The sequence below is a fragment of the Pungitius pungitius genome, chromosome 10 (genome assembly GCF_949316345.1).
Source record: "Pungitius pungitius chromosome 10, fPunPun2.1, whole genome shotgun sequence".
In the NCBI taxonomy this organism is placed as follows: domain Eukaryota; kingdom Metazoa; phylum Chordata; class Actinopteri; order Perciformes; family Gasterosteidae; genus Pungitius; species Pungitius pungitius.
Genome location: NC_084909.1, coordinates 13,919,424 through 13,991,512, shown reverse-complemented (window position 1 = coordinate 13,991,512; position 72,089 = coordinate 13,919,424).

Here is a 72,089-nt window from a genome sequence, read left to right as displayed (position 1 = left end):
CAACTACGTTTTGAACCTTATTGTTACTTTCAAAGCTTTTGCAGTAGGAGAAAACTTCTAAAACGGGTTGTATGAAGAATGCTTGAGCTTACACTGTTTCTTTTAAGCAAATGACCTCTTTTCATCATTATCATCATGGTATGAAGGATTAGGCATAGTTTTAGAACTTGATTCACTCAACTACGTTTTGACCCTTATTGTTACTTTCAAAGCTTTTGCAGTAGGAGAAAACTTCTAAAACGGATTGTATGAAGAATACTTGAGCTTACACTGTTTCCTTTAAGGAAATGACCTGTTTTCATCATTATCATCATGGTATGAATGATTAGGCATAGTTTTAGAACCTGATTCACTTAACTTTGTTTTGACCCTTATTTTTACTTTCAAAGCTTTTGCAGAAGGGGAAAACAGCTAAAACGGACTGTATGATGAAATGCTTGAGCTTACACTGTTTCTTTTAAGCAAATGACCTCTTTTCATCATTATCATCATGGTATGAAGGATTAGGCATAGTTTTAGAACCTGATTCACTCAACTACGTTTTGACCCTTATTGTTACTTTCAAAGCTTTTGCAGTTGGAGAAAACTTCTAAAACGGATTGTATGAAGAATGCTTGAGCTTACACTGTTTCCTTTAAGAAAATGACCTGTTTTCATCATTATCATCATGGTATGAATGATTAGGCATAGTTTTAGAACCTGATTCACTTAACTACGTTTTGACACTTATTGTTACTTTCAAAGCTTTTAAAGAAGGAGAAAACAGCTAAAACGGATTGTATGATGAAATGCTTGAGCTTACACTGTTTCTTTCAAGCAAATGACCTCTTTTCATCATTATCATCATGGTATGAAGGATTAGGCATAGTTTTAGAACCTGATTCACTCAACTACGTTTTGACCCTTATTGTTACTTTCAAAGCTTTTGCAGGAGAAAACAGCTAAAACGGACTGTATGATGAAATGCTTGAGCTTACACTGTTTCTTTTAACCAAATGACCTGTTTTCATCATTATTATTATGGTATAAAAGATTAGGTATAGTTTTAGAACCTGATTCACACAACTTTGTTTTGAACCTTATTGTTACTTTTAAAGCTTTTGCAGAAGGACAAAACAGCTAAAACGGACTGTATGATGAAATGCTTGAGCTTACACTGTTTCTTTTAAGCAAATGACCTGTTTTCATCTTTATCATCATGGTATGAATGATTAGGCATAGTTTTAGAACCTGATTCACTCAACTACGTTTTGACCCTTATTGTTACTTTCAAAGCTTTTTAAAGAAGGAGAAAACAGCTAAAACGGATTGTATGATGAAATGCTTGAGCTTACACTGTTTCTTTCAAGCAAATGACCTCTTTTCATCATTATCATCATGGTATGAAGGATTAGGCATAGTTTTAGAACCTGATTCACTCAACTACGTTTTGACCCTTATTGTTACTTTCAAAGCTTTTGCAGGAGAAAACAGCTAAAACGGACTGTATGATGAAATGCTTGAGCTTACACTGTTTCTTTTAAGCAAATGACCTCTTTTCATCATTATCATCATGGTATGAAGGATTAGGCATAGTTTTAGAACCTGATTCACTCAACTACGTTTTGACCCTTATTGTTACTTTCAAAGCTTTTGCAGTAGGAGAAAACTTCTAAAACGGATTGTATGAAGAATGCTTGAGCTTACACTGTTTCCTTTAAGAAAATGACCTGTTTTCATCATTATCATCATGGTATGAATGATTAGGCATAGTTTTAGAACCTGATTCACTTAACTACGTTTTGACACTTATTGTTACTTTCAAAGCTTTTAAAGAAGGAGAAAACAGCTAAAACGGATTGTATGATGAAATGCTTGAGCTTACACTGTTTCTTTCAAGCAAATGACCTCTTTTCATCATTATCATCATGGTATGAAGGATTAGGCATAGTTTTAGAACCTGATTCACTCAACTACGTTTTGACCCTTATTGTTACTTTCAAAGCTTTTGCAGGAGAAAACAGATAAAACGGACTGTATGATGAAATGCTTGAGCTTACACTGTTTCTTTTAAGCAAATGACCTGTTTTCATCTTTATCATTATGGTATGAATGATTAGGCATAGTTTTAGAACCTGATTCACACAACTACGTTTTGAACCTTATTGTTACTTTTAAAGCTTTTGCAGAAGGACAAAACAGCTAAAACGGACTGTATGATGAAATGCTTGAGCTTACACTGTTTCTTTTAAGCAAATGACCTGTTTTCATCTTTATCATTATGGTATGAATGATTAGGCATAGTTTTAGAACCTGATTCACTCAACTACGTTTTGACCCTTATTGTTACTTTCAAAGCTTTTGCAGAAGGGGAAAACAGCTAAAACGCACTGTATGAAGAATGCTTAAGCTTACACTGTTTCTTTTAACCAAATGACCTGTTTTCATCATTATTATTATGGTATAAAAGATTAGGTATAGTTTTAGAACCTGATTCACACAACTTTGTTTTGAACCTTATTGTTACTTTTAAAGCTTTTGCAGAAGGACAAAACAGCTAAAACGGACTGTATGATGAAATGCTTGAGCTTACACTGTTTCTTTTAAGCAAATGACCTGTTTTCATCTTTATCATCATGGTATGAATGATTAGGCATAGTTTTAGAACCTGATTCACTTAACTACGTTTTGACACTTATTGTTACTTTCAAAGCTTTTAAAGAAGGAGAAAACAGCTAAAACGGATTGTATGATGAAATGCTTGAGCTTACACTGTTTCTTTCAAGCAAATGACCTCTTTTCATCATTATCATCATGGTATGAAGGATTAGGCATAGTTTTAGAACCTGATTCACTCAACTACGTTTTGACCCTTATTGTTACTTTCAAAGCTTTTGCAGGAGAAAACAGCTAAAACGGACTGTATGATGAAATGCTTGAGCTTACACTGTTTCTTTTAAGCAAATGACCTCTTTTCATCATTATCATCATGGTATGAAGGATTAGGCATAGTTTTAGAACTTGGTTCACTCAACTACGTTTTGACCCTTATTGTTACTTTCAAAGCTTTTGCAGTAGGAGAAAACTTCTAAAACGGATTGTATGAAGAATGCTTGACCTTACACTGTTTCCTTTAAGGAAATGACCTGTTTTCATCATTATCATCATGGTATGAATGATTAGGCATAGTTTTAGAACCTGATTCACTTAACTACGTTTTGACCCTTATTTTTACTTTCAAAGCTTTTGCAGAAGGGGAAAACAGCTAAAACGGACTGTATGATGAAATGCTTGAGCTTACACTGTTTCTTTTAAGCAAATGACCTCTTTTCATCATTATCATTATGGTATGAATGATTAGGCATAGTTTTAGAACCTGATTCACTCAACTACGTTTTGACCCTTATTGTTACTTTCAAAGCTTTTGCAGTTGGAGAAAACTTCTAAAACGGATTGTATGAAGAATGCTTGAGCTTACACTGTTTCCTTTAAGAAAATGACCTGTTTTCATCATTATCATCATGGTATGAATGATTAGGCATAGTTTTAGAACCTGATTCACTTAACTACGTTTTGACACTTATTGTTACTTTCAAAGCTTTTAAAGAAGGAGAAAACAGCTAAAACGGATTGTATGATGAAATGCTTGAGCTTACACTGTTTCTTTCAAGCAAATGACCTCTTTTCATCATTATCATCATGGTATGAAGGATTAGGCATAGTTTTAGAACCTGATTCACTCAACTACGTTTTGACCCTTATTGTTACTTTCAAAGCTTTTGCAGGAGAAAACAGATAAAACGGACTGTATGATGAAATGCTTGAGCTTACACTGTTTCTTTTAAGCAAATGACCTCTTTTCATCATTATCATCATGGTATGAAGGATTAGGCATAGTTTTAGAACCTGATTCACTCAACTACGTTTTGACCCTTATTGTTACTTTCAAAGCTTTTGCAGTTGGAGAAAACTTCTAAAACGGATTGTATGAAGAATGCTTGAGCTTACACTGTTTCCTTTAAGAAAATGACCTGTTTTCATCATTATCATCATGGTATGAATGATTAGGCATAGTTTTAGAACCTGATTCACTTAACTACGTTTTGACACTTATTGTTACTTTCAAAGCTTTTAAAGAAGGAGAAAACAGCTAAAACGGATTGTATGATGAAATGCTTGAGCTTACACTGTTTCTTTCAAGCAAATGACCTCTTTTCATCATTATCATCATGGTATGAAGGATTAGGCATAGTTTTAGAACCTGATTCACTCAACTACGTTTTGACCCTTATTGTTACTTTCAAAGCTTTTGCAGGAGAAAACAGCTAAAACGGACTGTATGATGAAATGCTTGAGCTTACACTGTTTCTTTTAAGCAAATGACCTCTTTTCATCATTATCATCATGGTATGAAGGATTAGGCATAGTTTTAGAACCTGATTCACTCAACTACGTTTTGACCCTTATTGTTACTTTCAAAGCTTTTGCAGTTGGAGAAAACTTCTAAAACGGATTGTATGAAGAATGCTTGAGCTTACACTGTTTCCTTTAAGAAAATGACCTGTTTTCATCATTATCATCATGGTATGAATAATTAGGCATAGTTTTAGAACCTGATTCACTTAACTACGTTTTGACACTTATTGTTACTTTCAAAGCTTTTAAAGAAGGAGAAAACAGCTAAAACGGATTGTATGATGAAATGCTTGAGCTTACACTGTTTCTTTCAAGCAAATGACCTCTTTTCATCATTATCATCATGGTATGAAGGATTAGGCATAGTTTTAGAACCTGATTCACTCAACTACGTTTTGACCCTTATTGTTACTTTCAAAGCTTTTGCAGGAGAAAACAGCTAAAACGGACTGTATGATGAAATGCTTGAGCTTACACTGTTTCTTTTAACCAAATGACCTGTTTTCATCATTATTATTATGGTATAAAAGATTAGGTATAGTTTTAGAACCTGATTCAGACAACTACGTTTTGAACCTTATTGTTACTTTTAAAGCTTTTGCAGAAGGACAAAACAGCTAAAACGGACTGTATGATGAAATGCTTGAGCTTACACTGTTTCTTTTAAGCAAATGACCTGTTTTCATCTTTATCATTATGGTATGAATGATTAGGCATAGTTTTAGAACCTGATTCACTCAACTACGTTTTGACCCTTATTGTTACTTTCAAAGCTTTTAAAGAAGGAGAAAACAGCTAAAACGGATTGTATGATGAAATGCTTGAGCTTACACTGTTTCTTTTAAGCAAATGACCTCTTTTCATCATTATCATCATGGTATGAAGGATTAGGCATAGTTTTAGAACTTGATTCACTCAACTACGTTTTGACCCTTATTGTTACTTTCAAAGCTTTTGCAGTAGGAGAAAACTTCTAAAACGGATTGTATGAAGAATGCTTGAGCTTACACTGTTTCCTTTAAGAAAATGACCTGTTTTCATCATTATCATCATGGTATGAATGATTAGGCATAGTTTTATAACCTGATTCACTTAACTACGTTTTGACACTTATTGTTACTTTCAAAGCTTTTAAAGAAGGAGAAAACAGCTAAAACGGATTGTATGATGAAATGCTTGAGCTTACACTGTTTCTTTCAAGCAAATGACCTCTTTTCATCATTATCATCATGGTATGAAGGATTAGGCATAGTTTTAGAACCTGATTCACTCAACTACGTTTTGACCCTTATTGTTACTTTCAAAGCTTTTGCAGGAGAAAACAGATAAAACGGACTGTATGATGAAATGCTTGAGCTTACACTGTTTCTTTTAAGCAAATGACCTGTTTTCATCTTTATCATTATGGTATGAATGATTAGGCATAGTTTTAGAACCTGATTCACACAACTACGTTTTGAACCTTATTGTTACTTTTAAAGCTTTTGCAGAAGGACAAAACAGCTAAAACGGACTGTATGATGAAATGCTTGAGCTTACACTGTTTCTTTTAAGCAAATGACCTGTTTTCATCTTTATCATTATGGTATGAATGATTAGGCATAGTTTTAGAACCTGATTCACTCAACTACGTTTTGACCCTTATTGTTACTTTCAAAGCTTTTGCAGAAGGGGAAAACAGCTAAAACGCACTGTATGAAGAATGCTTAAGCTTACACTGTTTCTTTTAACCAAATGACCTGTTTTCATCATTATTATTATGGTATAAAAGATTAGGTATAGTTTTAGAACCTGATTCACACAACTTTGTTTTGAACCTTATTGTTACTTTTAAAGCTTTTGCAGAAGGACAAAACAGCTAAAACGGACTGTATGATGAAATGCTTGAGCTTACACTGTTTCTTTTAAGCAAATGACCTGTTTTCATCTTTATCATCATGGTATGAATGATTAGGCATAGTTTTAGAACCTGATTCACTTAACTACGTTTTGACACTTATTGTTACTTTCAAAGCTTTTAAAGAAGGAGAAAACAGCTAAAACGGATTGTATGATGAAATGCTTGAGCTTACACTGTTTCTTTCAAGCAAATGACCTCTTTTCATCATTATCATCATGGTATGAAGGATTAGGCATAGTTTTAGAACCTGATTCACTCAACTACGTTTTGACCCTTATTGTTACTTTCAAAGCTTTTGCAGGAGAAAACAGCTAAAACGGACTGTATGATGAAATGCTTGAGCTTACACTGTTTCTTTTAAGCAAATGACCTCTTTTCATCATTATCATCATGGTATGAAGGATTAGGCATAGTTTTAGAACTTGGTTCACTCAACTACGTTTTGACCCTTATTGTTACTTTCAAAGCTTTTGCAGTAGGAGAAAACTTCTAAAACGGATTGTATGAAGAATGCTTGACCTTACACTGTTTCCTTTAAGGAAATGACCTGTTTTCATCATTATCATCATGGTATGAATGATTAGGCATAGTTTTAGAACCTGATTCACTTAACTACGTTTTGACCCTTATTTTTACTTTCAAAGCTTTTGCAGAAGGGGAAAACAGCTAAAACGGACTGTATGATGAAATGCTTGAGCTTACACTGTTTCTTTTAAGCAAATGACCTCTTTTCATCATTATCATCATGGTATGAAGGATTAGGCATAGTTTTAGAACCTGATTCACTCAACTACGTTTTGACCCTTATTGTTACTTTCAAAGCTTTTGCAGTTGGAGAAAACTTCTAAAACGGATTGTATGAAGAATGCTTGAGCTTACACTGTTTCCTTTAAGAAAATGACCTGTTTTCATCATTATCATCATGGTATGAATGATTAGGCATAGTTTTAGAACCTGATTCACTCAACTACGTTTTGACCCTTATTGTTACTTTCAAAGCTTTTAAAGAAGGAGAAAACAGCTAAAACGGATTGTATGATGAAATGCTTGAGCTTACACTGTTTCTTTTAAGCAAATGACCTGTTTTCATCATTATCATCATGGTATGAATGATTAGGCATAGTTTTAGAACCTGATTCACTTAACTACGTTTTGACACTCATTTTTACTTTCAAAGCTTTTGCAGAAGGGGAAAACAGCTAAAACGCACTGTATGAAGAATGCTTAAGCTTACACTGTTTCTTTTAACCAAATGACCTGTTTTCATCATTATTATTATGGTATAAAAGATTAGGTATAGTTTTAGAACCTGATTCACACAACTACGTTTTGAACCTTATTGTTACTTTCAAAGGTTTTGCAGTAGGAGAAAACTTCTAAAACGGGTTGTATGAAGAATGCTTGAGCTTACACTGTTTCCTTTAAGGAAATGACCTGTTTTCATCATTATCATCATGGTATGAATGATTAGGCATAGTTTTAGAACCTGATTCACTTAACTACGTTTTGACCCTTATTGTTACTTTCAAAGCTTTTAAAGAAGGAGAAAACAGCTAAAACGGATTGTATGATGAAATGCTTGAGCTTACACTGTTTCTTTTAACCAAATGACCTGTTTTCATCATTATTATTATGGTATAAAAGATTAGGTATAGTTTTAGAACCTGATTCAGACAACTACGTTTTGAACCTTATTGTTACTTTTAAAGCTTTTGCAGAAGGACAAAACAGCTAAAACGGACTGTATGATGAAATGCTTGAGCTTACACTGTTTCTTTTAAGCAAATGACCTGTTTTCATCTTTATCATTATGGTATGAATGATTAGGCATAGTTTTAGAACCTGATTCACTCAACTACGTTTTGACCCTTATTGTTACTTTCAAAGCTTTTAAAGAAGGAGAAAACAGCTAAAACGGATTGTATGATGAAATGCTTGAGCTTACACTGTTTCTTTTAAGCAAATGACCTGTTTTCATCTTTATCATTATGGTATGAATGATTAGGCATAGTTTTAGAACCTGATTCACTCAACTACGTTTTGACCCTTATTGTTACTTTCAAAGCTTTTAAAGAAGGAGAAAACAGCTAAAACGGATTGTATGATGAAATGCTTGAGCTTACACTGTTTCTTTTAAGCAAATGACCTGTTTTCATCATTATTATTATGGTATGAATGATTAGGCATAGTTTTAGAACCTGATTCACACAACTACGTTTTGAACCTTATTGTTACTTTCAAAGCTTTTGCAGTAGGAGAAAACTTCTAAAACGGGTTGTATGAAGAATGCTTGAGCTTACACTGTTTCCTTTAAGGAAATGACCTGTTTTCATCATTATCATCATGGTATGAATGATTAGGCATAGTTTTAGAACCTGATTCACTTAACTACGTTTTGACCCTTATTGTTACTTTCAAAGCTTTTGCAGAAGGGGAAAACAGCTAAAACGCACTGTATGAAGAATGCTTAAGCTTACACTGTTTCTTTTAAGCAAATGACCTGTTTTCATCATTATTATTATGGTATAAAAGATTAGGTATAGTTTTAGAACCTGATTCACACAACTACGTTTTGAACCTTATTGTTACTTTTAAAGCTTTTGCAGAAGGACAAAACAGCTAAAACGGACTGTATGATGAAATGCTTGAGCTTACACTGTTTCTTTTAAGCAAATGACCTGTTTTCATCTTTATCATCATGGTATGAATGATTAGGCATAGTTTTAGAACCTGATTCACTTAACTACGTTTTGACACTTATTGTTACTTTCAAAGCTTTTAAAGAAGGAGAAAACAGCTAAAACGGATTGTATGATCAAATGCTTGAGCTTACACTGTTTCTTTCAAGCAAATGACCTCTTTTCATCATTATCATCATGGTATGAATGATTAGGCATAGTTTTAGAACCTGATTCACACAACTACGTTTTGAACCTTATTGTTACTTTCAAAGCTTTTGCAGTAGGAGAAAACTTCTAAAACGGGTTGTATGAAGAATGCTTGAGCTTACACTGTTTCTTTTAAGCAAATGACCTCTTTTCATCATTATCATCATGGTATGAAGGATTAGGCATAGTTTTAGAACTTGATTCACTCAACTACGTTTTGACCCTTATTGTTACTTTCAAAGCTTTTGCAGTAGGAGAAAACTTCTAAAACGGATTGTATGAAGAATACTTGAGCTTACACTGTTTCCTTTAAGGAAATGACCTGTTTTCATCATTATCATCATGGTATGAATGATTAGGCATAGTTTTAGAACCTGATTCACTTAACTTTGTTTTGACCCTTATTTTTACTTTCAAAGCTTTTGCAGAAGGGGAAAACAGCTAAAACGGACTGTATGATGAAATGCTTGAGCTTACACTGTTTCTTTTAAGCAAATGACCTCTTTTCATCATTATCATCATGGTATGAAGGATTAGGCATAGTTTTAGAACCTGATTCACTCAACTACGTTTTGACCCTTATTGTTACTTTCAAAGCTTTTGCAGTTGGAGAAAACTTCTAAAACGGATTGTATGAAGAATGCTTGAGCTTACACTGTTTCCTTTAAGAAAATGACCTGTTTTCATCATTATCATCATGGTATGAATGATTAGGCATAGTTTTAGAACCTGATTCACTTAACTACGTTTTGACACTTATTGTTACTTTCAAAGCTTTTAAAGAAGGAGAAAACAGCTAAAACGGATTGTATGATGAAATGCTTGAGCTTACACTGTTTCTTTCAAGCAAATGACCTCTTTTCATCATTATCATCATGGTATGAAGGATTAGGCATAGTTTTAGAACCTGATTCACTCAACTACGTTTTGACCCTTATTGTTACTTTCAAAGCTTTTGCAGGAGAAAACAGCTAAAACGGACTGTATGATGAAATGCTTGAGCTTACACTGTTTCTTTTAACCAAATGACCTGTTTTCATCATTATTATTATGGTATAAAAGATTAGGTATAGTTTTAGAACCTGATTCACACAACTTTGTTTTGAACCTTATTGTTACTTTTAAAGCTTTTGCAGAAGGACAAAACAGCTAAAACGGACTGTATGATGAAATGCTTGAGCTTACACTGTTTCTTTTAAGCAAATGACCTGTTTTCATCTTTATCATCATGGTATGAATGATTAGGCATAGTTTTAGAACCTGATTCACTCAACTACGTTTTGACCCTTATTGTTACTTTCAAAGCTTTTTAAAGAAGGAGAAAACAGCTAAAACGGATTGTATGATGAAATGCTTGAGCTTACACTGTTTCTTTCAAGCAAATGACCTCTTTTCATCATTATCATCATGGTATGAAGGATTAGGCATAGTTTTAGAACCTGATTCACTCAACTACGTTTTGACCCTTATTGTTACTTTCAAAGCTTTTGCAGGAGAAAACAGCTAAAACGGACTGTATGATGAAATGCTTGAGCTTACACTGTTTCTTTTAAGCAAATGACCTCTTTTCATCATTATCATCATGGTATGAAGGATTAGGCATAGTTTTAGAACCTGATTCACTCAACTACGTTTTGACCCTTATTGTTACTTTCAAAGCTTTTGCAGTAGGAGAAAACTTCTAAAACGGATTGTATGAAGAATGCTTGAGCTTACACTGTTTCCTTTAAGAAAATGACCTGTTTTCATCATTATCATCATGGTATGAATGATTAGGCATAGTTTTAGAACCTGATTCACTTAACTACGTTTTGACACTTATTGTTACTTTCAAAGCTTTTAAAGAAGGAGAAAACAGCTAAAACGGATTGTATGATGAAATGCTTGAGCTTACACTGTTTCTTTCAAGCAAATGACCTCTTTTCATCATTATCATCATGGTATGAAGGATTAGGCATAGTTTTAGAACCTGATTCACTCAACTACGTTTTGACCCTTATTGTTACTTTCAAAGCTTTTGCAGGAGAAAACAGATAAAACGGACTGTATGATGAAATGCTTGAGCTTACACTGTTTCTTTTAAGCAAATGACCTGTTTTCATCTTTATCATTATGGTATGAATGATTAGGCATAGTTTTAGAACCTGATTCACACAACTACGTTTTGAACCTTATTGTTACTTTTAAAGCTTTTGCAGAAGGACAAAACAGCTAAAACGGACTGTATGATGAAATGCTTGAGCTTACACTGTTTCTTTTAAGCAAATGACCTGTTTTCATCTTTATCATTATGGTATGAATGATTAGGCATAGTTTTAGAACCTGATTCACTCAACTACGTTTTGACCCTTATTGTTACTTTCAAAGCTTTTGCAGAAGGGGAAAACAGCTAAAACGCACTGTATGAAGAATGCTTAAGCTTACACTGTTTCTTTTAACCAAATGACCTGTTTTCATCATTATTATTATGGTATAAAAGATTAGGTATAGTTTTAGAACCTGATTCACACAACTTTGTTTTGAACCTTATTGTTACTTTTAAAGCTTTTGCAGAAGGACAAAACAGCTAAAACGGACTGTATGATGAAATGCTTGAGCTTACACTGTTTCTTTTAAGCAAATGACCTGTTTTCATCTTTATCATCATGGTATGAATGATTAGGCATAGTTTTAGAACCTGATTCACTTAACTACGTTTTGACACTTATTGTTACTTTCAAAGCTTTTAAAGAAGGAGAAAACAGCTAAAACGGATTGTATGATGAAATGCTTGAGCTTACACTGTTTCTTTCAAGCAAATGACCTCTTTTCATCATTATCATCATGGTATGAAGGATTAGGCATAGTTTTAGAACCTGATTCACTCAACTACGTTTTGACCCTTATTGTTACTTTCAAAGCTTTTGCAGGAGAAAACAGCTAAAACGGACTGTATGATGAAATGCTTGAGCTTACACTGTTTCTTTTAAGCAAATGACCTCTTTTCATCATTATCATCATGGTATGAAGGATTAGGCATAGTTTTAGAACTTGGTTCACTCAACTACGTTTTGACCCTTATTGTTACTTTCAAAGCTTTTGCAGTAGGAGAAAACTTCTAAAACGGATTGTATGAAGAATGCTTGACCTTACACTGTTTCCTTTAAGGAAATGACCTGTTTTCATCATTATCATCATGGTATGAATGATTAGGCATAGTTTTAGAACCTGATTCACTTAACTACGTTTTGACCCTTATTTTTACTTTCAAAGCTTTTGCAGAAGGGGAAAACAGCTAAAACGGACTGTATGATGAAATGCTTGAGCTTACACTGTTTCTTTTAAGCAAATGACCTCTTTTCATCATTATCATTATGGTATGAATGATTAGGCATAGTTTTAGAACCTGATTCACTCAACTACGTTTTGACCCTTATTGTTACTTTCAAAGCTTTTGCAGTTGGAGAAAACTTCTAAAACGGATTGTATGAAGAATGCTTGAGCTTACACTGTTTCCTTTAAGAAAATGACCTGTTTTCATCATTATCATCATGGTATGAATGATTAGGCATAGTTTTAGAACCTGATTCACTTAACTACGTTTTGACACTTATTGTTACTTTCAAAGCTTTTAAAGAAGGAGAAAACAGCTAAAACGGATTGTATGATGAAATGCTTGAGCTTACACTGTTTCTTTCAAGCAAATGACCTCTTTTCATCATTATCATCATGGTATGAAGGATTAGGCATAGTTTTAGAACCTGATTCACTCAACTACGTTTTGACCCTTATTGTTACTTTCAAAGCTTTTGCAGGAGAAAACAGATAAAACGGACTGTATGATGAAATGCTTGAGCTTACACTGTTTCTTTTAAGCAAATGACCTCTTTTCATCATTATCATCATGGTATGAAGGATTAGGCATAGTTTTAGAACCTGATTCACTCAACTACGTTTTGACCCTTATTGTTACTTTCAAAGCTTTTGCAGTTGGAGAAAACTTCTAAAACGGATTGTATGAAGAATGCTTGAGCTTACACTGTTTCCTTTAAGAAAATGACCTGTTTTCATCATTATCATCATGGTATGAATGATTAGGCATAGTTTTAGAACCTGATTCACTTAACTACGTTTTGACACTTATTGTTACTTTCAAAGCTTTTAAAGAAGGAGAAAACAGCTAAAACGGATTGTATGATGAAATGCTTGAGCTTACACTGTTTCTTTCAAGCAAATGACCTCTTTTCATCATTATCATCATGGTATGAAGGATTAGGCATAGTTTTAGAACCTGATTCACTCAACTACGTTTTGACCCTTATTGTTACTTTCAAAGCTTTTGCAGGAGAAAACAGCTAAAACGGACTGTATGATGAAATGCTTGAGCTTACACTGTTTCTTTTAAGCAAATGACCTCTTTTCATCATTATCATCATGGTATGAAGGATTAGGCATAGTTTTAGAACCTGATTCACTCAACTACGTTTTGACCCTTATTGTTACTTTCAAAGCTTTTGCAGTTGGAGAAAACTTCTAAAACGGATTGTATGAAGAATGCTTGAGCTTACACTGTTTCCTTTAAGAAAATGACCTGTTTTCATCATTATCATCATGGTATGAATAATTAGGCATAGTTTTAGAACCTGATTCACTTAACTACGTTTTGACACTTATTGTTACTTTCAAAGCTTTTAAAGAAGGAGAAAACAGCTAAAACGGATTGTATGATGAAATGCTTGAGCTTACACTGTTTCTTTCAAGCAAATGACCTCTTTTCATCATTATCATCATGGTATGAAGGATTAGGCATAGTTTTAGAACCTGATTCACTCAACTACGTTTTGACCCTTATTGTTACTTTCAAAGCTTTTGCAGGAGAAAACAGCTAAAACGGACTGTATGATGAAATGCTTGAGCTTACACTGTTTCTTTTAACCAAATGACCTGTTTTCATCATTATTATTATGGTATAAAAGATTAGGTATAGTTTTAGAACCTGATTCAGACAACTACGTTTTGAACCTTATTGTTACTTTTAAAGCTTTTGCAGAAGGACAAAACAGCTAAAACGGACTGTATGATGAAATGCTTGAGCTTACACTGTTTCTTTTAAGCAAATGACCTGTTTTCATCTTTATCATTATGGTATGAATGATTAGGCATAGTTTTAGAACCTGATTCACTCAACTACGTTTTGACCCTTATTGTTACTTTCAAAGCTTTTAAAGAAGGAGAAAACAGCTAAAACGGATTGTATGATGAAATGCTTGAGCTTACACTGTTTCTTTTAAGCAAATGACCTCTTTTCATCATTATCATCATGGTATGAAGGATTAGGCATAGTTTTAGAACTTGATTCACTCAACTACGTTTTGACCCTTATTGTTACTTTCAAAGCTTTTGCAGTAGGAGAAAACTTCTAAAACGGATTGTATGAAGAATGCTTGAGCTTACACTGTTTCCTTTAAGAAAATGACCTGTTTTCATCATTATCATCATGGTATGAATGATTAGGCATAGTTTTATAACCTGATTCACTTAACTACGTTTTGACACTTATTGTTACTTTCAAAGCTTTTAAAGAAGGAGAAAACAGCTAAAACGGATTGTATGATGAAATGCTTGAGCTTACACTGTTTCTTTCAAGCAAATGACCTCTTTTCATCATTATCATCATGGTATGAAGGATTAGGCATAGTTTTAGAACCTGATTCACTCAACTACGTTTTGACCCTTATTGTTACTTTCAAAGCTTTTGCAGGAGAAAACAGATAAAACGGACTGTATGATGAAATGCTTGAGCTTACACTGTTTCTTTTAAGCAAATGACCTGTTTTCATCTTTATCATTATGGTATGAATGATTAGGCATAGTTTTAGAACCTGATTCACACAACTACGTTTTGAACCTTATTGTTACTTTTAAAGCTTTTGCAGAAGGACAAAACAGCTAAAACGGACTGTATGATGAAATGCTTGAGCTTACACTGTTTCTTTTAAGCAAATGACCTGTTTTCATCTTTATCATTATGGTATGAATGATTAGGCATAGTTTTAGAACCTGATTCACTCAACTACGTTTTGACCCTTATTGTTACTTTCAAAGCTTTTGCAGAAGGGGAAAACAGCTAAAACGCACTGTATGAAGAATGCTTAAGCTTACACTGTTTCTTTTAACCAAATGACCTGTTTTCATCATTATTATTATGGTATAAAAGATTAGGTATAGTTTTAGAACCTGATTCACACAACTTTGTTTTGAACCTTATTGTTACTTTTAAAGCTTTTGCAGAAGGACAAAACAGCTAAAACGGACTGTATGATGAAATGCTTGAGCTTACACTGTTTCTTTTAAGCAAATGACCTGTTTTCATCTTTATCATCATGGTATGAATGATTAGGCATAGTTTTAGAACCTGATTCACTTAACTACGTTTTGACACTTATTGTTACTTTCAAAGCTTTTAAAGAAGGAGAAAACAGCTAAAACGGATTGTATGATGAAATGCTTGAGCTTACACTGTTTCTTTCAAGCAAATGACCTCTTTTCATCATTATCATCATGGTATGAAGGATTAGGCATAGTTTTAGAACCTGATTCACTCAACTACGTTTTGACCCTTATTGTTACTTTCAAAGCTTTTGCAGGAGAAAACAGCTAAAACGGACTGTATGATGAAATGCTTGAGCTTACACTGTTTCTTTTAAGCAAATGACCTCTTTTCATCATTATCATCATGGTATGAAGGATTAGGCATAGTTTTAGAACTTGGTTCACTCAACTACGTTTTGACCCTTATTGTTACTTTCAAAGCTTTTGCAGTAGGAGAAAACTTCTAAAACGGATTGTATGAAGAATGCTTGACCTTACACTGTTTCCTTTAAGGAAATGACCTGTTTTCATCATTATCATCATGGTATGAATGATTAGGCATAGTTTTAGAACCTGATTCACTTAACTACGTTTTGACCCTTATTTTTACTTTCAAAGCTTTTGCAGAAGGGGAAAACAGCTAAAACGGACTGTATGATGAAATGCTTGAGCTTACACTGTTTCTTTTAAGCAAATGACCTCTTTTCATCATTATCATTATGGTATGAATGATTAGGCATAGTTTTAGAACCTGATTCACTCAACTACGTTTTGACCCTTATTGTTACTTTCAAAGCTTTTAAAGAAGGAGAAAACAGCTAAAACGGATTGTATGATGAAATGCTTGAGCTTACACTGTTTCTTTTAAGCAAATGACCTGTTTTCATCATTATCATCATGGTATGAATGATTAGGCATAGTTTTAGAACCTGATTCACTTAACTACGTTTTGACACTCATTTTTACTTTCAAAGCTTTTGCAGAAGGGGAAAACAGCTAAAACGCACTGTATGAAGAATGCTTAAGCTTACACTGTTTCTTTTAACCAAATGACCTGTTTTCATCATTATTATTATGGTATAAAAGATTAGGTATAGTTTTAGAACCTGATTCACACAACTACGTTTTGAACCTTATTGTTACTTTCAAAGGTTTTGCAGTAGGAGAAAACTTCTAAAACGGGTTGTATGAAGAATGCTTGAGCTTACACTGTTTCCTTTAAGGAAATGACCTGTTTTCATCATTATCATCATGGTATGAATGATTAGGCATAGTTTTAGAACCTGATTCACTTAACTACGTTTTGACCCTTATTGTTACTTTCAAAGCTTTTAAAGAAGGAGAAAACAGCTAAAACGGATTGTATGATGAAATGCTTGAGCTTACACTGTTTCTTTTAACCAAATGACCTGTTTTCATCATTATTATTATGGTATAAAAGATTAGGTATAGTTTTAGAACCTGATTCAGACAACTACGTTTTGAACCTTATTGTTACTTTTAAAGCTTTTGCAGAAGGACAAAACAGCTAAAACGGACTGTATGATAAAATGCTTGAGCTTACACTGTTTCTTTTAAGCAAATGACCTGTTTTCATCTTTATCATTATGGTATGAATGATTAGGCATAGTTTTAGAACCTGATTCACTCAACTACGTTTTGACCCTTATTGTTACTTTCAAAGCTTTTAAAGAAGGAGAAAACAGCTAAAACGGATTGTATGATGAAATGCTTGAGCTTACACTGTTTCTTTTAAGCAAATGACCTGTTTTCATCATTATTATTATGGTATGAATGATTAGGCATAGTTTTAGAACCTGATTCACACAACTACGTTTTGAACCTTATTGTTACTTTCAAAGCTTTTGCAGTAGGAGAAAACTTCTAAAACGGGTTGTATGAAGAATGCTTGAGCTTACACTGTTTCCTTTAAGGAAATGACCTGTTTTCATCATTATCATCATGGTATGAATGATTAGGCATAGTTTTAGAACCTGATTCACTTAACTACGTTTTGACCCTTATTGTTACTTTCAAAGCTTTTAAAGAAGGAGAAAACAGCTAAAACGGATTGTATGATGAAATGCTTGAGCTTACACTGTTTCTTTTAACCAAATGACCTGTTTTCATCATTATTATTATGGTATAAAAGATTAGGTATAGTTTTAGAACCTGATTCAGACAACTACGTTTTGAACCTTATTGTTACTTTTAAAGCTTTTGCAGAAGGACAAAACAGCTAAAACGGACTGTATGATAAAATGCTTGAGCTTACACTGTTTCTTTTAAGCAAATGACCTGTTTTCATCTTTATCATTATGGTATGAATGATTAGGCATAGTTTTAGAACCTGATTCACTCAACTACGTTTTGACCCTTATTGTTACTTTCAAAGCTTTTAAAGAAGGAGAAAACAGCTAAAACGGATTGTATGATGAAATGCTTGAGCTTACACTGTTTCTTTTAAGCAAATGACCTGTTTTCATCATTATTATTATGGTATGAATGATTAGGCATAGTTTTAGAACCTGATTCACACAACTACGTTTTGAACCTTATTGTTACTTTCAAAGCTTTTGCAGTAGGAGAAAACTTCTAAAACGGGTTGTATGAAGAATGCTTGAGCTTACACTGTTTCCTTTAAGGAAATGACCTGTTTTCATCATTATCATCATGGTATGAATGATTAGGCATAGTTTTAGAACCTGATTCACTTAACTACGTTTTGACCCTTATTGTTACTTTCAAAGCTTTTGCAGAAGGGGAAAACAGCTAAAACGCACTGTATGAAGAATGCTTAAGCTTACACTGTTTCTTTTAAGCAAATGACCTGTTTTCATCATTATTATTATGGTATAAAAGATTAGGTATAGTTTTAGAACCTGATTCACACAACTACGTTTTGAACCTTATTGTTACTTTTAAAGCTTTTGCAGAAGGACAAAACAGCTAAAACGGACTGTATGATGAAATGCTTGAGCTTACACTGTTTCTTTTAAGCAAATGACCTGTTTTCATCTTTATCATCATGGTATGAATGATTAGGCATAGTTTTAGAACCTGATTCACTTAACTACGTTTTGACACTTATTGTTACTTTCAAAGCTTTTAAAGAAGGAGAAAACAGCTAAAACGGATTGTATGATGAAATGCTTGAGCTTACACTGTTTCTTTCAAGCAAATGACCTCTTTTCATCATTATCATCATGGTATGAATGATTAGGCATAGTTTTAGAACCTGATTCACTTAACTACGTTTTGACCCTTATTTTTACTTTCCAAGCTTTTGCAGAAGGGGAAAACAGCTAAAACGGACTGTATGATGAAATGCTTGAGCTTACACTGTTTCTTTTAAGCAAATGACCTGTTTTCATCTTTATCATTATGGTATGAATGATTAGGCATAGTTTTAGAACCTGATTCACTTAACTACGTTTTGACCCTTATTGTTACTTTCAAAGCTTTTAAAGAAGGAGAAAACAGCTAAAACGGATTGTATGATGAAATGCTTGAGCTTACACTGTTTCTTTTAAGCAAATGACCTGTTTTCATCATTATCATCATGGTATGAATGATTAGGCATAGTTTTAGAACCTGATTCACTTAACTACGTTTTGACACTCATTTTTACTTTCAAAGCTTTTGCAGAAGGGGAAAACAGCTAAAACGCACTGTATGAAGAATGCTTGAGCTTACACTGTTTCTTTTAACCAAATGACCTGTTTTCATCATTATTATTATGGTATAAAAGATTAGGTATAGTTTTAGAACCTGATTCACACAACTACGTTTTGAACCTTATTGTTACTTTCAAAGCTTTTGCAGTAGGAGAAAACTTCTAAAACGGGTTGTATGAAGAATGCTTGAGCTTACACTGTTTCCTTTAAGGAAATGACCTGTTTTCATCATTATCATCATGGTATGAATGATTAGGCATAGTTTTAGAACCTGATTCACTTAACTACGTTTTGACCCTTATTTTTACTTTCAAAGCTTTTGCAGAAGGGGAAAACAGCTAAAACGGACTGTATGATAAAATGCTTGAGCTTACACTGTTTCTTTTAAGCAAATGACCTCTTTTCATCATTATCATCATGGTATGAAGGATTAGGCATAGTTTTAGAACCTGATTCACTCAACTACGTTTTGACCCTTATTGTTACTTTCAAAGCTTTTGCAGAAGGGGAAAACAGCTAAAACGCACTGTATGAAGAATGCTTAAGCTTACACTGTTTCTTTTAACCAAATGACCTGTTTTCATCATTATTATTATGGTATAAAAGATTAGGTATAGTTTTAGAACCTGATTCACACAACTACGTTTTGAACCTTATTGTTACTTTTAAAGCTTTTGCAGAAGGACAAAACAGCTAAAACGGACTGTATGATGAAATGCTTGAGCTTAAACTGTTTCTTTTAAGCAAATGACCTGTTTTCATCTTTATCATTATGGTATGAATGATTAGGCATAGTTTTAGAACCTGATTCACTCAACTACGTTTTGACCCTTATTGTTACTTTCAAAGCTTTTAAAGAAGGAGAAAACAGCTAAAACGGATTGTATGATGAAATGCTTGAGCTTACACTGTTTCTTTCAAGCAAATGACCTCTTTTCATCATTATCATCATGGTATGAAGGATTAGGCATAGTTTTAGAACCTGATTCACTCAACTACGTTTTGACCCTTATTGTTACTTTCAAAGCTTTTGCAGGAGAAAACAGCTAAAACGGACTGTATGATGAAATGCTTGAGCTTACACTGTTTCTTTTAAGCAAATGACCTCTTTTCATCATTATCATCATGGTATGAAGGATTAGGCATAGTTTTAGAACTTGATTCACTCAACTACGTTTTGACCCTTATTGTTACTTTCAAAGCTTTTGCAGTAGGAGAAAACTTCTAAAACGGATTGTATGAAGAATGCTTGACCTTACACTGTTTCCTTTAAGGAAATGACCTGTTTTCATCATTATCATCATGGTATGAATGATTAGGCATAGTTTTAGAACCTGATTCACTTAACTTTGTTTTGACCCTTATTTTTACTTTCAAAGCTTTTGCAGAAGGGGAAAACAGCTAAAACGGACTGTATGATGAAATGCTTGAGCTTACACTGTTTCTTTTAAGCAAATGACCTCTTTTCATCATTATCATCATGGTATGAAGGATTAGGCATAGTTTTAGAACCTGATTCACTCAACTACGTTTTGACCCTTATTGTTACTTTCAAAGCTTTTGCAGTAGGAGAAAACTTCTAAAACGGATTGTATGAAGAATGCTTGAGCTTACACTGTTTCCTTTAAGAAAATGACCTGTTTTCATCATTATCATCATGGTATGAATGATTAGGCATAGTTTTAGAACCTGATTCACTTAACTACGTTTTGACCCTTATTGTTACTTTCAAAGCTTTTAAAGAAGGAGAAAACAGCTAAAACGGATTGTATGATGAAATGCTTGAGCTTACACTGTTTCTTTTAAGCAAATGACCTGTTTTCATCATTATTATTATGGTATGAATGATTAGGCATAGTTTTAGAACCTGATTCACACAACTACGTTTTGAACCTTATTGTTACTTTCAAAGCTTTTGCAGTAGGAGAAAACTTCTAAAACGGGTTGTATGAAGAATGCTTGAGCTTACACTGTTTCCTTTAAGGAAATGACCTGTTTTCATCATTATCATCATGGTATGAATGATTAGGCATAGTTTTAGAACCTGATTCACTTAACTACGTTTTGACCCTTATTGTTACTTTCAAAGCTTTTGCAGAAGGGGAAAACAGCTAAAACGCACTGTATGAAGAATGCTTAAGCTTACACTGTTTCTTTTAAGCAAATGACCTGTTTTCATCATTATTATTATGGTATAAAAGATTAGGTATAGTTTTAGAACCTGATTCACACAACTACGTTTTGAACCTTATTGTTACTTTTAAAGCTTTTGCAGAAGGACAAAACAGCTAAAACGGACTGTATGATGAAATGCTTGAGCTTAAACTGTTTCTTTTAAGCAAATGACCTGTTTTCATCTTTATCATTATGGTATGAATGATTAGGCATAGTTTTAGAACCTGATTCACTCAACTACGTTTTGACCCTTATTGTTACTTTCAAAGCTTTTAAAGAAGGAGAAAACAGCTAAAACGGATTGTATGATGAAATGCTTGAGCTTACACTGTTTCTTTCAAGCAAATGACCTCTTTTCATCATTATCATCATGGTATGAAGGATTAGGCATAGTTTTAGAACCTGATTCACTCAACTACGTTTTGACCCTTATTGTTACTTTCAAAGCTTTTGCAGGAGAAAACAGCTAAAACGGACTGTATGATGAAATGCTTGAGCTTACACTGTTTCTTTTAAGCAAATGACCTCTTTTCATCATTATCATCATGGTATGAAGGATTAGGCATAGTTTTAGAACTTGATTCACTCAACTACGTTTTGACCCTTATTGTTACTTTCAAAGCTTTTGCAGTAGGAGAAAACTTCTAAAACGGATTGTATGAAGAATGCTTGACCTTACACTGTTTCCTTTAAGGAAATGACCTGTTTTCATCATTATCATCATGGTATGAATGATTAGGCATAGTTTTAGAACCTGATTCACTTAACTTTGTTTTGACCCTTATTTTTACTTTCAAAGCTTTTGCAGAAGGGGAAAACAGCTAAAACGGACTGTATGATGAAATGCTTGAGCTTACACTGTTTCTTTTAAGCAAATGACCTCTTTTCATCATTATCATCATGGTATGAAGGATTAGGCATAGTTTTAGAACCTGATTCACTCAACTACGTTTTGACCCTTATTGTTACTTTCAAAGCTTTTGCAGTAGGAGAAAACTTCTAAAACGGATTGTATGAAGAATGCTTGAGCTTACACTGTTTCCTTTAAGAAAATGACCTGTTTTCATCATTATCATCATGGTATGAATGATTAGGCATAGTTTTAGAACCTGATTCACTTAACTACGTTTTGACCCTTATTGTTACTTTCAAAGCTTTTAAAGAAGGAGAAAACAGCTAAAACGGATTGTATGATGAAATGCTTGAGCTTACACTGTTTCTTTTAAGCAAATGACCTGTTTTCATCATTATTATTATGGTATGAATGATTAGGCATAGTTTTAGAACCTGATTCACACAACTACGTTTTGAACCTTATTGTTACTTTCAAAGCTTTTGCAGTAGGAGAAAACTTCTAAAACGGGTTGTATGAAGAATGCTTGAGCTTACACTGTTTCCTTTAAGGAAATGACCTGTTTTCATCATTATCATCATGGTATGAATGATTAGGCATAGTTTTAGAACCTGATTCACTTAACTACGTTTTGACCCTTATTGTTACTTTCAAAGCTTTTGCAGAAGGGGAAAACAGCTAAAACGCACTGTATGAAGAATGCTTAAGCTTACACTGTTTCTTTTAAGCAAATGACCTGTTTTCATCATTATTATTATGGTATAAAAGATTAGGTATAGTTTTAGAACCTGATTCACACAACTACGTTTTGAACCTTATTGTTACTTTTAAAGCTTTTGCAGAAGGACAAAACAGCTAAAACGGACTGTATGATGAAATGCTTGAGCTTACACTGTTTCTTTTAAGCAAATGACCTGTTTTCATCTTTATCATCATGGTATGAATGATTAGGCATAGTTTTAGAACCTGATTCACTTAACTACGTTTTGACACTTATTGTTACTTTCAAAGCTTTTAAAGAAGGAGAAAACAGCTAAAACGGATTGTATGATGAAATGCTTGAGCTTACACTGTTTCTTTCAAGCAAATGACCTCTTTTCATCATTATCATCATGGTATGAATGATTAGGCATAGTTTTAGAACCTGATTCACTTAACTACGTTTTGACCCTTATTTTTACTTTCCAAGCTTTTGCAGAAGGGGAAAACAGCTAAAACGGACTGTATGATGAAATGCTTGAGCTTACACTGTTTCTTTTAAGCAAATGACCTGTTTTCATCTTTATCATTATGGTATGAATGATTAGGCATAGTTTTAGAACCTGATTCACTTAACTACGTTTTGACCCTTATTGTTACTTTCAAAGCTTTTAAAGAAGGAGAAAACAGCTAAAACGGATTGTATGATGAAATGCTTGAGCTTACACTGTTTCTTTTAAGCAAATGACCTGTTTTCATCATTATCATCATGGTATGAATGATTAGGCATAGTTTTAGAACCTGATTCACTTAACTACGTTTTGACACTCATTTTTACTTTCAAAGCTTTTGCAGAAGGGGAAAACAGCTAAAACGCACTGTATGAAGAATGCTTGAGCTTACACTGTTTCTTTTAACCAAATGACCTGTTTTCATCATTATTATTATGGTATAAAAGATTAGGTATAGTTTTAGAACCTGATTCACACAACTACGTTTTGAACCTATTGTTACTTTCAAAGCTTTTGCAGTAGGAGAAAACTTCTAAAACGGGTTGTATGAAGAATGCTTGAGCTTACACTGTTTCCTTTAAGGAAATGACCTGTTTTCATCATTATCATCATGGTATGAATGATTAGGCATAGTTTTAGAACCTGATTCACTTAACTACGTTTTGACCCTTATTTTTACTTTCAAAGCTTTTGCAGAAGGGGAAAACAGCTAAAACGGACTGTATGATAAAATGCTTGAGCTTACACTGTTTCTTTTAAGCAAATGACCTCTTTTCATCATTATCATCATGGTATGAAGGATTAGGCATAGTTTTAGAACCTGATTCACTTAACTACGTTTTGACCCTTATTTTTACTTTCAAAGCTTTTGCAGAAGGGGAAAACAGCTAAAACGGACTGTATGATAAAATGCTTGAGCTTACACTGTTTCTTTTAAGCAAATGACCTCTTTTCATCATTATCATCATGGTATGAAGGATTAGGCATAGTTTTAGAACCTGATTCACTCAACTACGTTTTGACCCTTATTGTTACTTTCAAAGCTTTTGCAGAAGGGGAAAACAGCTAAAACGCACTGTATGAAGAATGCTTAAGCTTACACTGTTTCTTTTAACCAAATGACCTGTTTTCATCATTATTATTATGGTATAAAAGATTAGGTATAGTTTTAGAACCTGATTCACACAACTACGTTTTGAACCTTATTGTTACTTTTAAAGCTTTTGCAGAAGGACAAAACAGCTAAAACGGACTGTATGATGAAATGCTTGAGCTTAAACTGTTTCTTTTAAGCAAATGACCTGTTTTCATCTTTATCATTATGGTATGAATGATTAGGCATAGTTTTAGAACCTGATTCACTCAACTACGTTTTGACCCTTATTGTTACTTTCAAAGCTTTTAAAGAAGGAGAAAACAGCTAAAACGGATTGTATGATGAAATGCTTGAGCTTACACTGTTTCTTTCAAGCAAATGACCTCTTTTCATCATTATCATCATGGTATGAAGGATTAGGCATAGTTTTAGAACCTGATTCACTCAACTACGTTTTGACCCTTATTGTTACTTTCAAAGCTTTTGCAGGAGAAAACAGCTAAAACGGACTGTATGATGAAATGCTTGAGCTTACACTGTTTCTTTTAAGCAAATGACCTCTTTTCATCATTATCATCATGGTATGAAGGATTAGGCATAGTTTTAGAACTTGATTCACTCAACTACGTTTTGACCCTTATTGTTACTTTCAAAGCTTTTGCAGTAGGAGAAAACTTCTAAAACGGATTGTATGAAGAATGCTTGACCTTACACTGTTTCCTTTAAGGAAATGACCTGTTTTCATCATTATCATCATGGTATGAATGATTAGGCATAGTTTTAGAACCTGATTCACTCAACTACGTTTTGACCCTTATTGTTACTTTCAAAGCTTTTAAAGAAGGAGAAAACAGCTAAAACGGATTGTATGATGAAATGCTTGAGCTTACACTGTTTCTTTTAAGCAAATGACCTGTTTTCATCATTATCATCATGGTATGAATGATTAGGCATAGTTTTAGAACCTGATTCACTTAACTACGTTTTGACACTCATTTTTACTTTCAAAGCTTTTGCAGAAGGGGAAAACAGCTAAAACGCACTGTATGAAGAATGCTTAAGCTTACACTGTTTCCTTTAAGGAAATGACCTGTTTTCATCATTATCATCATGGTATGAATGATTAGGCATAGTTTTAGAACCTGATTCACTTAACTACGTTTTGACACTCATTTTTACTTTCAAAGCTTTTGCAGAAGGGGAAAACAGCTAAAACGCACTGTATGAAGAATGCTTAAGCTTACACTGTTTCTTTTAACCAAATGACCTGTTTTCATCATTATTATTATGGTATAAAAGATTAGGTATAGTTTTAGAACCTGATTCACTCAACTACGTTTTGAACCTTATTGTTACTTTCAAAGCTTTTGCAGTAGGAGAAAACTTCTAAAACGGGTTGTATGAAGAATGCTTGAGCTTACACTGTTTCCTTTAAGGAAATGACCTGTTTTCATCATTATCATCATGGTATGAATGATTAGGCATAGTTTTAGAACCTGATTCACTTAACTACGTTTTGACCCTTATTTTTACTTTCAAAGCTTTTAAAGAAGGAGAAAACAGCTAAAACGGATTGTATGATGAAATGCTTGAGCTTACACTGTTTCTTTCAAGCAAATGACCTCTTTTCATCATTATCATCATGGTATGAAGGATTAGGCATAGTTTTAGAACCTGATTCACTCAACTACGTTTTGACCCTTATTGTTACTTTCAAAGCTTTTGCAGGAGAAAACAGCTAAAACGGACTGTATGATGAAATGCTTGAGCTTACACTGTTTCTTTTAACCAAATGACCTGTTTTCATCATTATTATTATGGTATAAAAGATTAGGTATAGTTTTAGAACCTGATTCAGACAACTACGTTTTGAACCTTATTGTTACTTTTAAAGCTTTTGCAGAAGGACAAAACAGCTAAAACGGACTGTATGATGAAATGCTTGAGCTTACACTGTTTCTTTTAAGCAAATGACCTGTTTTCATCTTTATCATTATGGTATGAATGATTAGGCATAGTTTTAGAACCTGATTCACTCAACTACGTTTTGACCCTTATTGTTACTTTCAAAGCTTTTAAAGAAGGAGAAAACAGCTAAAACGGATTGTATGATGAAATGCTTGAGCTTACACTGTTTCTTTTAAGCAAATGACCTGTTTTCATCTTTATCATTATGGTATGAATGATTAGGCATAGTTTTAGAACCTGATTCACTCAACTACGTTTTGACCCTTATTGTTACTTTCAAAGCTTTTAAAGAAGGAGAAAACAGCTAAAACGGATTGTATGATGAAATGCTTGAGCTTACACTGTTTCTTTTAAGCAAATGACCTGTTTTCATCATTATTATTATGGTATGAATGATTAGGCATAGTTTTAGAACCTGATTCACACAACTACGTTTTGAACCTTATTGTTACTTTCAAAGCTTTTGCAGTAGGAGAAAACTTCTAAAACGGGTTGTATGAAGAATGCTTGAGCTTACACTGTTTCCTTTAAGGAAATGACCTGTTTTCATCATTATCATCATGGTATGAATGATTAGGCATAGTTTTAGAACCTGATTCACTTAACTACGTTTTGACCCTTATTGTTACTTTCAAAGCTTTTGCAGAAGGGGAAAACAGCTAAAACGCACTGTATGAAGAATGCTTAAGCTTACACTGTTTCTTTTAACCAAATGACCTGTTTTCATCATTATTATTATGGTATAAAAGATTAGGTATAGTTTTAGAACCTGATTCACACAACTACGTTTTGAACCTTATTGTTACTTTTAAAGCTTTTGCAGAAGGACAAAACAGCTAAAACGGACTGTATGATGAAATGCTTGAGCTTACACTGTTTCTTTTAAGCAAATGACCTGTTTTCATCTTTATCATTATGGTATGAATGATTAGGCATAGTTTTAGAACCTGATTCACTTAACTACGTTTTGACCCTTATTGTTACTTTCAAAGCTTTTAAAGAAGGAGAAAACAGCTAAAACGGATTGTATGATGAAATGCTTGAGCTTACACTGTTTCTTTCAAGCAAATGACCTCTTTTCATCATTATCATCATGGTATGAATGATTAGGCATAGTTTTAGAACCTGATTCACTTAACTACGTTTTGACACTCATTTTTACTTTCAAAGCTTTTGCAGAAGGGGAAAACAGCTAAAACGCACTGTATGAAGAATGCTTGAGCTTACACTGTTTCTTTTAACCAAATGACCTGTTTTCATCATTATTATTATGGTATAAAAGATTAGGTATAGTTTTAGAACCTGATTCACACAACTACGTTTTGAACCTTATTGTTACTTTCAAAGCTTTTGCAGTAGGAGAAAACTTCTAAAACGGGTTGTATGAAGAATGCTTGAGCTTACACTGTTTCCTTTAAGGAAATGACCTGTTTTCATCATTATCATCATGGTATGAATGATTAGGCATAGTTTTAGAACCTGATTCACTTAACTACGTTTTGACCCTTATTTTTACTTTCAAAGCTTTTGCAGAAGGGGAAAACAGCTAAAACGGACTGTATGATAAAATGCTTGAGCTTACACTGTTTCTTTTAAGCAAATGACCTCTTTTCATCATTATCATCATGGTATGAAGGATTAGGCATAGTTTTAGAACCTGATTCACTCAACTACGTTTTGACCCTTATTGTTACTTTCAAAGCTTTTGCAGAAGGGGAAAACAGCTAAAACGCACTGTATGAAGAATGCTTAAGCTTACACTGTTTCTTTTAACCAAATGACCTGTTTTCATCATTATTATTATGGTATAAAAGATTAGGTATAGTTTTAGAACCTGATTCACACAACTACGTTTTGAACCTTATTGTTACTTTTAAAGCTTTTGCAGAAGGACAAAACAGCTAAAACGGACTGTATGATGAAATGCTTGAGCTTAAACTGTTTCTTTTAAGCAAATGACCTGTTTTCATCTTTATCATTATGGTATGAATGATTAGGCATAGTTTTAGAACCTGTATCACTCAACTACGTTTTGACCCTTATTGTTACTTTCAAAGCTTTTAAAGAAGGAGAAAACAGCTAAAACGGATTGTATGATGAAATGCTTGAGCTTACACTGTTTCTTTTAAGCAAATGACCTGTTTTCATCTTTATCATTATGGTATGAATGATTAGGCATAGTTTTAGAACCTGATTCACTCAACTACGTTTTGACCCTTATTGTTACTTTCAAAGCTTTTAAAGAAGGAGAAAACAGCTAAAACGGATTGTATGATGAAATGCTTGAGCTTACACTGTTTCTTTCAAGCAAATGACCTCTTTTCATCATTATCATCATGGTATGAATGATTAGGCATAGTTTTAGAACCTGATTCACTTAACTACGTTTTGACCCTTATTTTTACTTTCCAAGCTTTTGCAGAAGGGGAAAACAGCTAAAACGGACTGTATGATGAAATGCTTGAGCTTACACTGTTTCTTTTAAGCAAATGACCTGTTTTCATCTTTATCATTATGGTATGAATGATTAGGCATAGTTTTAGAACCTGATTCACTTAACTACGTTTTGACCCTTATTGTTACTTTCAAAGCTTTTAAAGAAGGAGAAAACAGCTAAAACGGATTGTATGATGAAATGCTTGAGCTTACACTGTTTCTTTTAAGCAAATGACCTGTTTTCATCATTATCATCATGGTATGAATGATTAGGCATAGTTTTAGAACCTGATTCACTTAACTACGTTTTGACACTCATTTTTACTTTCAAAGCTTTTGCAGAAGGGGAAAACAGCTAAAACGCACTGTATGAAGAATGCTTGAGCTTACACTGTTTCTTTTAACCAAATGACCTGTTTTCATCATTATTATTATGGTATAAAAGATTAGGTATAGTTTTAGAACCTGATTCACACAACTACGTTTTGAACCTTATTGTTACTTTCAAAGCTTTTGCAGTAGGAGAAAACTTCTAAAACGGGTTGTATGAAGAATGCTTGAGCTTACACTGTTTCCTTTAAGGAAATGACCTGTTTTCATCATTATCATCATGGTATGAATGATTAGGCATAGTTTTAGAACCTGATTCACTTAACTACGTTTTGACCCTTATTTTTACTTTCAAAGCTTTTGCAGAAGGGGAAAACAGCTAAAACGGACTGTATGATAAAATGCTTGAGCTTACACTGTTTCTTTTAAGCAAATGACCTCTTTTCATCATTATCATCATGGTATGAAGGATTAGGCATAGTTTTAGAACCTGATTCACTCAACTACGTTTTGACCCTTATTGTTACTTTCAAAGCTTTTGCAGAAGGGGAAAACAGCTAAAACGCACTGTATGAAGAATGCTTAAGCTTACACTGTTTCTTTTAACCAAATGACCTGTTTTCATCATTATTATTATGGTATAAAAGATTAGGTATAGTTTTAGAACCTGATTCACACAACTACGTTTTGAACCTTATTGTTACTTTTAAAGCTTTTGCAGAAGGACAAAACAGCTAAAACGGACTGTATGATGAAATGCTTGAGCTTAAACTGTTTCTTTTAAGCAAATGACCTGTTTTCATCTTTATCATTATGGTATGAATGATTAGGCATAGTTTTAGAACCTGATTCACTCAACTACGTTTTGACCCTTATTGTTACTTTCAAAGCTTTTAAAGAAGGAGAAAACAGCTAAAACGGATTGTATGATGAAATGCTTGAGCTTACACTGTTTCTTTCAAGCAAATGACCTCTTTTCATCATTATCATCATGGTATGAAGGATTAGGCATAGTTTTAGAACCTGATTCACTCAACTACGTTTTGACCCTTATTGTTACTTTCAAAGCTTTTGCAGGAGAAAACAGCTAAAACGGACTGTATGATGAAATGCTTGAGCTTACACTGTTTCTTTTAAGCAAATGACCTCTTTTCATCATTATCATCATGGTATGAAGGATTAGGCATAGTTTTAGAACTTGATTCACTCAACTACGTTTTGACCCTTATTGTTACTTTCAAAGCTTTTGCAGTAGGAGAAAACTTCTAAAACGGATTGTATGAAGAATGCTTGACCTTACACTGTTTCCTTTAAGGAAATGACCTGTTTTCATCATTATCATCATGGTATGAATGATTAGGCATAGTTTTAGAACCTGATTCACTCAACTACGTTTTGACCCTTATTGTTACTTTCAAAGCTTTTAAAGAAGGAGAAAACAGCTAAAACGGATTGTATGATGAAATGCTTGAGCTTACACTGTTTCTTTTAAGCAAATGACCTGTTTTCATCATTATCATCATGGTATGAATGATTAGGCATAGTTTTAGAACCTGATTCACTTAACTACGTTTTGACACTCATTTTTACTTTCAAAGCTTTTGCAGAAGGGGAAAACAGCTAAAACGCACTGTATGAAGAATGCTTAAGCTTACACTGTTTCCTTTAAGGAAATGACCTGTTTTCATCATTATCATCATGGTATGAATGATTAGGCATAGTTTTAGAACCTGATTCACTTAACTACGTTTTGACACTCATTTTTACTTTCAAAGCTTTTGCAGAAGGGGAAAACAGCTAAAACGCACTGTATGAAGAATGCTTAAGCTTACACTGTTTCTTTTAACCAAATGACCTGTTTTCATCATTATTATTATGGTATAAAAGATTAGGTATAGTTTTAGAACCTGATTCACTCAACTACGTTTTGAACCTTATTGTTACTTTCAAAGCTTTTGCAGTAGGAGAAAACTTCTAAAACGGGTTGTATGAAGAATGCTTGAGCTTACACTGTTTCCTTTAAGGAAATGACCTGTTTTCATCATTATCATCATGGTATGAATGATTAGGCATAGTTTTAGAACCTGATTCACTTAACTACGTTTTGACACTCATTTTTACTTTCAAAGCTTTTGCAGAAGGGGAAAACAGCTAAAACGCACTGTATGAAGAATGCTTAAGCTTACACTGTTTCTTTTAACCAAATGACCTGTTTTCATCATTATTATTATGGTATAAAAGATTAGGTATAGTTTTAGAACCTGATTCACTCAACTACGTTTTGAACCTTATTGTTACTTTCAAAGCTTTTGCAGTAGGAGAAAACTTCTAAAACGGGTTGTATGAAGAATGCTTGAGCTTACACTGTTTCCTTTAAGGAAATGACCTGTTTTCATCATTATCATCATGGTATGAATGATTAGGCATAGTTTTAGAACCTGATTCACTTAACTACGTTTTGACCCTTATTTTTACTTTCAAAGCTTTTAAAGAAGGAGAAAACAGCTAAAACGGATTGTATGATGAAATGCTTGAGCTTACACTGTTTCTTTCAAGCAAATGACCTCTTTTCATCATTATCATCATGGTATGAAGGATTAGGCATAGTTTTAGAACCTGATTCACTCAACTACGTTTTGACCCTTATTGTTACTTTCAAAGCTTTTGCAGGAGAAAACAGCTAAAACGGACTGTATGATGAAATGCTTGAGCTTACACTGTTTCTTTTAACCAAATGACCTGTTTTCATCATTATTATTATGGTATAAAAGATTAGGTATAGTTTTAGAACCTGATTCAGACAACTACGTTTTGAACCTTATTGTTACTTTTAAAGCTTTTGCAGAAGGACAAAACAGCTAAAACGGACTGTATGATGAAATGCTTGAGCTTACACTGTTTCTTTTAAGCAAATGACCTGTTTTCATCTTTATCATTATGGTATGAATGATTAGGCATAGTTTTAGAACCTGATTCACTCAACTACGTTTTGACCCTTATTGTTACTTTCAAAGCTTTTAAAGAAGGAGAAAACAGCTAAAACGGATTGTATGATGAAATGCTTGAGCTTACACTGTTTCTTTTAAGCAAATGACCTGTTTTCATCTTTATCATTATGGTATGAATGATTAGGCATAGTTTTAGAACCTGATTCACTCAACTACGTTTTGACCCTTATTGTTACTTTCAAAGCTTTTAAAGAAGGAGAAAACAGCTAAAACGGATTGTATGATGAAATGCTTGAGCTTACACTGTTTCTTTTAAGCAAATGACCTGTTTTCATCATTATTATTATGGTATGAATGATTAGGCATAGTTTTAGAACCTGATTCACACAACTACGTTTTGAACCTTATTGTTACTTTCAAAGCTTTTGCAGTAGGAGAAAACTTCTAAAACGGGTTGTATGAAGAATGCTTGAGCTTACACTGTTTCCTTTAAGGAAATGACCTGTTTTCATCATTATCATCATGGTATGAATGATTAGGCATAGTTTTAGAACCTGATTCACTTAACTACGTTTTGACCCTTATTGTTACTTTCAAAGCTTTTGCAGAAGGGGAAAACAGCTAAAACGCACTGTATGAAGAATGCTTAAGCTTACACTGTTTCTTTTAACCAAATGACCTGTTTTCATCATTATTATTATGGTATAAAAGATTAGGTATAGTTTTAGAACCTGATTCACACAACTACGTTTTGAACCTTATTGTTACTTTTAAAGCTTTTGCAGAAGGACAAAACAGCTAAAACGGACTGTATGATGAAATGCTTGAGCTTACACTGTTTCTTTTAAGCAAATGACCTGTTTTCATCTTTATCATTATGGTATGAATGATTAGGCATAGTTTTAGAACCTGATTCACTTAACTACGTTTTGACCCTTATTGTTACTTTCAAAGCTTTTAAAGAAGGAGAAAACAGCTAAAACGGATTGTATGATGAAATGCTTGAGCTTACACTGTTTCTTTCAAGCAAATGACCTCTTTTCATCATTATCATCATGGTATGAATGATTAGGCATAGTTTTAGAACCTGATTCACTTAACTACGTTTTGACACTCATTTTTACTTTCAAAGCTTTTGCAGAAGGGGAAAACAGCTAAAACGCACTGTATGAAGAATGCTTGAGCTTACACTGTTTCTTTTAACCAAATGACCTGTTTTCATCATTATTATTATGGTATAAAAGATTAGGTATAGTTTTAGAACCTGATTCACACAACTACGTTTTGAACCTTATTGTTACTTTCAAAGCTTTTGCAGTAGGAGAAAACTTCTAAAACGGGTTGTATGAAGAATGCTTGAGCTTACACTGTTTCCTTTAAGGAAATGACCTGTTTTCATCATTATCATCATGGTATGAATGATTAGGCATAGTTTTAGAACCTGATTCACTTAACTACGTTTTGACCCTTATTTTTACTTTCAAAGCTTTTGCAGAAGGGGAAAACAGCTAAAACGGACTGTATGATAAAATGCTTGAGCTTACACTGTTTCTTTTAAGCAAATGACCTCTTTTCATCATTATCATCATGGTATGAAGGATTAGGCATAGTTTTAGAACCTGATTCACTCAACTACGTTTTGACCCTTATTGTTACTTTCAAAGCTTTTGCAGAAGGGGAAAACAGCTAAAACGCACTGTATGAAGAATGCTTAAGCTTACACTGTTTCTTTTAACCAAATGACCTGTTTTCATCATTATTATTATGGTATAAAAGATTAGGTATAGTTTTAGAACCTGATTCACACAACTACGTTTTGAACCTTATTGTTACTTTTAAAGCTTTTGCAGAAGGACAAAACAGCTAAAACGGACTGTATGATGAAATGCTTGAGCTTAAACTGTTTCTTTTAAGCAAATGACCTGTTTTCATCTTTATCATTATGGTATGAATGATTAGGCATAGTTTTAGAACCTGTATCACTCAACTACGTTTTGACCCTTATTGTTACTTTCAAAGCTTTTAAAGAAGGAGAAAACAGCTAAAACGGATTGTATGATGAAATGCTTGAGCTTACACTGTTTCTTTTAAGCAAATGACCTGTTTTCATCTTTATCATTATGGTATGAATGATTAGGCATAGTTTTAGAACCTGATTCACTCAACTACGTTTTGACCCTTATTGTTACTTTCAAAGCTTTTAAAGAAGGAGAAAACAGCTAAAACGGATTGTATGATGAAATGCTTGAGCTTACACTGTTTCTTTCAAGCAAATGACCTCTTTTCATCATTATCATCATGGTATGAATGATTAGGCATAGTTTTAGAACCTGATTCACTTAACTACGTTTTGACCCTTATTTTTACTTTCCAAGCTTTTGCAGAAGGGGAAAACAGCTAAAACGGACTGTATGATGAAATGCTTGAGCTTACACTGTTTCTTTTAAGCAAATGACCTGTTTTCATCTTTATCATTATGGTATGAATGATTAGGCATAGTTTTAGAACCTGATTCACTTAACTACGTTTTGACCCTTATTGTTACTTTCAAAGCTTTTAAAGAAGGAGAAAACAGCTAAAACGGATTGTATGATGAAATGCTTGAGCTTACACTGTTTCTTTTAAGCAAATGACCTGTTTTCATCATTATCATCATGGTATGAATGATTAGGCATAGTTTTAGAACCTGATTCACTTAACTACGTTTTGACACTCATTTTTACTTTCAAAGCTTTTGCAGAAGGGGAAAACAGCTAAAACGCACTGTATGAAGAATGCTTGAGCTTACACTGTTTCTTTTAACCAAATGACCTGTTTTCATCATTATTATTATGGTATAAAAGATTAGGTATAGTTTTAGAACCTGATTCACACAACTACGTTTTGAACCTTATTGTTACTTTCAAAGCTTTTGCAGTAGGAGAAAACTTCTAAAACGGGTTGTATGAAGAATGCTTGAGCTTACACTGTTTCCTTTAAGGAAATGACCTGTTTTCATCATTATCATCATGGTATGAATGATTAGGCATAGTTTTAGAACCTGATTCACTTAACTACGTTTTGACCCTTATTTTTACTTTCAAAGCTTTTGCAGAAGGGGAAAACAGCTAAAACGGACTGTATGATAAAATGCTTGAGCTTACACTGTTTCTTTTAAGCAAATGACCTCTTTTCATCATTATCATCATGGTATGAAGGATTAGGCATAGTTTTAGAACCTGATTCACTCAACTACGTTTTGACCCTTATTGTTACTTTCAAAGCTTTTGCAGAAGGGGAAAACAGCTAAAACGCACTGTATGAAGAATGCTTAAGCTTACACTGTTTCTTTTAACCAAATGACCTGTTTTCATCATTATTATTATGGTATAAAAGATTAGGTATAGTTTTAGAACCTGATTCACACAACTACGTTTTGAACCTTATTGTTACTTTTAAAGCTTTTGCAGAAGGACAAAACAGCTAAAACGGACTGTATGATGAAATGCTTGAGCTTAAACTGTTTCTTTTAAGCAAATGACCTGTTTTCATCTTTATCATTATGGTATGAATGATTAGGCATAGTTTTAGAACCTGATTCACTCAACTACGTTTTGACCCTTATTGTTACTTTCAAAGCTTTTAAAGAAGGAGAAAACAGCTAAAACGGATTGTATGATGAAATGCTTGAGCTTACACTGTTTCTTTCAAGCAAATGACCTCTTTTCATCATTATCATCATGGTATGAAGGATTAGGCATAGTTTTAGAACCTGATTCACTCAACTACGTTTTGACCCTTATTGTTACTTTCAAAGCTTTTGCAGGAGAAAACAGCTAAAACGGACTGTATGATGAAATGCTTGAGCTTACACTGTTTCTTTTAAGCAAATGACCTCTTTTCATCATTATCATCATGGTATGAAGGATTAGGCATAGTTTTAGAACTTGATTCACTCAACTACGTTTTGACCCTTATTGTTACTTTCAAAGCTTTTGCAGTAGGAGAAAACTTCTAAAACGGATTGTATGAAGAATGCTTGACCTTACACTGTTTCCTTTAAGGAAATGACCTGTTTTCATCATTATCATCATGGTATGAATGATTAGGCATAGTTTTAGAACCTGATTCACTCAACTACGTTTTGACCCTTATTGTTACTTTCAAAGCTTTTAAAGAAGGAGAAAACAGCTAAAACGGATTGTATGATGAAATGCTTGAGCTTACACTGTTTCTTTTAAGCAAATGACCTGTTTTCATCATTATCATCATGGTATGAATGATTAGGCATAGTTTTAGAACCTGATTCACTTAACTACGTTTTGACACTCATTTTTACTTTCAAAGCTTTTGCAGAAGGGGAAAACAGCTAAAACGCACTGTATGAAGAATGCTTAAGCTTACACTGTTTCCTTTAAGGAAATGACCTGTTTTCATCATTATCATCATGGTATGAATGATTAGGCATAGTTTTAGAACCTGATTCACTTAACTACGTTTTGACACTCATTTTTACTTTCAAAGCTTTTGCAGAAGGGGAAAACAGCTAAAACGCACTGTATGAAGAATGCTTAAGCTTACACTGTTTCTTTTAACCAAATGACCTGTTTTCATCATTATTATTATGGTATAAAAGATTAGGTATAGTTTTAGAACCTGATTCACTCAACTACGTTTTGAACCTTATTGTTACTTTCAAAGCTTTTGCAGTAGGAGAAAACTTCTAAAACGGGTTGTATGAAGAATGCTTGAGCTTACACTGTTTCCTTTAAGGAAATGACCTGTTTTCATCATTATCATCATGGTATGAATGATTAGGCATAGTTTTAGAACCTGATTCACTTAACTACGTTTTGACCCTTATTTTTACTTTCAAAGCTTTTAAAGAAGGAGAAAACAGCTAAAACGGATTGTATGATGAAATGCTTGAGCTTACACTGTTTCTTTCAAGCAAATGACCTCTTTTCATCATTATCATCATGGTATGAAGGATTAGGCATAGTTTTAGAACCTGATTCACTCAACTACGTTTTGACCCTTATTGTTACTTTCAAAGCTTTTGCAGGAGAAAACAGCTAAAACGGACTGTATGATGAAATGCTTGAGCTTACACTGTTTCTTTTAACCAAATGACCTGTTTTCATCATTATTATTATGGTATAAAAGATTAGGTATAGTTTTAGAACCTGATTCAGACAACTACGTTTTGAACCTTATTGTTACTTTTAAAGCTTTTGCAGAAGGACAAAACAGCTAAAACGGACTGTATGATGAAATGCTTGAGCTTACACTGTTTCTTTTAAGCAAATGACCTGTTTTCATCTTTATCATTATGGTATGAATGATTAGGCATAGTTTTAGAACCTGATTCACTCAACTACGTTTTGACCCTTATTGTTACTTTCAAAGCTTTTAAAGAAGGAGAAAACAGCTAAAACGGATTGTATGATGAAATGCTTGAGCTTACACTGTTTCTTTTAAGCAAATGACCTCTTTTCATCATTATCATCATGGTATGAAGGATTAGGCATAGTTTTAGAACTTGATTCACTCAACTACGTTTTGACCCTTATTGTTACTTTCAAAGCTTTTGCAGTAGGAGAAAACTTCTAAAACGGATTGTATGAAGAATGCTTGAGCTTACACTGTTTCCTTTAAGAAAATGACCTGTTTTCATCATTATCATCATGGTATGAATGATTAGGCATAGTTTTAGAACCTGATTCACTCAACTACGTTTTGACCCTTATTGTTACTTTCAAAGCTTTTGCAGGAGAAAACAGCTAAAACGGACTGTATGATGAAATGCTTGAGCTTACACTGTTTCTTTTAAGCAAATGACCTCTTTTCATCATTATCATCATGGTATGAAGGATTAGGCATAGTTTTAGAACTTGATTCACTCAACTACGTTTTGACCCTTATTGTTACTTTCAAAGCTTTTGCAGTAGGAGAAAACAGCTAAAACGCACTGTATGAAGAATGCTTGAGCTTACACTGTTTCTTTTAACCAAATGACCTGTTTTCATCATTATTATTATGGTATAAAAGATTAGGTATAGTTTTAGAACCTGATTCACACAACTACGTTTTGAACCTTATTGTTACTTTCAAAGCTTTTGCAGTAGTAGAAAACTTCTAAAACGGGTTGTATGAAGAATGCTTGAGCTTACACTGTTTCTTTTAAGCAAATGACCTGTTTTCATCATTATCATCATGGTATGAATGATTAGGCATAGTTTTAGAACCTGATTCACTTAACTACGTTTTGACACTCATTTTTACTTTCAAAGCTTTTGCAGAAGGGGAAAACAGCTAAAACGCACTGTATGAAGAATGCTTGAGCTTACACTGTTTCTTTTAACCAAATGACCTGTTTTCATCATTATTATTATGGTATAAAAGATTAGGTATAGTTTTAGAACCTGATTCACACAACTACGTTTTGAACCTTATTGTTACTTTCAAAGCTTTTGCAGTAGGAGAAAACTTCTAAAACGGGTTGTATGAAGAATGCTTGAGCTTACACTGTTTCCTTTAAGGAAATGACCTGTTTTCATCATTATCATCATGGTATGAATGATTAGGCATAGTTTTAGAACCTGATTCACTTAACTACGTTTTGACCCTTATTTTTACTTTCAAAGCTTTTGCAGAAGGGGAAAACAGCTAAAACGGACTGTATGATAAAATGCTTGAGCTTACACTGTTTCTTTTAAGCAAATGACCTCTTTTCATCATTATCATCATGGTATGAAGGATTAGGCATAGTTTTAGAACCTGATTCACTCAACTACGTTTTGACCCTTATTGTTACTTTCAAAGCTTTTGCAGAAGGGGAAAACAGCTAAAACGCACTGTATGAAGAATGCTTAAGCTTACACTGTTTCTTTTAACCAAATGACCTGTTTTCATCATTATTATTATGGTATAAAAGATTAGGTATAGTTTTAGAACCTGATTCACACAACTACGTTTTGAACCTTATTGTTACTTTTAAAGCTTTTGCAGAAGGACAAAACAGCTAAAACGGACTGTATGATGAAATGCTTGAGCTTAAACTGTTTCTTTTAAGCAAATGACCTGTTTTCATCATTATTATTATGGTATGAATGATTAGGCATAGTTTTAGAACCTGATTCACACAACTACGTTTTGAACCTTATTGTTACTTTCAAAGCTTTTGCAGTAGGAGAAAACTTCTAAAACGGGTTGTATGAAGAATGCTTGAGCTTACACTGTTTCCTTTAAGGAAATGACCTGTTTTCATCATTATCATCATGGTATGAATGATTAGGCATAGTTTTAGAACCTGATTCACTTAACTACGTTTTGACCCTTATTGTTACTTTCAAAGCTTTTGCAGAAGGGGAAAACAGCTAAAACGCACTGTATGAAGAATGCTTAAGCTTACACTGTTTCTTTTAACCAAATGACCTGTTTTCATCATTATTATTATGGTATAAAAGATTAGGTATAGTTTTAGAACCTGATTCACACAACTACGTTTTGAACCTTATTGTTACTTTTAAAGCTTTTGCAGAAGGACAAAACAGCTAAAACGGACTGTATGATGAAATGCTTGAGCTTAAACTGTTTCTTTTAAGCAAATGACCTGTTTTCATCATTATTATTATGGTATGAATGATTAGGCATAGTTTTAGAACCTGATTCACACAACTACGTTTTGAACCTTATTGTTACTTTCAAAGCTTTTGCAGTAGGAGAAAACTTCTAAAACGGGTTGTATGAAGAATGCTTGAGCTTACACTGTTTCCTTTAAGGAAATGACCTGTTTTCATCATTATCATCATGGTATGAATGATTAGGCATAGTTTTAGAACCTGATTCACTTAACTACGTTTTGACCCTTATTGTTACTTTCAAAGCTTTTGCAGAAGGGGAAAACAGCTAAAACGCACTGTATGAAGAATGCTTAAGCTTACACTGTTTCTTTTAACCAAATGACCTGTTTTCATCATTATTATTATGGTATAAAAGATTAGGTATAGTTTTAGAACCTGATTCACACAACTACGTTTTGAACCTTATTGTTACTTTTAAAGCTTTTGCAGAAGGACAAAACAGCTAAAACGGACTGTATGATGAAATGCTTGAGCTTACACTGTTTCTTTTAAGCAAATGACCTGTTTTCATCTTTATCATCATGGTATGAATGATTAGGCATAGTTTTAGAACCTGATTCACTTAACTACGTTTTGACACTTATTGTTACTTTCAAAGCTTTTAAAGAAGGAGAAAACAGCTAAAACGGATTGTATGATGAAATGCTTGAGCTTACACTGTTTCTTTCAAGCAAATGACCTCTTTTCATCATTATCATCATGGTATGAATGATTAGGCATAGTTTTAGAACCTGATTCACTTAACTACGTTTTGACCCTTATTTTTACTTTCCAAGCTTTTGCAGAAGGGGAAAACAGCTAAAACGGACTGTATGATGAAATGCTTGAGCTTACACTGTTTCTTTTAAGCAAATGACCTGTTTTCATCTTTATCATTATGGTATGAATGATTAGGCATAGTTTTAGAACCTGATTCACTTAACTACGTTTTGACCCTTATTGTTACTTTCAAAGCTTTTAAAGAAGGAGAAAACAGCTAAAACGGATTGTATGATGAAATGCTTGAGCTTACACTGTTTCTTTTAAGCAAATGACCTGTTTTCATCATTATCATCATGGTATGAATGATTAGGCATAGTTTTAGAACCTGATTCACTTAACTACGTTTTGACACTCATTTTTACTTTCAAAGCTTTTGCAGAAGGGGAAAACAGCTAAAACGCACTGTATGAAGAATGCTTGAGCTTACACTGTTTCTTTTAACCAAATGACCTGTTTTCATCATTATTATTATGGTATAAAAGATTAGGTATAGTTTTAGAACCTGATTCACACAACTACGTTTTGAACCTTATTGTTACTTTCAAAGCTTTTGCAGTAGGAGAAAACTTCTAAAACGGGTTGTATGAAGAATGCTTGAGCTTACACTGTTTCCTTTAAGGAAATGACCTGTTTTCATCATTATCATCATGGTATGAATGATTAGGCATAGTTTTAGAACCTGATTCACTTAACTACGTTTTGACCCTTATTTTTACTTTCAAAGCTTTTGCAGAAGGGGAAAACAGCTAACACGGACTGTATGATAAAATGCTTGAGCTTACACTGTTTCTTTTAAGCAAATGACCTCTTTTCATCATTATCATCATGGTATGAAGGATTAGGCATAGTTTTAGAACCTGATTCACTCAACTACGTTTTGACCCTTATTGTTACTTTCAAAGCTTTTGCAGAAGGGGAAAACAGCTAAAACGCACTGTATGAAGAATGCTTAAGCTTACACTGTTTCTTTTAACCAAATGACCTGTTTTCATCATTATTATTATGGTATAAAAGATTAGGTATAGTTTTAGAACCTGATTCACACAACTACGTTTTGAACCTTATTGTTACTTTTAAAGCTTTTGCAGAAGGACAAAACAGCTAAAACGGACTGTATGATGAAATGCTTGAGCTTACACTGTTTCTTTTAAGCAAATGACCTCTTTTCATCATTATCATCATGGTATGAAGGATTAGGCATAGTTTTAGAACTTGATTCACTCAACTACGTTTTGACCCTTATTGTTACTTTCAAAGCTTTTGCAGTAGGAGAAAACTTCTAAAACGGATTGTATGAAGAATGCTTGACCTTACACTGTTTCCTTTAAGGAAATGACCTGTTTTCATCATTATCATCATGGTATGAATGATTAGGCATAGTTTTAGAACCTGATTCACTTAACTTTGTTTTGACCCTTATTTTTACTTTCAAAGCTTTTGCAGAAGGGGAAAACAGCTAAAACGGACTGTATGATGAAATGCTTGAGCTTACACTGTTTCTTTTAAGCAAATGACCTCTTTTCATCATTATCATCATGGTATGAAGGATTAGGCATAGTTTTAGAACCTGATTCACTCAACTACGTTTTGACCCTTATTGTTACTTTCAAAGCTTTTGCAGTAGGAGAAAACTTCTAAAACGGATTGTATGAAGAATGCTTGAGCTTACACTGTTTCCTTTAAGAAAATGACCTGTTTTCATCATTATCATCATGGTATGAATGATTAGGCATAGTTTTAGAACCTGATTCACTCAACTACGTTTTGACCCTTATTGTTACTTTCAAAGCTTTTGCAGGAGAAAACAGCTAAAACGGACTGTATGATGAAATGCTTGAGCTTACACTGTTTCTTTTAAGCAAATGACCTCTTTTCATCATTATCATCATGGTATGAAGGATTAGGCATAGTTTTAGAACTTGATTCACTCAACTACGTTTTGACCCTTATTGTTACTTTCAAAGCTTTTGCAGTAGGAGAAAACAGCTAAAACGCACTGTATGAAGAATGCTTGAGCTTACACTGTTTCTTTTAACCAAATGACCTGTTTTCATCATTATTATTATGGTATAAAAGATTAGGTATAGTTTTAGAACCTGATTCACACAACTACGTTTTGAACCTTATTGTTACTTTCAAAGCTTTTGCAGTAGTAGAAAACTTCTAAAACGGGTTGTATGAAGAATGCTTGAGCTTACACTGTTTCCTTTAAGGAAATGACCTGTTTTCATCATTATCATCATGGTATGAATGATTAGGCATAGTTTTAGAACCTGATTCACTAAACTACGTTTTGACACTTATTTTTACTTTCAAAGCTTTTGCAGAAGGGGAAAACAGCTAAAACGCACTGTATGAAGAATGCTTGAGCTTACACTGTTTCTTTTAACCAAATGACCTGTTTTCATCATTATTATTATGGTATAAAAGATTAGGTATAGTTTTAGAACCTGATTCACACAACTACGTTTTGAACCTTATTGTTACTTTCAAAGCTTTTGCAGTAGTAGACAACTTCTAAAACGGGTTGTATGAAGAATGCTTGAGCTTACACTGTTTCCTTTAAGGAAATGACCTGTTTTCATCATTATCATCATGGTATGAATGATTAGGCATAGTTTTAGAACCTGATTCACTTAACTTTGTTTTGACCCTTATTTTTACTTTCAAAGCTTTTGCAGAAGGGGAAAACAGCTAAAACGGACTGTATGATGAAATGCTTGAGCTTACACTGTTTCTTTTAAGCAAATGACCTCTTTTCATCATTATCATCATGGTATGAAGGATTAGGCATAGTTTTAGAACCTGATTCACTCAACTACGTTTTGACCCTTATTGTTACTTTCAAAGCTTTTGCAGAAGGGGAAAACAGCTAAAACGCACTGTATGAAGAATGCTTAAGCTTACACTGTTTCCTTTAAGGAAATGACCTGTTTTCATCATTATCATCATGGTATGAATGATTAGGCATAGTTTTAGAACCTGATTCACTTAACTACGTTTTGACCCTTATTTTTACTTTCAAAGCTTTTGCAGAAGGGGAAAACAGCTAAAACGGACTGTATGATGAAATGCTTGAGCTTACACTGTTTCTTTTAAGCAAATGACCTCTTTTCATCATTATCATCATGGTATGAAGGATTAGGCATAGTTTTAGAACCTGATTCACTCAACTACGTTTTGACCCTTATTGTTACTTTCAAAGCTTTTGCAGAAGGGGAAAACAGCTAAAACGCACTGTATGAAGAATGCTTAAGCTTACACTGTTTCTTTTAACCAAATGACCTGTTTTCATCATTATTATTATGGTATAAAAGATTAGGTATAGTTTTAGAACCTGATTCAGACAACTACGTTTTGAACCTTATTGTTACTTTTAAAGCTTTTGCAGAAGGACAAAACAGCTAAAACGGACTGTATGATGAAATGCTTGAGCTTACACTGTTTCTTTTAAGCAAATGACCTGTTTTCATCTTTATCATTATGGTATGAATGATTAGGCATAGTTTTAGAACCTGATTCACTCAACTACGTTTTGACCCTTATTGTTACTTTCAAAGCTTTTAAAGAAGGAGAAAACAGCTAAAACGGATTGTATGATGAAATGCTTGAGCTTACACTGTTTCTTTTAAGCAAATGACCTCTTTTCATCATTATCATCATGGTATGAAGGATTAGGCATAGTTTTAGAACTTGATTCACTCAACTACGTTTTGACCCTTATTGTTACTTTCAAAGCTTTTGCAGTAGGAGAAAACTTCTAAAACGGATTGTATGAAGAATGCTTGAGCTTACACTGTTTCCTTTAAGGAAATGACCTGTTTTCATCATTATCATCATGGTATGAATGATTAGGCATAGTTTTAGAACCTGATTCACTTAACTTTGTTTTGACCCTTATTTTTACTTTCAAAGCTTTTGCAGAAGGGGAAAACAGCTAAAACGCACTGTATGAAGAATGCTTGAGCTTACACTGTTTCTTTTAACCAAATGACCTGTTTTCATCATTATTATTATGGTATAAAAGATTAGGTATAGTTTTAGAACCTGATTCACACAACTACGTTTTGAACCTTATTGTTACTTTCAAAGCTTTTGCAGTAGGAGAAAACTTCTAAAACGGGTTGTATGAAGAATGCTTGAGCTTACACTGTTTCCTTTAAGGAAATGACCTGTTTTCATCATTATCATCATGGTATGAATGATTAGGCATAGTTTTAGAACCTGATTCACTTAACTACGTTTTGACCCTTATTTTTACTTTCAAAGCTTTTGCAGAAGGGGAAAACAGCTAAAACGGACTGTATGATAAAATGCTTGAGCTTACACTGTTTCTTTTAAGCAAATGACCTCTTTTCATCATTATCATCATGGTATGAAGGATTAGGCATAGTTTTAGAACCTGATTCACTCAACTACGTTTTGACCCTTATTGTTACTTTCAAAGCTTTTGCAGAAGGGGAAAACAGCTAAAACGCACTGTATGAAGAATGCTTAAGCTTACACTGTTTCTTTTAACCAAATGACCTGTTTTCATCATTATTATTATGGTATAAAAGATTAGGTATAGTTTTAGAACCTGATTCACACAACTACATTTTGAACCTTATTGTTACTTTTAAAGCTTTTGCAGAAGGACAAAACAGCTAAAACGGACTGTATGATGAAATGCTTGAGCTTAAACTGTTTCTTTTAAGCAAATGACCTGTTTTCATCTTTATCATTATGGTATGAATGATTAGGCATAGTTTTAGAACCTGATTCACTCAACTACGTTTTGACCCTTATTGTTACTTTCAAAGCTTTTAAAGAAGGAGAAAACAGCTAAAACGGATTGTATGATGAAATGCTTGAGCTTACACTGTTTCTTTCAAGCAAATGACCTCTTTTCATCATTATCATCATGGTATGAAGGATTAGGCATAGTTTTAGAACCTGATTCACTCAACTACGTTTTGACCCTTATTGTTACTTTCAAAGCTTTTGCAGGAGAAAACAGCTAAAACGGACTGTATGATGAAATGCTTGAGCTTACACTGTTTCTTTTAAGCAAATGACCTCTTTTCATCATTATCATCATGGTATGAAGGATTAGGCATAGTTTTAGAACTTGATTCACTCAACTACGTTTTGACCCTTATTGTTACTTTCAAAGCTTTTGCAGTAGGAGAAAACTTCTAAAACGGATTGTATGAAGAATGCTTGACCTTACACTGTTTCCTTTAAGGAAATGACCTGTTTTCATCATTATCATCATGGTATGAATGATTAGGCATAGTTTTAGAACCTGATTCACTTAACTTTGTTTTGACCCTTATTTTTACTTTCAAAGCTTTTGCAGAAGGGGAAAACAGCTAAAACGGACTGTATGATGAAATGCTTGAGCTTACACTGTTTCTTTTAAGCAAATGACCTCTTTTCATCATTATCATCATGGTATGAAGGATTAGGCATAGTTTTAGAACCTGATTCACTCAACTACGTTTTGACCCTTATTGTTACTTTCAAAGCTTTTGCAGTAGGAGAAAACTTCTAAAACGGATTGTATGAAGAATGCTTGAGCTTACACTGTTTCCTTTAAGAAAATGACCTGTTTTCATCATTATCATCATGGTATGAATGATTAGGCATAGTTTTAGAACCTGATTCACTCAACTACGTTTTGACCCTTATTGTTACTTTCAAAGCTTTTGCAGGAGAAAACAGCTAAAACGGACTGTATGATGAAATGCTTGAGCTTACACTGTTTCTTTTAAGCAAATGACCTGTTTTCATCATTATTATTATGGTATAAAAGATTAGGTATAGTTTTAGAACCTGATTCACACAACTACGTTTTGAACCTTATTGTTACTTTTAAAGCTTTTGCAGAAGGACAAAACAGCTAAAACGGACTGTATGATGAAATGCTTGAGCTTACACTGTTTCTTTTAAGCAAATGACCTGTTTTCATCTTTATCATTATGGTATGAATGATTAGGCATAGTTTTAGAACCTGATTCACTCAACTACGTTTTGACCCTTATTGTTACTTTCAAAGCTTTTGCAGAAGGGGAAAACAGCTAAAACGCACTGTATGAAGAATGCTTAAGCTTACACTGTTTCTTTTAACCAAATGACCTGTTTTCATCATTATTATTATGGTATAAAAGATTAGGTATAGTTTTAGAACCTGATTCACACAACTACGTTTTGAACCTTATTGTTACTTTTAAAGCTTTTGCAGAAGGACAAAACAGCTAAAACGGACTGTATGATGAAATGCTTGAGCTTACACTGTTTCTTTTAAGCAAATGACCTGTTTTCATCTTTATCATCATGGTATGAATGATTAGGCATAGTTTTAGAACCTGATTCACTTAACTACGTTTTGACACTTATTGTTACTTTCAAAGCTTTTAAAGAAGGAGAAAACAGCTAAAACGGATTGTATGATGAAATGCTTGAGCTTACACTGTTTCTTTCAAGCAAATGACCTCTTTTCATCATTATCATCATGGTATGAAGGATTAGGCATAGTTTTAGAACCTGATTCACTCAACTACGTTTTGACCCTTATTGTTACTTTCAAAGCTTTTGCAGGAGAAAACAGCTAAAACGGACTGTATGATGAAATGCTTGAGCTTACACTGTTTCTTTTAAGCAAATGACCTCTTTTCATCATTATCATCATGGTATGAAGGATTAGGCATAGTTTTAGAACTTGGTTCACTCAACTACGTTTTGACCCTTATTGTTACTTTCAAAGCTTTTGCAGTAGGAGAAAACTTCTAAAACGGATTGTATGAAGAATGCTTGACCTTACACTGTTTCCTTTAAGGAAATGACCTGTTTTCATCATTATCATCATGGTATGAATGATTAGGCATAGTTTTAGAACCTGATTCACTTAACTACGTTTTGACCCTTATTTTTACTTTCAAAGCTTTTGCAGAAGGGGAAAACAGCTAAAACGGACTGTATGATGAAATGCTTGAGCTTAAACTGTTTCTTTTAAGCAAATGACCTCTTTTCATCATTATCATTATGGTATGAATGATTAGGCATAGTTTTAGAACCTGATTCACTCAACTACGTTTTGACCCTTATTGTTACTTTCAAAGCTTTTAAAGAAGGAGAAAACAGCTAAAACGGATTGTATGATGAAATGCTTGAGCTTACACTGTTTCTTTTAAGCAAATGACCTGTTTTCATCATTATCATCATGGTATGAATGATTAGGCATAGTTTTAGAACCTGATTCACTTAACTACGTTTTGACACTCATTTTTACTTTCAAAGCTTTTGCAGAAGGGGAAAACAGCTAAAACGCACTGTATGAAGAATGCTTAAGCTTACACTGTTTCTTTTAACCAAATGACCTGTTTTCATCATTATTATTATGGTATAAAAGATTAGGTATAGTTTTAGAACCTGATTCACACAACTACGTTTTGAACCTTATTGTTACTTTCAAAGCTTTTGCAGTAGGAGAAAACTTCTAAAACGGGTTGTATGAAGAATGCTTGAGCTTACACTGTTTCCTTTAAGGAAATGACCTGTTTTCATCATTATCATCATGGTATGAATGATTAGGCATAGTTTTAGAACCTGATTCACTTAACTACGTTTTGACCCTTATTTTTACTTTCAAAGCTTTTAAAGAAGGAGAAAACAGCTAAAACGGATTGTATGATGAAATGCTTGAGCTTACACTGTTTCTTTCAAGCAAATGACCTCTTTTCATCATTATCATCATGGTATGAAGGATTAGGCATAGTTTTAGAACCTGATTCACTCAACTACGTTTTGACCCTTATTGTTACTTTCAAAGCTTTTGCAGGAGAAAACAGCTAAAACGGACTGTATGATGAAATGCTTGAGCTTACACTGTTTCTTTTAACCAAATGACCTGTTTTCATCATTATTATTATGGTATAAAAGATTAGGTATAGTTTTAGAACCTGATTCAGACAACTACGTTTTGAACCTTATTGTTACTTTTAAAGCTTTTGCAGAAGGACAAAACAGCTAAAACGGACTGTATGATGAAATGCTTGAGCTTACACTGTTTCTTTTAAGCAAATGACCTGTTTTCATCTTTATCATTATGGTATGAATGATTAGGCATAGTTTTAGAACCTGATTCACTCAACTACGTTTTGACCCTTATTGTTACTTTCAAAGCTTTTAAAGAAGGAGAAAACAGCTAAAACGGATTGTATGATGAAATGCTTGAGCTTACACTGTTTCTTTTAAGCAAATGACCTGTTTTCATCTTTATCATTATGGTATGAATGATTAGGCATAGTTTTAGAACCTGATTCACACAACTACGTTTTGAACCTTATTGTTACTTTTAAAGCTTTTGCAGAAGGACAAAACAGCTAAAACGGACTGTATGATGAAATGCTTGAGCTTACACTGTTTCTTTTGAGCAAATGACCTGTTTTCATCTTTATCATCATGGTATGAATGATTAGGCATAGTTTTAGAACCTGATTCACTTAACTACGTTTTGACACTTATTGTTACTTTCAAAGCTTTTAAAGAAGGAGAAAACAGCTAAAACGGATTGTATGATGAAATGCTTGAGCTTACACTGTTTCTTTCAAGCAAATGACCTCTTTTCATCATTATCATCATGGTATGAATGATTAGGCATAGTTTTAGAACCTGATTCACTTAACTACGTTTTGACCCTTATTTTTACTTTCCAAGCTTTTGCAGAAGGGGAAAACAGCTAAAACGGACTGTATGATGAAATGCTTGAGCTTACACTGTTTCTTTTAAGCAAATGACCTGTTTTCATCTTTATCATTATGGTATGAATGATTAGGCATAGTTTTAGAACCTGATTCACTTAACTACGTTTTGACCCTTATTGTTACTTTCAAAGCTTTTAAAGAAGGAGAAAACAGCTAAAACGGATTGTATGATGAAATGCTTGAGCTTACACTGTTTCTTTTAAGCAAATGACCTGTTTTCATCTTTATCATTATGGTATGAATGATTAGGCATAGTTTTAGAACCTGATTCACACAACTACGTTTTGAACCTTATTGTTACTTTCAAAGCTTTTGCAGTAGGACAAAACTTCTAAAACGGGTTGTATGAAGAATGCTTGAGCTTACACTGTTTCCTTTAAGGAAATGACCTGTTTTCATCATTATCATCATGGTATGAATGATTAGGCATAGTTTTAGAACCTGATTCACTTAACTACGTTTTGACCCTTATTTTTACTTTCAAAGCTTTTGCAGAAGGGGAAAACAGCTAAAACGGACTGTATGATAAAATGCTTGAGCTTACACTGTTTCTTTTAAGCAAATGACCTCTTTTCATCATTATCATCATGGTATGAAGGATTAGGCATAGTTTTAGAACCTGATTCACTCAACTACGTTTTGACCCTTATTGTTACTTTCAAAGCTTTTGCAGAAGGGGAAAACAGCTAAAACGCACTGTATGAAGAATGCTTAAGCTTACACTGTTTCTTTTAACCAAATGACCTGTTTTCATCATTATTATTATGGTATAAAAGATTAGGTATAGTTTTAGAACCTGATTCACACAACTACGTTTTGAACCTTATTGTTACTTTTAAAGCTTTTGCAGAAGGACAAAACAGCTAAAACGGACTGTATGATGAAATGCTTGAGCTTAAACTGTTTCTTTTAAGCAAATGACCTGTTTTCATCTTTATCATTATGGTATGAATGATTAGGCATAGTTTTAGAACCTGATTCACTCAACTACGTTTTGACCCTTATTGTTACTTTCAAAGCTTTTAAAGAAGGAGAAAACAGCTAAAACGGATTGTATGATGAAATGCTTGAGCTTACACTGTTTCTTTCAAGCAAATGACCTCTTTTCATCATTATCATCATGGTATGAAGGATTAGGCATAGTTTTAGAACCTGATTCACTCAACTACGTTTTGACCCTTATTGTTACTTTCAAAGCTTTTGCAGGAGAAAACAGCTAAAACGGACTGTATGATGAAATGCTTGAGCTTACACTGTTTCCTTTAAGAAAATGACCTGTTTTCATCATTATCATCATGGTATGAATGATTAGGCATAGTTTTAGAACCTGATTCACTCAACTACGTTTTGACCCTTATTGTTACTTTCAAAGCTTTTGCAGGAGAAAACAGCTAAAACGGACTGTATGATGAAATGCTTGAGCTTACACTGTTTCTTTTAAGCAAATGACCTGTTTTCATCATTATTATTATGGTATAAAAGATTAGGTATAGTTTTAGAACCTGATTCACACAACTACGTTTTGAACCTTATTGTTACTTTTAAAGCTTTTGCAGAAGGACAAAACAGCTAAAACGGACTGTATGATGAAATGCTTGAGCTTACACTGTTTCTTTTAAGCAAATGACCTGTTTTCATCTTTATCATTATGGTATGAATGATTAGGCATAGTTTTAGAACCTGATTCACTCAACTACGTTTTGACCCTTATTGTTACTTTCAAAGCTTTTAAAGAAGGAGAAAACAGCTAAAACGGATTGTATGATGAAATGCTTGAGCTTACACTGTTTCTTTTAAGCAAATGACCTGTTTTCATCTTTATCATTATGGTATGAATGATTAGGCATAGTTTTAGAACCTGATTCACTCAACTACGTTTTGACCCTTATTGTTACTTTCAAAGCTTTTAAAGAAGGAGAAAACAGCTAAAACGGATTGTATGATGAAATGCTTGAGCTTACACTGTTTCTTTCAAGCAAATGACCTCTTTTCATCATTATCATCATGGTATGAAGGATTAGGCATAGTTTTAGAACCTGATTCACTCAACTACGTTTTGACCCTTATTGTTACTTTCAAAGCTTTTGCAGGAGAAAACAGCTAAAACGGACTGTATGATGAAATGCTTGAGCTTACACTGTTTCTTTTAAGCAAATGACCTCTTTTCATCATTATCATCATGGTATGAAGGATTAGGCATAGTTTTAGAACTTGATTCACTCAACTACGTTTTGACCCTTATTGTTACTTTCAAAGCTTTTGCAGTAGGAGAAAACTTCTAAAACGGATTGTATGAAGAATGCTTGACCTTACACTGTTTCCTTTAAGGAAATGACCTGTTTTCATCATTATCATCATGGTATGAATGATTAGGCATAGTTTTAGAACCTGATTCACTTAACTTTGTTTTGACCCTTATTTTTACTTTCAAAGCTTTTGCAGAAGGGGAAAACAGCTAAAACGGACTGTATGATGAAATGCTTGAGCTTACACTGTTTCTTTTAAGCAAATGACCTCTTTTCATCATTATCATCATGGTATGAAGGATTAGGCATAGTTTTAGAACCTGATTCACTCAACTACGTTTTGACCCTTATTGTTACTTTCAAAGCTTTTGCAGTAGGAGAAAACTTCTAAAACGGATTGTATGAAGAATGCTTGAGCTTACACTGTTTCCTTTAAGAAAATGACCTGTTTTCATCATTATCATCATGGTATGAATGATTAGGCATAGTTTTAGAACCTGATTCACTCAACTACGTTTTGACCCTTATTGTTACTTTCAAAGCTTTTGCAGGAGAAAACAGCTAAAACGGACTGTATGATGAAATGCTTGAGCTTACACTGTTTCTTTTAAGCAAATGACCTGTTTTCATCATTATTATTATGGTATAAAAGATTAGGTATAGTTTTAGAACCTGATTAACACAACTACGTTTTGAACCTTATTGTTACTTTTAAAGCTTTTGCAGAAGGACAAAACAGCTAAAACGGACTGTATGATGAAATGCTTGAGCTTACACTGTTTCTTTTAAGCAAATGACCTGTTTTCATCTTTATCATTATGGTATGAATGATTAGGCATAGTTTTAGAACCTGATTCACTCAACTACGTTTTGACCCTTATTGTTACTTTCAAAGCTTTTGCAGAAGGGGAAAACAGCTAAAACGCACTGTATGAAGAATGCTTAAGCTTACACTGTTTCTTTTAACCAAATGACCTGTTTTCATCTTTATCATTATGGTATGAATGATTAGGCATAGTTTTAGAACCTGATTCACTCAACTACGTTTTGACCCTTATTGTTACTTTCAAAGCTTTTAAAGAAGGAGAAAACAGCTAAAACGGATTGTATGATGAAATGCTTGAGCTTACACTGTTTCTTTTAAGCAAATGACCTGTTTTCATCTTTATCATTATGGTATGAATGATTAGGCATAGTTTTAGAACCTGATTCACACAACTACGTTTTGAACCTTATTGTTACTTTTAAAGCTTTTGCAGAAGGACAAAACAGCTAAAACGGACTGTATGATGAAATGCTTGAGCTTACACTGTTTCTTTTGAGCAAATGACCTGTTTTCATCTTTATCATCATGGTATGAATGATTAGGCATAGTTTTAGAACCTGATTCACTTAACTACGTTTTGACACTTATTGTTACTTTCAAAGCTTTTAAAGAAGGAGAAAACAGCTAAAACGGATTGTATGATGAAATGCTTGAGCTTACACTGTTTCTTTCAAGCAAATGACCTCTTTTCATCATTATCATCATGGTATGAATGATTAGGCATAGTTTTAGAACCTGATTCACTTAACTACGTTTTGACCCTTATTTTTACTTTCCAAGCTTTTGCAGAAGGGGAAAACAGCTAAAACGGACTGTATGATGAAATGCTTGAGCTTACACTGTTTCTTTTAAGCAAATGACCTGTTTTCATCTTTATCATTATGGTATGAATGATTAGGCATAGTTTTAGAACCTGATTCACTTAACTACGTTTTGACCCTTATTGTTACTTTCAAAGCTTTTAAAGAAGGAGAAAACAGCTAAAACGGATTGTATGATGAAATGCTTGAGCTTACACTGTTTCTTTTAAGCAAATGACCTGTTTTCATCTTTATCATTATGGTATGAATGATTAGGCATAGTTTTAGAACCTGATTCACACAACTACGTTTTGAACCTTATTGTTACTTTCAAAGCTTTTGCAGTAGGACAAAACTTCTAAAACGGGTTGTATGAAGAATGCTTGAGCTTACACTGTTTCCTTTAAGGAAATGACCTGTTTTCATCATTATCATCATGGTATGAATGATTAGGCATAGTTTTAGAACCTGATTCACTTAACTACGTTTTGACCCTTATTTTTACTTTCAAAGCTTTTGCAGAAGGGGAAAACAGCTAAAACGGACTGTATGATAAAATGCTTGAGCTTACACTGTTTCTTTTAAGCAAATGACCTCTTTTCATCATTATCATCATGGTATGAAGGATTAGGCATAGTTTTAGAACCTGATTCACTCAACTACGTTTTGACCCTTATTGTTACTTTCAAAGCTTTTGCAGAAGGGGAAAACAGCTAAAACGCACTGTATGAAGAATGCTTAAGCTTACACTGTTTCTTTTAACCAAATGACCTGTTTTCATCATTATTATTATGGTATAAAAGATTAGGTATAGTTTTAGAACCTGATTCACACAACTACGTTTTGAACCTTATTGTTACTTTTAAAGCTTTTGCAGAAGGACAAAACAGCTAAAACGGACTGTATGATGAAATGCTTGAGCTTAAACTGTTTCTTTTAAGCAAATGACCTGTTTTCATCTTTATCATTATGGTATGAATGATTAGGCATAGTTTTAGAACCTGATTCACTCAACTACGTTTTGACCCTTATTGTTACTTTCAAAGCTTTTAAAGAAGGAGAAAACAGCTAAAACGGATTGTATGATGAAATGCTTGAGCTTACACTGTTTCTTTCAAGCAAATGACCTCTTTTCATCATTATCATCATGGTATGAAGGATTAGGCATAGTTTTAGAACCTGATTCACTCAACTACGTTTTGACCCTTATTGTTACTTTCAAAGCTTTTGCAGGAGAAAACAGCTAAAACGGACTGTATGATGAAATGCTTGAGCTTACACTGTTTCCTTTAAGAAAATGACCTGTTTTCATCATTATCATCATGGTATGAATGATTAGGCATAGTTTTAGAACCTGATTCACTCAACTACGTTTTGACCCTTATTGTTACTTTCAAAGCTTTTGCAGGAGAAAACAGCTAAAACGGACTGTATGATGAAATGCTTGAGCTTACACTGTTTCTTTTAAGCAAATGACCTGTTTTCATCATTATTATTATGGTATAAAAGATTAGGTATAGTTTTAGAACCTGATTCACACAACTACGTTTTGAACCTTATTGTTACTTTTAAAGCTTTTGCAGAAGGACAAAACAGCTAAAACGGACTGTATGATGAAATGCTTGAGCTTACACTGTTTCTTTTAAGCAAATGACCTGTTTTCATCTTTATCATTATGGTATGAATGATTAGGCATAGTTTTAGAACCTGATTCACTCAACTACGTTTTGACCCTTATTGTTACTTTCAAAGCTTTTAAAGAAGGAGAAAACAGCTAAAACGGATTGTATGATGAAATGCTTGAGCTTACACTGTTTCTTTTAAGCAAATGACCTGTTTTCATCTTTATCATTATGGTATGAATGATTAGGCATAGTTTTAGAACCTGATTCACTCAACTACGTTTTGACCCTTATTGTTACTTTCAAAGCTTTTAAAGAAGGAGAAAACAGCTAAAACGGATTGTATGATGAAATGCTTGAGCTTACACTGTTTCTTTCAAGCAAATGACCTCTTTTCATCATTATCATCATGGTATGAAGGATTAGGCATAGTTTTAGAACCTGATTCACTCAACTACGTTTTGACCCTTATTGTTACTTTCAAAGCTTTTGCAGGAGAAAACAGCTAAAACGGACTGTATGATGAAATGCTTGAGCTTACACTGTTTCTTTTAAGCAAATGACCTCTTTTCATCATTATCATCATGGTATGAAGGATTAGGCATAGTTTTAGAACTTGATTCACTCAACTACGTTTTGACCCTTATTGTTACTTTCAAAGCTTTTGCAGTAGGAGAAAACTTCTAAAACGGATTGTATGAAGAATGCTTGACCTTACACTGTTTCCTTTAAGGAAATGACCTGTTTTCATCATTATCATCATGGTATGAATGATTAGGCATAGTTTTAGAACCTGATTCACTTAACTTTGTTTTGACCCTTATTTTTACTTTCAAAGCTTTTGCAGAAGGGGAAAACAGCTAAAACGGACTGTATGATGAAATGCTTGAGCTTACACTGTTTCTTTTAAGCAAATGACCTCTTTTCATCATTATCATCATGGTATGAAGGATTAGGCATAGTTTTAGAACCTGATTCACTCAACTACGTTTTGACCCTTATTGTTACTTTCAAAGCTTTTGCAGTAGGAGAAAACTTCTAAAACGGATTGTATGAAGAATGCTTGAGCTTACACTGTTTCCTTTAAGAAAATGACCTGTTTTCATCATTATCATCATGGTATGAATGATTAGGCATAGTTTTAGAACCTGATTCACTCAACTACGTTTTGACCCTTATTGTTACTTTCAAAGCTTTTGCAGGAGAAAACAGCTAAAACGGACTGTATGATGAAATGCTTGAGCTTACACTGTTTCTTTTAAGCAAATGACCTGTTTTCATCATTATTATTATGGTATAAAAGATTAGGTATAGTTTTAGAACCTGATTAACACAACTACGTTTTGAACCTTATTGTTACTTTTAAAGCTTTTGCAGAAGGACAAAACAGCTAAAACGGACTGTATGATGAAATGCTTGAGCTTACACTGTTTCTTTTAAGCAAATGACCTGTTTTCATCTTTATCATTATGGTATGAATGATTAGGCATAGTTTTAGAACCTGATTCACTCAACTACGTTTTGACCCTTATTGTTACTTTCAAAGCTTTTGCAGAAGGGGAAAACAGCTAAAACGCACTGTATGAAGAATGCTTAAGCTTACACTGTTTCTTTTAACCAAATGACCTGTTTTCATCATTATTATTATGGTATAAAAGATTAGGTATAGTTTTAGAACCTGATTCACACAACTACGTTTTGAACCTTATTGTTACTTTTAAAGCTTTTGCAGAAGGACAAAACAGCTAAAACGGACTGTATGATGAAATGCTTGAGCTTACACTGTTTCTTTTAAGCAAATGACCTGTTTTCATCTTTATCATCATGGTATGAATGATTAGGCATAGTTTTAGAACCTGATTCACTTAACTACGTTTTGACACTTATTGTTACTTTCAAAGCTTTTAAAGAAGGAGAAAACAGCTAAAACGGATTGTATGATGAAATGCTTGAGCTTACACTGTTTCTTTCAAGCAAATGACCTCTTTTCATCATTATCATCATGGTATGAAGGATTAGGCATAGTTTTAGAACCTGATTCACTCAACTACGTTTTGACCCTTATTGTTACTTTCAAAGCTTTTGCAGGAGAAAACAGCTAAAACGGACTGTATGATGAAATGCTTGAGCTTACACTGTTTCTTTTAAGCAAATGACCTCTTTTCATCATTATCATCATGGTATGAAGAATTAGGCATAGTTTTAGAACTTGATTCACTCAACTACGTTTTGACCCTTATTGTTACTTTCAAAGCTTTTGCAGTAGGAGAAAACTTCTAAAACGGATTGTATGAAGAATGCTTGACCTTACACTGTTTCCTTTAAGGAAATGACCTGTTTTCATCATTATCATCATGGTATGAATGATTAGGCATAGTTTTAGAACCTGATTCACTTAACTACGTTTTGACCCTTATTTTTACTTTCAAAGCTTTTGCAGAAGGGGAAAACAGCTAAAACGGACTGTATGATGAAATGCTTGAGCTTACACTGTTTCTTTTAAGCAAATGACCTCTTTTCATCATTATCATTATGGTATGAATGATTAGGCATAGTTTTAGAACCTGATTCACTCAACTACGTTTTGACCCTTATTGTTACTTTCAAAGCTTTTAAAGAAGGAGAAAACAGCTAAAACGGATTGTATGATGAAATGCTTGAGCTTACACTGTTTCTTTTAAGCAAATGACCTGTTTTCATCATTATCATCATGGTATGAATGATTAGGCATAGTTTTAGAACCTGATTCACTTAACTACGTTTTGACACTCATTTTTACTTTCAAAGCTTTTGCAGAAGGGGAAAACAGCTAAAACGCACTGTATGAAGAATGCTTAAGCTTACACTGTTTCCTTTAAGGAAATGACCTGTTTTCATCATTATCATCATGGTATGAATGATTAGGCATAGTTTTAGAACCTGATTCACTTAACTACGTTTTGACCCTTATTTTTACTTTCAAAGCTTTTAAAGAAGGAGAAAACAGCTAAAACGGATTGTATGATGAAATGCTTGAGCTTACACTGTTTCTTTCAAGCAAATGACCTCTTTTCATCATTATCATCATGGTATGAAGGATTAGGCATAGTTTTAGAACCTGATTCACTCAACTACGTTTTGACCCTTATTGTTACTTTCAAAGCTTTTGCAGGAGAAAACAGCTAAAACGGACTGTATGATGAAATGCTTGAGCTTACACTGTTTCTTTTAACCAAATGACCTGTTTTCATCATTATTATTATGGTATAAAAGATTAGGTATAGTTTTAGAACCTGATTCAGACAACTACGTTTTGAACCTTATTGTTACTTTTAAAGCTTTTGCAGAAGGACAAAACAGCTAAAACGGACTGTATGATGAAATGCTTGAGCTTACACTGTTTCTTTTAAGCAAATGACCTGTTTTCATCTTTATCATTATGGTATGAATGATTAGGCATAGTTTTAGAACCTGATTCACTCAACTACGTTTTGACCCTTATTGTTACTTTCAAAGCTTTTAAAGAAGGAGAAAACAGCTAAAACGGATTGTATGATGAAATGCTTGAGCTTACACTGTTTCTTTCAAGCAAATGACCTCTTTTCATCATTATCATCATGGTATGAAGGATTAGGCATAGTTTTAGAACCTGATTCACTCAACTACGTTTTGACCCTTATTGTTACTTTCAAAGCTTTTGCAGGAGAAAACAGCTAAAACGGACTGTATGATGAAATGCTTGAGCTTACACTGTTTCTTTTAAGCAAATGACCTCTTTTCATCATTATCATCATGGTATGAAGGATTAGGCATAGTTTTAGAACTTGATTCACTCAACTACGTTTTGACCCTTATTGTTACTTTCAAAGCTTTTGCAGTAGGAGAAAACTTCTAAAACGGATTGTATGAAGAATGCTTGACCTTACACTGTTTCCTTTAAGGAAATGACCTGTTTTCATCATTATCATCATGGTATGAATGATTAGGCATAGTTTTAGAACCTGATTCACTTAACTTTGTTTTGACCCTTATTTTTACTTTCAAAGCTTTTGCAGAAGGGGAAAACAGCTAAAACGGATTGTATGAAGAATGCTTGAGCTTACACTGTTTCCTTTAAGAAAATGACCTGTTTTCATCATTATCATCATGGTATGAATGATTAGGCATAGTTTTAGAACCTGATTCACTCAACTACGTTTTTACCCTTATTGTTACTTTCAAAGCTTTTGCAGGAGAAAACAGCTAAAACGGACTGTATGATGAAATGCTTGAGCTTACACTGTTTCTTTTAAGCAAATGACCTCTTTTCATCATTATCATCATGGTATGAAGGATTAGGCATAGTTTTAGAACTTGATTCACTCAACTACGTTTTGACCCTTATTGTTACTTTCAAAGCTTTTGCAGTAGGAGAAAACAGCTAAAACGCACTGTATGAAGAATGCTTGAGCTTACACTGTTTCTTTTAACCAAATGACCTGTTTTCATCATTATTATTATGGTATAAAAGATTAGGTATAGTTTTAGAACCTGATTCACACAACTACGTTTTGAACCTTATTGTTACTTTCAAAGCTTTTGCAGTAGTAGAAAACTTCTAAAACGGGTTGTATGAAGAATGCTTGAGCTTACACTGTTTCCTTTAAGGAAATGACCTGTTTTCATCATTATCATCATGGTATGAATGATTAGGCATAGTTTTAGAACCTGATTCACTAAACTACGTTTTGACACTTATTTTTACTTTCAAAGCTTTTGCAGAAGGGGAAAACAGCTAAAACGCACTGTATGAAGAATGCTTGAGCTTACACTGTTTCTTTTAACCAAATGACCTGTTTTCATCATTATTATTATGGTATAAAAGATTAGGTATAGTTTTAGAACCTGATTCACACAACTACGTTTTGAACCTTATTGTTACTTTCAAAGCTTTTGCAGTAGTAGACAACTTCTAAAACGGGTTGTATGAAGAATGCTTGAGCTTACACTGTTTCCTTTAAGGAAATGACCTGTTTTCATCATTATCATCATGGTATGAATGATTAGGCATAGTTTTAGAACCTGATTCACTTAACTTTGTTTTGACCCTTATTTTTACTTTCAAAGCTTTTGCAGAAGGGGAAAACAGCTAAAACGGACTGTATGATGAAATGCTTGAGCTTACACTGTTTCTTTTAAGCAAATGACCTCTTTTCATCATTATCATCATGGTATGAAGGATTAGGCATAGTTTTAGAACCTGATTCACTCAACTACGTTTTGACCCTTATTGTTACTTTCAAAGCTTTTGCAGAAGGGGAAAACAGCTAAAACGCACTGTATGAAGAATGCTTAAGCTTACACTGTTTCTTTTAACCAAATGACCTGTTTTCATCATTATTATTATGGTATAAAAGATTAGGTATAGTTTTAGAACCTGATTCACACAACTACGTTTTGAACCTTATTGTTACTTTTAAAGCTTTTGCAGAAGGACAAAACAGCTAAAACGGACTGTATGATGAAATGCTTGAGCTTACACTGTTTCTTTTAAGCAAATGACCTGTTTTCATCTTTATCATTATGGTATGAATGATTAGGCATAGTTTTAGAACCTGATTCACTCAACTACGTTTTGACCCTTATTGTTACTTTCAAAGCTTTTAAAGAAGGAGAAAACAGCTAAAACGGATTGTATGATGAAATGCTTGAGCTTACACTGTTTCTTTTAAGCAAATGACCTCTTTTCATCATTATCATCATGGTATGAAGGATTAGGCATAGTTTTAGAACTTGATTCACTCAACTACGTTTTGACCCTTATTGTTACTTTCAAAGCTTTTGCAGTAGGAGAAAACTTCTAAAACGGATTGTATGAAGAATGCTTGAGCTTACACTGTTTCCTTTAAGGAAATGACCTGTTTTCATCATTATCATCATGGTATGAATGATTAGGCATAGTTTTAGAACCTGATTCACTTAACTTTGTTTTGACCCTTATTTTTACTTTCAAAGCTTTTGCAGAAGGGGAAAACAGCTAAAACTGATTGTATGAAGAATGCTTGAGCTTACACTGTTTCCTTTAAGGAAATGACCTGTTTTCATCATTATCATCATGGTATGAATGATTAGGCATAGTTTTAGAACCTGATTCACTAAACTACGTTTTGACACTTATTTTTACTTTCAAAGCTTTTGCAGAAGGGGAAAACAGCTAAAACGCACTGTATGAAGAATGCTTGAGCTTACACTGTTTCTTTTAACCAAATGACCTGTTTTCATCATTATTATTATGGTATAAAAGATTAGGTATAGTTTTAGAACCTGATTCACACAACTACGTTTTGAACCTTATTGTTACTTTCAAAGCTTTTGCAGTAGTAGAAAACTTCTAAAACGGGTTGTATGAAGAATGCTTGAGCTTACACTGTTTCCTTTAAGGAAATGACCTGTTTTCATCATTATCATCATGGTATGAATGATTAGGCATAGTTTTAGAACCTGATTCACTTAACTTTGTTTTGACCCTTATTTTTACTTTCAAAGCTTTTGCATTAGGGGAAAACAGCTAAAACTGATTGTATGAAGAATGCTTGAGCTTACACTGTTTCCTTTAAGGAAATGACCTGTTTTCATCATTATCATCATGGTATGAATGATTAGGCATAGTTTTAGAACCTGATTCACTTAACTACGTTTTGACCCTTATTTTTACTTTCAAAGCTTTTGCAGAAGGGGAAAACAGCTAAAACGGACTGTATGATGAAATGCTTCAGCTTACACTGTTTCTTTTAAGCAAATGACCTCTTTTCATCATTATCATCATGGTATGAAGGATTAGGCATAGTTTTAGAACCTGATTCACTCAACTACGTTTTGACCCTTATTGTTACTTTCAAAGCTTTTGCAGAAGGGGAAAACAGCTAAAACGCACTGTATGAAGAATGCTTAAGCTTACACTGTTTCTTTTAACCAAATGACCTGTTTTCATCATTATTATTATGGTATAAAAGATTAGGTATAGTTTTAGAACCTGATTCACACAACTACGTTTTGAACCTTATTGTTACTTTTAAAGCTTTTGCAGAAGGACAAAACAGCTAAAACGGACTGTATGATGAAATGCTTGAGCTTACACTGTTTCTTTTAAGCAAATGACCTGTTTTCATCTTTATCATTATGGTATGAATGATTAGGCATAGTTTTAGAACCTGATTCACTCAACTACGTTTTGACCCTTATTGTTACTTTCAAAGCTTTTAAAGAAGGAGAAAACAGCTAAAACGGATTGTATGATGAAATGCTTGAGCTTACACTGTTTCTTTTAAGCAAATGACCTGTTTTCATCATTATCATCATGGTATGAATGATTAGGCATAGTTTTAGAACCTGATTCACTTAACTACGTTTTGACACTCATTTTTACTTTCAAAGCTTTTGCAGAAGGGGAAAACAGCTAAAACGCACTGTATGAAGAATGCTTAAGCTTACACTGTTTCCTTTAAGGAAATGACCTGTTTTCATCATTATCATCATGGTATGAATGATTAGGCATAGTTTTAGAACCTGATTCACTTAACTACGTTTTGACCCTTATTTTTACTTTCAAAGCTTTTAAAGAAGGAGAAAACAGCTAAAACGGATTGTATGATGAAATGCTTGAGCTTACACTGTTTCTTTCAAGCAAATGACCTCTTTTCATCATTATCATCATGGTATGAAGGATTAGGCATAGTTTTAGAACCTGATTCACTCAACTACGTTTTGACCCTTATTGTTACTTTCAAAGCTTTTGCAGGAGAAAACAGCTAAAACGGACTGTATGATGAAATGCTTGAGCTTACACTGTTTCTTTTAACCAAATGACCTGTTTTCATCATTATTATTATGGTATAAAAGATTAGGTATAGTTTTAGAACCTGATTCAGACAACTACGTTTTGAACCTTATTGTTACTTTTAAAGCTTTTGCAGAAGGACAAAACAGCTAAAACGGACTGTATGATGAAATGCTTGAGCTTACACTGTTTCTTTTAAGCAAATGACCTGTTTTCATCTTTATCATTATGGTATGAATGATTAGGCATAGTTTTAGAACCTGATTCACTCAACTACGTTTTGACCCTTATTGTTACTTTCAAAGCTTTTAAAGAAGGAGAAAACAGCTAAAACGGATTGTATGATGAAATGCTTGAGCTTACACTGTTTCTTTCAAGCAAATGACCTCTTTTCATCATTATCATCATGGTATGAAGGATTAGGCATAGTTTTAGAACCTGATTCACTCAACTACGTTTTGACCCTTATTGTTACTTTCAAAGCTTTTGCAGGAGAAAACAGCTAAAACGGACTGTATGATGAAATGCTTGAGCTTACACTGTTTCTTTTAAGCAAATGACCTCTTTTCATCATTATCATCATGGTATGAAGGATTAGGCATAGTTTTAGAACTTGATTCACTCAACTACGTTTTGACCCTTATTGTTACTTTCAAAGCTTTTGCAGTAGGAGAAAACTTCTAAAACGGATTGTATGAAGAATGCTTGACCTTACACTGTTTCCTTTAAGGAAATGACCTGTTTTCATCATTATCATCATGGTATGAATGATTAGGCATAGTTTTAGAACCTGATTCACTTAACTTTGTTTTGACCCTTATTTTTACTTTCAAAGCTTTTGCAGAAGGGGAAAACAGCTAAAACGGATTGTATGAAGAATGCTTGAGCTTACACTGTTTCCTTTAAGAAAATGACCTGTTTTCATCATTATCATCATGGTATGAATGATTAGGCATAGTTTTAGAACCTGATTCACTCAACTACGTTTTTACCCTTATTGTTACTTTCAAAGCTTTTGCAGGAGAAAACAGCTAAAACGGACTGTATGATGAAATGCTTGAGCTTACACTGTTTCTTTTAAGCAAATGACCTCTTTTCATCATTATCATCATGGTATGAAGGATTAGGCATAGTTTTAGAACTTGATTCACTCAACTACGTTTTGACCCTTATTGTTACTTTCAAAGCTTTTGCAGTAGGAGAAAACAGCTAAAACGCACTGTATGAAGAATGCTTGAGCTTACACTGTTTCTTTTAACCAAATGACCTGTTTTCATCATTATTATTATGGTATAAAAGATTAGGTATAGTTTTAGAACCTGATTCACACAACTACGTTTTGAACCTTATTGTTACTTTCAAAGCTTTTGCAGTAGTAGAAAACTTCTAAAACGGGTTGTATGAAGAATGCTTGAGCTTACACTGTTTCCTTTAAGGAAATGACCTGTTTTCATCATTATCATCATGGTATGAATGATTAGGCATAGTTTTAGAACCTGATTCACTAAACTACGTTTTGACACTTATTTTTACTTTCAAAGCTTTTGCAGAAGGGGAAAACAGCTAAAACGCACTGTATGAAGAATGCTTGAGCTTACACTGTTTCTTTTAACCAAATGACCTGTTTTCATCATTATTATTATGGTATAAAAGATTAGGTATAGTTTTAGAACCTGATTCACACAACTACGTTTTGAACCTTATTGTTACTTTCAAAGCTTTTGCAGTAGTAGACAACTTCTAAAACGGGTTGTATGAAGAATGCTTGAGCTTACACTGTTTCCTTTAAGGAAATGACCTGTTTTCATCATTATCATCATGGTATGAATGATTAGGCATAGTTTTAGAACCTGATTCACTTAACTTTGTTTTGACCCTTATTTTTACTTTCAAAGCTTTTGCAGAAGGGGAAAACAGCTAAAACGGACTGTATGATGAAATGCTTGAGCTTACACTGTTTCTTTTAAGCAAATGACCTCTTTTCATCATTATCATCATGGTATGAAGGATTAGGCATAGTTTTAGAACCTGATTCACTCAACTACGTTTTGACCCTTATTGTTACTTTCAAAGCTTTTGCAGAAGGGGAAAACAGCTAAAACGCACTGTATGAAGAATGCTTAAGCTTACACTGTTTCTTTTAACCAAATGACCTGTTTTCATCATTATTATTATGGTATAAAAGATTAGGTATAGTTTTAGAACCTGATTCACACAACTACGTTTTGAACCTTATTGTTACTTTTAAAGCTTTTGCAGAAGGACAAAACAGCTAAAACGGACTGTATGATGAAATGCTTGAGCTTACACTGTTTCTTTTAAGCAAATGACCTGTTTTCATCTTTATCATTATGGTATGAATGATTAGGCATAGTTTTAGAACCTGATTCACTCAACTACGTTTTGACCCTTATTGTTACTTTCAAAGCTTTTAAAGAAGGAGAAAACAGCTAAAACGGATTGTATGATGAAATGCTTGAGCTTACACTGTTTCTTTTAAGCAAATGACCTCTTTTCATCATTATCATCATGGTATGAAGGATTAGGCATAGTTTTAGAACTTGATTCACTCAACTACGTTTTGACCCTTATTGTTACTTTCAAAGCTTTTGCAGTAGGAGAAAACTTCTAAAACGGATTGTATGAAGAATGCTTGAGCTTACACTGTTTCCTTTAAGGAAATGACCTGTTTTCATCATTATCATCATGGTATGAATGATTAGGCATAGTTTTAGAACCTGATTCACTTAACTTTGTTTTGACCCTTATTTTTACTTTCAAAGCTTTTGCAGAAGGGGAAAACAGCTAAAACTGATTGTATGAAGAATGCTTGAGCTTACACTGTTTCCTTTAAGGAAATGACCTGTTTTCATCATTATCATCATGGTATGAATGATTAGGCATAGTTTTAGAACCTGATTCACTAAACTACGTTTTGACACTTATTTTTACTTTCAAAGCTTTTGCAGAAGGGGAAAACAGCTAAAACGCACTGTATGAAGAATGCTTGAGCTTACACTGTTTCTTTTAACCAAATGACCTGTTTTCATCATTATTATTATGGTATAAAAGATTAGGTATAGTTTTAGAACCTGATTCACACAACTACGTTTTGAACCTTATTGTTACTTTCAAAGCTTTTGCAGTAGTAGAAAACTTCTAAAACGGGTTGTATGAAGAATGCTTGAGCTTACACTGTTTCCTTTAAGGAAATGACCTGTTTTCATCATTATCATCATGGTATGAATGATTAGGCATAGTTTTAGAACCTGATTCACTTAACTTTGTTTTGACCCTTATTTTTACTTTCAAAGCTTTTGCATTAGGGGAAAACAGCTAAAACTGATTGTATGAAGAATGCTTGAGCTTACACTGTTTCCTTTAAGGAAATGACCTGTTTTCATCATTATCATCATGGTATGAATGATTAGGCATAGTTTTAGAACCTGATTCACTTAACTACGTTTTGACCCTTATTTTTACTTTCAAAGCTTTTGCAGAAGGGGAAAACAGCTAAAACGGACTGTATGATGAAATGCTTCAGCTTACACTGTTTCTTTTAAGCAAATGACCTCTTTTCATCATTATCATCATGGTATGAAGGATTAGGCATAGTTTTAGAACCTGATTCACTCAACTACGTTTTGACCCTTATTGTTACTTTCAAAGCTTTTGCAGAAGGGGAAAACAGCTAAAACGCACTGTATGAAGAATGCTTAAGCTTACACTGTTTCTTTTAACCAAATGACCTGTTTTCATCATTATTATTATGGTATAAAAGATTAGGTATAGTTTTAGAACCTGATTCACACAACTACGTTTTGAACCTTATTGTTACTTTTAAAGCTTTTGCAGAAGGACAAAACAGCTAAAACGGACTGTATGATGAAATGCTTGAGCTTACACTGTTTCTTTTAAGCAAATGACCTGTTTTCATCTTTATCATTATGGTATGAATGATTAGGCATAGTTTTAGAACCTGATTCACTCAACTACGTTTTGACCCTTATTGTTACTTTCAAAGCTTTTAAAGAAGGAGAAAACAGCTAAAACGGATTGTATGATGAAATGCTTGAGCTTACACTGTTTCTTTTAAGCAAATGACCTGTTTTCATCATTATCATCATGGTATGAATGATTAGGCATAGTTTTAGAACCTGATTCACTTAACTACGTTTTGACACTCATTTTTACTTTCAAAGCTTTTGCAGAAGGGGAAAACAGCTAAAACGCACTGTATGAAGAATGCTTGAGCTTACACTGTTTCTTTTAACCAAATGACCTGTTTTCATCATTATTATTATGGTATAAAAGATTAGGTATAGTTTTAGAACCTGATTCACACAACTACGTTTTGAACCTTATTGTTACTTTCAAAGCTTTTGCAGTAGGAGAAAACTTCTAAAACGGGTTGTATGAAGAATGCTTGAGCTTACACTGTTTCCTTTAAGGAAATGACCTGTTTTCATCATTATCATCATGGTATGAATGATTAGGCATAGTTTTAGAACCTGATTCACTTAACTACGTTTTGACCCTTATTTTTACTTTCAAAGCTTTTGCAGAAGGGGAAAACAGCTAAAACGGACTGTATGATGAAATGCTTCAGCTTACACTGTTTCTTTTAAGCAAATGACCTCTTTTCATCATTATCATCATGGTATGAAGGATTAGGCATAGTTTTAGAACCTGATTCACTCAACTACGTTTTGACCCTTATTGTTACTTTCAAAGCTTTTGCAGAAGGGGAAAACAGCTAAAACGCACTGTATGAAGAATGCTTAAGCTTACACTGTTTCTTTTAACCAAATGACCTGTTTTCATCATTATTATTATGGTATAAAAGATTAGGTATAGTTTTAGAACCTGATTCACACAACTACGTTTTGAACCTTATTGTTACTTTTAAAGCTTTTGCAGAAGGACAAAACAGCTAAAACGGACTGTATGATGAAATGCTTGAGCTTACACTGTTTCTTTTAAGCAAATGACCTGTTTTCATCTTTATCATTATGGTATGAATGATTAGGCATAGTTTTAGAACCTGATTCACTCAACTACGTTTTGACCCTTATTGTTACTTTCAAAGCTTTTAAAGAAGGAGAAAACAGCTAAAACGGGTTGTATGAAGAATGCTTGACCTTACACTGTTTCCTTTAAGCAAATGACCTCTTTTCATCATTATCATCATGGTATGAAGGATTAGGCATAGTTTTAGAACCTGATTCACTCAAATACGTTTTGACCCTTATTGTTACTTTCAAAGCTTTTGCAGGAGAAAACAGCTAAAACGGACTGTATGATGAAATGCTTGAGCTTACACTGTTTCTTTTAAGCAAATGACCTCTTTTCATCATTATCATCATGGTATGAAGGATTAGGCATAGTTTTAGAACCTGATTCACTCAACTACGTTTTGACCCTTATTGTTACTTTCAAAGCTTTTGCAGTTGGAGAAAACTTCTAAAACGGATTGTATGAAGAATGCTTGAGCTTACACTGTTTCCTTTAAGAAAATGACCTGTTTTCATCATTATCATCATGGTATGAATGATTAGGCATAGTTTTAGAACCTGATTCACTTAACTACGTTTTGACACTTATTGTTACTTTCAAAGCTTTTAAAGAAGGAGAAAACAGCTAAAACGGATTGTATGATGAAATGCTTGAGCTTACACTGTTTCTTTCAAGCAAATGACCTCTTTTCATCATTATCATCATGGTATGAAGGATTAGGCATAGTTTTAGAACCTGATTCACTCAAATACGTTTTGACCCTTATTGTTACTTTCAAAGCTTTTGCAGGAGAAAACAGCTAAAACGGACTGTATGATGAAATGCTTGAGCTTACACGGTTTCTTTTAAGCAAATGACCTCTTTTCATCATTATCATCATGGTATGAAGGATTAGGCATAGTTTTAGAACTTGATTCACTCAACTACGTTTTGACCCTTATTGTTACTTTCAAAGCTTTTGCAGTAGGAGAAAACTTCTAAAACGGATTGTATGAAGAATACTTGAGCTTACACTGTTTCCTTTAAGAAAATGACCTGTTTTCATCATTATCATCATGGTATGAATGATTAGGCATAGTTTTAGAACCTGATTCACTTAACTACGTTTTGACACTTATTGTTACTTTCAAAGCTTTTAAAGAAGGAGAAAACAGCTAAAACGGATTGTATGATGAAATGCTTGAGCTTACACTGTTTCTTTCAAGCAAATGACCTCTTTTCATCATTATCATCATGGTATGAAGGATTAGGCATAGTTTTAGAACCTGATTCACTCAACTACGTTTTGACCCTTATTGTTACTTTCAAAGCTTTTGCAGGAGAAAACAGATAAAACGGACTGTATGATGAAATGCTTGAGCTTACACTGTTTCTTTTAAGCAAATGACCTGTTTTCATCTTTATCATTATGGTATGAATGATTAGGCATAGTTTTAGAACCTGATTCACTCAACTACGTTTTGACCCTTATTGTTACTTTCAAAGCTTTTTAAAGAAGGAGAAAACAGCTAAAACGGATTGTATGATGAAATGCTTGAGCTTACACTGTTTCTTTCAAGCAAATGACCTCTTTTCATCATTATCATCATGGTATGAAGGATTAGGCATAGTTTTGGAACCTGATTCACTCAACTACGTTTTGACCCTTATTGTTACTTTCAAAGCTTTTGCAGGAGAAAACAGCTAAAACGGACTGTATGATGAAATGCTTGAGCTTACACTGTTTCTTTTAAGCAAATGACCTCTTTTCATCATTATCATCATGGTATGAAGGATTAGGCATAGTTTTAGAACCTGATTCACTCAACTACGTTTTGACCCTTATTGTTACTTTCAAAGGTTTTGCAGAAGGGGAAAACAGCTAAAACGCACTGTATGAAGAATGCTTAAGCTTACACTGTTTCTTTTAACCAAATGACCTGTTTTCATCATTATTATTATGGTATAAAAGATTAGGTATAGTTTTAGAACCTGATTCACACAACTACGTTTTGAACCTTATTGTTACTTTTAAAGCTTTTGCAGAAGGACAAAACAGCTAAAACGGACTGTATGATGAAATGCTTGAGCTTACACTGTTTCTTTTAAGCAAATGACCTGTTTTCATCTTTATCATTATGGTATGAATGATTAGGCATAGTTTTAGAACCTGATTCACTCAACTACGTTTTGACCCTTATTGTTACTTTCAAAGCTTTTGCAGGAGAAAACAGCTAAAACGGACTGTATGATGAAATGCTTGAGCTTACACTGTTTCTTTTAAGCAAATGACCTCTTTTCATCATTATCATCATGGTATGAAGGATTAGGCATAGTTTTAGAACCTGATTCACTCAACTACGTTTTTACCCTTATTGTTACTTTCAAAGCTTTTGCAGTTGGAGAAAACTTCTAAAACGGATTGTATGAAGAATGCTTGAGCTTACACTGTTTCCTTTAAGAAAATGACCTGTTTTCATCATTATCATCATGGTATGAATAATTAGGCATAGTTTTAGAACCTGATTCACTTAACTACGTTTTGACACTTATTGTTACTTTCAAAGCTTTTAAAGAAGGAGAAAACAGCTAAAACGGATTGTATGATGAAATGCTTGAGCTTACACTGTTTCTTTCAAGCAAATGACCTCTTTTCATCATTATCATCATGGTATGAAGGATTAGGCATAGTTTTAGAACCTGATTCACTCAACTACGTTTTGACCCTTATTGTTACTTTCAAAGCTTTTGCAGGAGAAAACAGCTAAAACGGACTGTATGATGAAATGCTTGAGCTTACACTGTTTCTTTTAACCAAATGACCTGTTTTCATCATTATTATTATGGTATAAAAGATTAGGCATAGTTTTAGAACCTGATTCACTTAACTACGTTTTGACACTTATTGTTACTTTCAAAGCTTTTAAAGAAGGAGAAAACAGCTAAAACGGATTGTATGATGAAATGCTTGAGCTTACACTGTTTCTTTCAAGCAAATGACCTGTTTTCATCATTATTATTATGGTATAAAAGATTAGGTATAGTTTTAGAACCTGATTCACACAACTACGTTTTGAACCTTATTGTTACTTTTAAAGCTTTTGCAGAAGGACAAAACAGCTAAAACGGACTGTATGATGAAATGCTTGAGCTTACACTGTTTCTTTTAAGCAAATGACCTGTTTTCATCTTTATCATTATGGTATGAATGATTAGGCATAGTTTTAGAACCTGATTCACTCAACTACGTTTTGACCCTTATTGTTACTTTCAAAGCTTTTAAAGAAGGAGAAAACAGCTAAAACGGATTGTATGATGAAATGCTTGAGCTTACACTGTTTCTTTTAAGCAAATGACCTGTTTTCATCATTATCATCATGGTATGAATGATTAGGCATAGTTTTAGAACCTGATTCACTTAACTACGTTTTGACACTCATTTTTACTTTCAAAGCTTTTGCAGAAGGGGAAAACAGCTAAAACGCACTGTATGAAGAATGCTTGAGCTTACACTGTTTCTTTTAACCAAATGACCTGTTTTCATCATTATTATTATGGTATAAAAGATTAGGTATAGTTTTAGAACCTGATTCACACAACTACGTTTTGAACCTTATTGTTACTTTCAAAGCTTTTGCAGTAGGAGAAAACTTCTAAAACGGGTTGTATGAAGAATGCTTGAGCTTACACTGTTTCCTTTAAGGAAATGACCTGTTTTCATCATTATCATCATGGTATGAATGATTAGGCATAGTTTTAGAACCTGATTCACTTAACTACGTTTTGACCCTTATTTTTACTTTCAAAGCTTTTGCAGAAGGGGAAAACAGCTAAAACGGACTGTATGATGAAATGCTTCAGCTTACACTGTTTCTTTTAAGCAAATGACCTCTTTTCATCATTATCATCATGGTATGAAGGATTAGGCATAGTTTTAGAACCTGATTCACTCAACTACGTTTTGACCCTTATTGTTACTTTCAAAGCTTTTGCAGAAGGGGAAAACAGCTAAAACGCACTGTATGAAGAATGCTTAAGCTTACACTGTTTCTTTTAACCAAATGACCTGTTTTCATCATTATTATTATGGTATAAAAGATTAGGTATAGTTTTAGAACCTGATTCACACAACTACGTTTTGAACCTTATTGTTACTTTTAAAGCTTTTGCAGAAGGACAAAACAGCTAAAACGGACTGTATGATGAAATGCTTGAGCTTACACTGTTTCTTTTAAGCAAATGACCTGTTTTCATCTTTATCATTATGGTATGAATGATTAGGCATAGTTTTAGAACCTGATTCACTCAACTACGTTTTGACCCTTATTGTTACTTTCAAAGCTTTTAAAGAAGGAGAAAACAGCTAAAACGGGTTGTATGAAGAATGCTTGACCTTACACTGTTTCCTTTAAGCAAATGACCTCTTTTCATCATTATCATCAT